The 72,089-nt window shown below is 33.7% G+C and overlaps 5 protein-coding genes across 5 annotated transcripts; 1 reads left to right on the top strand and 4 right to left on the bottom strand.

Annotated features, from left to right (window-relative positions):
• Positions 1 to 11,677: 11,677 nt before the first annotated feature.
• Positions 11,678 to 13,913, bottom strand: LOC125807218 (probable polyamine transporter At3g19553). The gene is made up of 2 exons (XM_049486941.1): positions 12,863 to 13,913; positions 11,678 to 12,327 (listed from the first exon to the last, which is right to left on the bottom strand). The coding sequence occupies exons 1-2, from the start codon at positions 13,822 to 13,824 to the stop codon at positions 11,799 to 11,801; spliced, it is 1,491 nt and encodes a 496-aa protein (XP_049342898.1). The 5' UTR covers positions 13,825 to 13,913; the 3' UTR covers positions 11,678 to 11,798.
• Positions 13,914 to 14,763: 850 nt separating this feature from the next.
• Positions 14,764 to 16,137, bottom strand: LOC125807227 (uncharacterized). The gene is made up of 3 exons (XM_049486948.1): positions 15,898 to 16,137; positions 15,041 to 15,178; positions 14,764 to 14,955 (listed from the first exon to the last, which is right to left on the bottom strand). Exons 1-3 carry the CDS (start codon positions 16,108 to 16,110, stop codon positions 14,764 to 14,766), a joined length of 543 nt encoding a protein of 180 aa, XP_049342905.1. The 5' UTR covers positions 16,111 to 16,137.
• A 12,832-nt stretch (positions 16,138 to 28,969) lies between these two features.
• On the bottom strand, positions 28,970 to 30,670 carry LOC125807228 (uncharacterized). Its single transcript, XM_049486949.1, has 3 exons — positions 30,498 to 30,670; positions 29,298 to 29,423; positions 28,970 to 29,186 (listed from the first exon to the last, which is right to left on the bottom strand). The coding sequence occupies exons 1-3, from the start codon at positions 30,668 to 30,670 to the stop codon at positions 29,003 to 29,005; spliced, it is 483 nt and encodes a 160-aa protein (XP_049342906.1). The 3' UTR covers positions 28,970 to 29,002.
• An 8,566-nt stretch (positions 30,671 to 39,236) lies between these two features.
• Positions 39,237 to 42,352, bottom strand: LOC125807216 (BTB/POZ domain-containing protein NPY2-like). The gene is made up of 4 exons (XM_049486939.1): positions 42,189 to 42,352; positions 41,357 to 41,426; positions 40,048 to 41,208; positions 39,237 to 39,797 (listed from the first exon to the last, which is right to left on the bottom strand). The coding sequence occupies exons 1-4, from the start codon at positions 42,248 to 42,250 to the stop codon at positions 39,258 to 39,260; spliced, it is 1,833 nt and encodes a 610-aa protein (XP_049342896.1). The 5' UTR covers positions 42,251 to 42,352; the 3' UTR covers positions 39,237 to 39,257.
• A 21,098-nt stretch (positions 42,353 to 63,450) lies between these two features.
• LOC125807221 (ATP-dependent Clp protease proteolytic subunit-related protein 1, chloroplastic-like) lies at positions 63,451 to 69,348 on the top strand. The gene is made up of 9 exons (XM_049486945.1): positions 63,451 to 63,753; positions 65,153 to 65,268; positions 65,414 to 65,617; positions 65,727 to 65,831; positions 67,204 to 67,266; positions 67,545 to 67,656; positions 68,533 to 68,594; positions 68,778 to 68,960; positions 69,042 to 69,348. The coding sequence occupies exons 1-9, from the start codon at positions 63,504 to 63,506 to the stop codon at positions 69,126 to 69,128; spliced, it is 1,182 nt and encodes a 393-aa protein (XP_049342902.1). The 5' UTR covers positions 63,451 to 63,503; the 3' UTR covers positions 69,129 to 69,348.
• Positions 69,349 to 72,089: the final 2,741 nt, after the last annotated feature.

The following is a 72,089-nucleotide window of genomic DNA, read 5'->3' as shown; positions in this document are numbered from 1 at the left end:
TAGAGAAAAGCATATTCAAGTAAACACTAGATCACTTCGAAAATAACACAAAGACATTTTAATTAAAACAACTATTTGAGAGACCGGAGTAGATACACAAAGGTTCAGAAGAGAAAAAGCTACAAGCGAAATAAAGGCGATATTCTCACCTTTTTCGGGGCAGCGAAACAGTGACCAAACAAGCGAAACTACAACCTTCACCATGGAAACTCAAGCACGAACAGTAGCCAAGAAGTTTGGGCAAGAATATCAAACCCAAGCACAAAAAAAAGTATCTCTTATGTTTTTCCTTCAATTATATTTAGTATGGTGTTTTAGCTATTTTCACTACCTAAGTTAAAAAAAATTCAACCCCTACAATAAAGAAGAAGGAGGATAATATACGGGGCAGTCTAGGGTTTTCCATTTTGGGGGGGAAAGGCTAGAATAGGAATTTCGAAATTTTCATCTCCATTTGAATATTTTTCCAAAAGATGGGGAAAAGCTGTTGTTAGTACGAGAATTTCAAAAAGTTGAAAAGGACGCGGACGATCTTGATCGGTTGGTCGCCCTTGACACTTGACGTGGCATCCATCCACGCGAGTCAAGGACGAGACGCGGCTGGCAGGAATGAAAAGCATATCTGCTTTTGCTTTACGAGTTGAGGGAGACGCGAATAGAGTTGTACCATTGACGCCGTTTCGAGGCGTGAAGGCGTCGTCTGCTACTGCTTGTATTTCCTTGCATTTATATCTGTTGTTGTTGTCACCTTATGAGACGCTGTGTATTGTTATTGTTAACGTGAAGAGAAGAAAAGAGTTGATGGGTTTCTCTGCTGAAGAAATTGGGCTGGGTTACGAGTGAAAGAGTGGGATGGGTCGATTGAAAATTGGAGAAGAGGAATTGGATAATTGAAATTAAAGTGGGCCGGTCTAGATTTGGGTTGCTAGAAATGCCAACCAAAGGGTCCCAAAACTTTGGCCTTAATATGGTTAAGGACAAAACTATGTTTGGCCATATAAATTTAAATTGTAGCCAATTGAGAATTAGCGATATAGTCAAAATTGGTCAAAAGGTAATCTCGACTAGTAATTAAGTAAGATAGATTGATATAATTAATTTATGAGCTTCTTGATCTTAACGAAATAAAATAGTTAACTTAATTATAAAATAATTTATTCAAGATTATAATCATACCTAAAATAAACTAACTTAATAAAATATTTAAGTAAAACAGAATCTTTTGAGACAATTCCTTGAATATACTTAGAATATGCTAAGCATATACAAAAAGTATATAAAACACATTTATCATTTGAAATATATAAAATTAATAAAATAACTTAAAAATAAACTTGAAAAATATTTGGATTTTGATAAAATTAGTTGTTCTAAATCGTTTGAAAATTAATTATTATCAGAGAGAGTAAAAATTCATAGTCAACAACGTTCTCCAGTGGAGTCGTCATTCTGATTTCACCCTTATTTTATTCAAATAAGGAGAAATGTCGTGATGTCTCAAAAAATTATTAATTAATTCGATTTTAAAAGAATTTTAAGGAAATAAGAGTTTTAAAGGAGTCACCACCTAATTTTAGGAAAAAAATAGAAAATCATTTAAGTGATCTACGAAACCAAGAGATTTTAGGTAAGGGGTTCAAGTTATTCCGAAAGGAAGTTGTTAGGCATCCTTTGAAATTATAAATGTGAGTCCCAACTGAATTCATTTTTTTCAAATTGAGGAGAAGATAAAAATAACATAGAAGTAAAACAAATATACGATATACACAAGTAATAAAACAAAATAATAATATCAAAAATGTCCTAAGGTTTGACTAACATCGATAACATACACAATAGTAAATAAAAGATATAATTCGAACTCCATTCAAATAACTTCAATGGAAACCAATTCCGGGTACCTATAAAAACACTTAGTATAAGTGTTAGCAATAAATAAATATAAATAAAATTAAATAAATCAAATAAAAACTTCAAAATAAAAATCCGTCTTATTAACAAGGGAGGCCTTGAAAATCGATGATAATTTCTTCATCGGTCAATTTTAACAAATAATGGATATATACTTAAACTAAAATTTTCGTCTTTTAAAATGAGGAGACCTCCAAAATCGATGGAGAGATTTTTTCACTGCCCAATTTTAATATAACAATAACAACAAATATTAAAATCAAAAATAACAACATAAGACCAACATTAATAATATTAACATGACCAACAAGCAACAAACAAAAATTTATCAAAAGAGAAATGCAAAAATATTAACTAACGACATTTAAATCAATATACAAATTCATTAAAACTCATTTTGAACAATTATCAATAAAACTAAACAATATACAAAATTAACAAGAGTTTAAAACGACATATAAACATGATAACCAAAACATGCAACCCATTATCAAAATATTGAAGAATGCACAAAACCTTTGCAAGAAAGCAATAAAATTGACTTAGTAACAGTAGAAAAACTAAGAAAAATAAACAATAAAGTAAATATCTAAACAAAATATGACAATACCACTGAAGTTCGAATCTCACCAAATCAACAAGCAATGGCAAATCGACCCTAAAAATAAAATAAACAGTGTAAAATAGCAGCAAAGATAGTCAAAGAAGATGAAGTTTACCAAAAATCAAGTTAATCATCGTCAAAATAAAAATCTATCCAGATCTGTAGGCTCTTGGGTTTCACTTGCTCAAAGCTTCATAGTAATCAGAGCTTTAAAGCTCACTGGTAGCGTGCTGGAGGTTGTTTGGTGGTCTTGTTCGTGACATGAGTGGCTCACAGGAGTGTGAGGGCTCACTATTTCGATATATCAGCGTGAATACCTACAAACAAAACAAAATCATAAAAAGGGAGGGGAGATGACTGGTTCGCATCATCATTTTCTTCGGTGGTGGAGCTTCGTGTTGACGCTATGGGGTCTGATGGATTCGCTAAAGGAGAAACAAGGGGTCTGGTGGTTTTGGGTTCATTTTCGGTGATTATTTCACCGAAAAAGAGGTGAAAATAAAAAGGGTTTTGGTCAGGTTGTTGTTCGCTGCTGAAGTTAAAGCGACGTTGAGTTGGTTTCCGGCGGTGGGAGTTGTTGCAGCTATTTGGGGTTGCCGGAGGTTTGGGGTTGCTTGTGTTTTCAGGGTTGTGGGTGGCTGGACAGTGGTGGCTTTCATTTTAGGCAATGACTGATTGGAGAAGAATGGAAAATGGGGGTTGGGTGGCGACTGTCTTTGTGCCAAAAAATAGGAAGAGAAACTTGTAGGGTATTTTTCTATTTTGGAAAGTTTTCACCCCTTAGTCTAAAAATATTATTCACTACCCCCTTTATTTTTTTAAGCTAATCAAAACTTATATAGGAAATAATTTTACAATGGGCTCAAATTGTGGCTTGAGATTATGACCCAAAATTGTTGGTTAAATAAAATATTTGTGTATATAATTATTATCCAAATTTAATAGTTTTTCTAGACTTTGCTAAAAAAACAAAATTGATATTAATAAAAGTAATGAATAAAATGAATATTAAAAAATGTAATGAACGTAACCTATGACGTGTAAAACAATGCAATTTAACAGAAATAATGATTTAATCAAAATGAACAAATATTTGAACGTATTCAACCGGCTGTGACAAAAAGTAATGTAGTTAACATAAACAGATAAAAAATCTAAAATTTTGATAAATAAGGATAAATATCGATAAACTTATTTAAAATTATAAAAAAAATATTTTGAATTATTGAATAAATAAAACTTAGAAGTTAAGAATCTTGAAAATGTTAAGCCAAAATTGGGTGTCAACAATAGACAGGATATTGAAATTACTCAACAATCCCCCTCCCAACACCTGTCTCATGCAAAATGTTGCTCTTGGGAATCAAATTCACGACCTTGGCTTTGATACCACTTATTAGGATCAAGCATTTATTATCATGCCAAAAGTTATAGCTTATAGCAAAGGCACAACATTATTTCTTAACTAAGTTCACCAAGCAAGCGTCGTGTTCAATCATGACTTTGGCCCGGGCCACCTAGCCCCTCGTGGGCCTTGCCATATGCAGTATGTTGACATTACTCAACAAATATCCTTATACGATTAATAAATGACGAAATAAGATGGCCAGAAGCGATGAGTAATCACGATCAAAGCTTGGGCTTTATGCGATAGGCTAGCAGTAAGCTTAACTACAACAAAATGCTTATTAAGTGTGAAGGAAATGGACTTTGTCACTTAAGTCATAAGCGGGGGGAGCTTACACATGTTGTTCGGGAGGGGGGGAGCTAGTAAGAGTCATCACAATAACATATGTTTGAAGCTCAATATGAAATTCTATTTTCTTGCAAGATTTCAGATAATTTGTAGTTAATCACCCCAATATGAATTTTAATTAGTTCTCGTAGATAGACATAAATTATTGTAGTATGACTTAGTATCTTGATACCGCTATAGTTGTTGCAATTCTAAATATCACCCTTGTGTACCGCCCCGCAAGGAGCTACATCAAATTTCAGCATTTCCGAGGGCAAGGCAAATTCACGTTGCGCTTCAGCGGGTCTCAAACGACATGTCAATTATTTTTCAGCTTTCGGAGATGACTAGGAGATGAGCATGTAGTAGCCTTGACTTTCAGCCAAAATGGGCCCCAACAGAGGGGACAAGGCTGACTTGTGATAAGGGACACTCCACCTTGTCCCACCTAATCTTTAACTTTGTAAAGACACCCTTGTAGTCCTTTCTTTTGGGAACTTGTCCCATAACGTTTTTAGCTTTGTTTTTACAGCTTTTAGACTATATTGCAAGACTTCACTTGTAAGAAGAACACTTGGAGAAAATACAAAGAAAATTGGAACTTGCCTCCCAAAACTTGTTTTCTTATTTTGCTTTCTTGTTGGCAGTTTGTGTGGACTGTTTGTAGACGATTTTGTTGTTGCGCTATAGTGCTTCTTTGTGTTAGGACTGAGCTTATGAGGAGTTGTGCAAGCCCTCCTTCGTTGTCCCACGAGACCTTAGAAACTAGGCCCGTGAGAAGTGGTATTAGAGCATTGGTTTGAGCATGACGTCGAAATCTCAACGCAACGAAGAATGTGGTCAGGAGAGGGAGCAAGAAGTTCAAAGAGATACTGCCAAGAAATGTGATAAAAGTAGGTAAGGGAATCTTCTTCTAACCCACCTGTTTGTGGCATAAGCCTTGGGGAAGAAGGAGAAGTTTCCAAAACCAGCCAACTCGACGAGAAGATCATTGGAATTGATGTTGGTTTGTCGGCCTTGAATAGGCGACTTCTGGTTTTTAAGAACAACTTTAGTTATCTTGAAACAATTGCTCTTGAGGGCATTGATGAGGTGAAGAGTAACCTTGAAGAGCTTGAAGAGGTGAACAAGGAAGGGCTGACCAACCTTGAACTCAAGCTCATCGAAGCTCTCTCCTCTCTTCATCGAGAGTTTGAGACCTTGAAAAGGCAGGTTGATGAGACTGTCGGTGCGGGAGTTGTTGGTCCCGTTACAGTTCGTGAGACGTATTGAGGCTCCTAAACCAAAGGAATTTTGTGGTAAAAGAAATGCCCAAGATGTTGAAAATTTCTTGTGGCAAATAGATGTTTATTTCGAGCATGTTAGCATGACTAGTGAAGCTGCCAAGATCCACACAGTGGCTATGTATTTGAGCGACACCGCTATGTTGTGGTGGCAGAGGAAAAAGGCAGACATGGAAATAGGGGTTTGCACCATCGATGATTGGGAGCAGTTCAAATGAGAGCTAAAGCGACAATTTTATCCTCAAAATGTAGTACATGAGGCTCATCGGAGGTTGAGGGAATTGAAGCAAACGTCCTTCATTCGTGACTATGTGAAAGAATTCATGAAACTCACTCTCCAAATTTTGAGTTTGACCAGTGAGGACTTGTTGTTTTACTTCTTGGATGGTCTCCAAAATTGGGCCAAACAAGAACTTCAAAGGTGACAAGTTCGTGACGTTGATAAAACGATCGTAGTGGCTGAATCGCTTACTAATTTTCGGGCAGATGCAGCGAAAAGGAAGTACATTGGAGCAAAAATGTTCCTCCCAAGGTGGATAACAATCGGAACAAGAGCAAACCAGTTCCCAACCAAGGCAGCGATGCGCGAGGTAACAATCATAATCAGCCTTCTAATTTCCGAAAAAACTATAAGGATCGTAAGAAAGGAGTTCCACATCGTGAGGGCTGTTATATTTATGGTAAGACTACTCACTCTACCCATTATTGTTCGTCGTTGAGTAAGTTAAGTGTAATGGTTGCTACCCAAAAGTAACAAGAGCAGGCTGCTGCGCAAACCAGAGGACCACCCAGGGAGCAAGGTGGGCAGGCTGGTGGGGTGGACAGGGGTAAGAACGTTGATGTTGGTATGTTCAATCATACGGCATTGTTTAATCACATAACGTTTGCTGTGTTGGCTGCCCAGCCGACTAGTGTAAGGCCGCGCGAATCACTGTTCGTCAATGCCAAGTTGAATGGCAAAGACGTTCGAATTATGGTGGACACCGGTGCAACACATAACTTTGTAACGAAGGAAAGGGCCAAGGACCTTTGTTTGAATTATATTGTCAGTGATATGATGTTGAAAACCGTCAATGCCTTCCCCACTATTGTCCATGGTTTCGCTCCTAAAGTCCCCATTGATTTAGGAGGATGGAATGGATTGACGGACTCCACTATTGCGCCCATGGATGCGTTTGACATTATTTTGGGGCTGGACTACGGGCAGACGTGTGTACGTGCCGAAGTGGGCTAATCTTCGGCGTACTTTGATCAAGAAGGGTCACGATACGGTGTGGGCTGGTCACCCGGGGCAGAAGAGAGCGTTAGTGTTACTGGAATCTTCTTATTATTGGCCTCGAATGTGAGATGACATTGAGGTCTATGTGCGTACTTGCCTCGTTTGTCAACAAGATAAAGTTGAAATGAAGGCGCCGGGTGGACTGCTTGAGCCGCTGCCTATTGCTGAAAAACCATGGGACAGCGTCACAATGGATTTCATCACTTGCTTGTCGAATTCGGAGGGGTTCGGGACTATTATGGTTGTTGTTGATCGCTTCTCAAAATATGCGACCTTCACTGCCACGACGGCCAACTGCAAAGCCAAAGAGGCAGCTCGTATATTTTTGTGAGATGTCGTAAAGCATTGGGGTATACCCAAGCACATTATTAGTGATCGAGATCCTCGATTCACTGGTGCATTTTGGAGAGAATTATTCAGTTTGCTTGGGTCGAAATTGCACTTTTCGACCAGCTTTCATCCTCAAATTGATGGGTAGACAGAGCGGATCAACGCACTCTTGGAGTGCTATTTGCAGCACTATGTTTGTGTCAATCAAAAGGATTGGGCGAAGTTGCTGGACACTGCCCAGTTCTCTTATAATTTGCAACAGAGTGAGGTGACGGAAAAGAGTCCATTTGAGTTGGCTACCGGGCAGCAGCCCAATACGCCACAATTCTTGCCCGTTGATGCCGATTTGAAGAGTTCAGGTGCCTATCACATGGCGAAAGCCTGGGAGGAACAAGTTGATCTTGCACAATCTTATCTTGATAAGGCAGCCAGTAAAATGAAGAAGTTTGCTGATCGAAAGTGACGGCTAGTCGCCTATCGAATTGGGGATCGGGTTATGTTAAAACTCAATCCTAGACAATGCAAGTCGCTGCGAAGTGTGAGTCAAAGTCTAATTCGTCCCTACGAGGGTCCTTTCGAGACTATTGCTAAGGAGGGCAGAATCTCGTATCGGGTTGATATGCCCCATCATTTGAAGATATATCTGGTCTTCCATGCTAGTCAATTAAAACCGTATTTTGAAGACGTGAAAGACAAGGATCGAGGGCAGACCAGTAGAGCTCAAATATTCATTACTCCACCAGCCGTGGACAAACAGATCGAGGCAATTATTGATCATCAACTAGTTCGCGGCAAGGGCTGGAACAATTCGAGCTCGCAGTTCCTTGTCCATTGGAAAGGAATGGCACCGGAGGAGGCAACGTGGGAGAAGTACGAGGACTTATGGCAGTTTCCTGACAAAGTCCACTCTTATTTTTAGGTGTGTGGCGTCGGGGTCGCCGCCAAATCAGGTGGGGGAGCGTGTACCACCCCGCAAGGAGCTACATTAAATTTCAGCAGTTCCGAGGGCGTGTCAATTATTTTCCAGCTTTCGGAGATGACTTGGAGACCCTTGATGAGCATGTAGTAGCCTTGACTTTCAGCCAAAATGGGCCCCAGCTGAGGGGACAAGGCTGACTTGTGATAAGGGACACTCCACCTTGTCCCACCTAATCTTTAACTTTGTAAAGACACCTTTGTAGTCCTTTCTTTTGGGAACTTGTCCCATAACGGTTTTAGCTTTGTTTTTACAACTTTTAGACTATATTGGAAGACTTCACTTATAAGAAGAACACTTGGAGAAAATACAAAGAAAATTAGTGCTTGCCTCCCAAAACTTGTTTTCTTATTTTGCTTTCTTGTTGGCTGTTTGTGTGGACTGTTTGTAGACAATTTTGCTATTGCACTATAGTACTTTTTTGTGTTAGGACTGAGCTTACGAGGAGCTGTGCAAGCCCTCCTTCGCTGTCCCACGAGACCTTAGAAAATAGGCATGTGACACTTGTCCTTATACAATAGAACCATTGTATTCCACCTCCATTCTTCAGGCATTTCAGTCGTCCTAAATATGATATTAAACAACTCAATCGACCCACTCAATATTTACTTCACCTATGTTCTTCAAAAAATCTACCTGAATCTTGTCTTGCTCGGTTGGTCTTTTCCTTTTCATCTTAGCTTAATTAGAGGGTTCAACAAAATTAAGAGCATATTTGACGTATGAAAATGAAATTAAAAAAATGAAATTTTAAAATTTGAAATATTTTTCAAAAACAAACTGAAATTTTTAAAATTTGAAGTTTTTTCAAAAATAAATTTTAAATATTTTGGGTTGTGGGTGATGGGGTTTGAGGGCTGGTCTAGAAAATGTTTTCCTTACTTTTTTAAGGAACTCAGTTTCCTTAAATTTAAGGAAAATAAGTTGATTTGGAAGAAAATGTTTTCCTTCAAACCAAACACACGCTTAGTAGTTAGTTACGGAAAAAGAAGATACCATATTTATTTTCTTTCCCATTTAAAAGTTGAAAATCTACTAATATTTCTCAAATTTCAAATTCAAATTTTCCATACCGGTGTTGTTTACTAAAACCCTCTAGAATTATTCCTTTTAAGTTTTAGGCTCGAAAACTACAATCATACAATCTATAGCTTGTTCATTTCTATTTTTAGTTTCCGGACTCGAAAAGTTGCAATCATGATCATATAAGGTAAAGGGTGTATTTGATAGGAAGGGAAATGATTTCCACGACAAAAGTTTTCCTGGAAAATATTTTCTAACTTATTTTCTCATGTTTGATTGGTGAGTGCAAAATAATTTTCGGAAAAATATTTTCTAGTGTATGATTAGTGAATGAAAAATACTTTACAAAAAGTATCTTTTATTTTTGGATAGAGAGTAGAAAATAGTTTATGATGTGAAAATCAACCCCGATAATCGATCTGACACTTGACCCCAACACTCGATTCAGAACCTAATCCCTATTCCCAACACGAGACCTAGCATTTGCATTGAAACCTAACCCTGTCCTTGACCATGACCTGAATCAGGACCACTATCCCAAGACCAAACCCATCTAGAAACTCGACGATCGAATTGGAATATGATCCAGACATCCGCACTTGACCCCGACTAGTGACCTCAACATCCGACTAAAGATCCAACTTTTGAAACATAATCCAACCCTGACACTCTACCTGACGCCTGACTCCGACCCAGGACCTGACCGCGACCTGACACCCGACCTGAGAATGAACCCCAAGACCTGAGACTTGACCGTGACCTCAAGACCCGACCCCGACCCCGAAACCCGTCCCAATATCTGAATCGAGACCCAACCCTGAGACTCGACCCCTACTCCGAGTCGAGACCCAACCCCGACCCCGAGACCGACCCCGATCCGAGACCAGACCCCGACACCCGACTCAAGACCCGACCTCAACCCGAAGACATGACCCCGACCCAAGACCCTACCCTGACCCTGACCCCAACTCGAGATCCAACCCCGGCCTCAACCTTGACACGTGATCTGAGACCCGACCCCGACCCTGATACTTGACTCGAGACCCTACCTAAGACCCGACTCCAACTCGAGACCCGAGCCCAAGTCCAGACCATGAGACATAACCCCGACCCCAAAACCTGACATTGACACCCAACTCGAGAATCGACCTCGATCCCGACCCCGAGACTTGACCTCGACCCAAAAATAATAGTAGTCCAATATAAAGTTCCAAAACATTATTAGTAAAATTAATTTAGTAAAATATATGTCTAATTAAATTACTTTTTTGAAGGAGTGTGTCAAGTCAACTAGCTCTAATTAAAGTTTTTTTTTAAGGGGTATGTTAAAATTTTCTTTAGCTTGGCCATGAAGACACGAGGTTATAAACAAAGCAATATTGAACACACACCTTATTCTAGAATCAGTATGGTGACAACCTTAATTATCCATGTTGATGATATGACAAAGAAGAGATTAAGAAGTTGCAAAGATATTTAGCTACATATAAAGTTCAAAATGAAGAACCTTGGAGGACTTACGTATTTTTTTAGGACAGACACTACAGTAAAAATAACTTTTTCGGGACAATAAAAATACACATTAACAAAGAGTGTTGAAGCCTTTATCGACACTAGTTAATTGTCATTGAATTCAATGTCACTATAGGCTTTAAGGACATTTACAAAGAGTGCTAGCTGCCACTAAATTAAGTTATTACCGTTAACTAAAGGTCATTTTTGCTGTAGTGAGAGGTTGTCCAATGTAGCAAAAGTATTTTTCCTTTCCCGTAGAGAAAATGTTGTTGACTTATTGACAGAAACATGAATGGTCAATTGCAGAGCAGATGACACTACTTTAGTCTAAAATGATGGACTAAAAGAGCATCTGCCAACAAACAAAGGGAGGTTTCAGTATCACAACTTGTTGACAAGATTTATTTATCTAAAGTCGTCTCCTGGAAGAGGACTTGTGTTCAAGATATTGATGGCTATACAGACGCAGACTGGGCGCTGGAAGATCAACATCAGCTAATTTGACTTGTAGAAGCAAGAAATAGAAAGTGGTGACTTTTTCTAGCACAGAGGCTGAATTCACAAAGGGAATTTGCCAACTTCTTTGGTGGTGTGATAACAAGTCATCAGCTATACAGATTGCTCAGAATCCTGTTCAACATGACAGGACAAAACATGTGGAAGTAGATTGACATTTTATTAAAGAGAAAATAATATGTGAAATTTGAAGACCAGTTAGCTGCCTGGTGTGCTCGATCCCTTAAACATTTACGTGAAATCAGATTGTTGTGATGTACCAAAAGTATGTACAGAGTTTGTATTGATAAGTTATGTAGTGTTTCACATCAGATATAAGGTATTCAAAGAGTTTACATAAATCTAATTGGGCTTTTCCTCCCATAGTGTCTGGCTAATTCTGTAGAAGCATATCTTTCCTAGCTTGAACTATGTAAATATAAATCCATTCTGGTAAAAAAAAAAAGGCAGTCTGGTGCATAAAGGTCCCTAAGTAAAGGGTTGGATCAGATTGGATCTGTTTTACGCAATCTTACCTTGCATTTCTACTATCTCCACGATTGAGAGATCCCATTACCTCTAGGTCACAATGTTGCACCAAAGCTCCCCCTTCTGGTTTAAATGTACACAAAATATGGAAGTATCTTCTAATCCACTGTTGAAATTTCTTGTGACAAAGTTTTAGAATCTTGTACTGTCTTAGAGTGTCCGAGTAGGCTAAGAGACGCATCATCAGCAACAACCTGATCAAGTTCAGTAGGTGATGATCGGTCCTCAAGATCATTAGAAAGTCCCAATTGTTCTCTTGTATTAAAATGACACCATTTTTTCTCCTTTGCATACATCACAGCAGGATACAAGAACAGCCCTAGAATAATGACTGAGCCACTTACTATAAACGTCTTTAAAGAAGCCAGATACATGACAAAAAGAAGCAACAGAGAAGGCGGCAGGCAAAGCAGTGTTGCTCCAACTGTTTGTAACGGGACCTTATAAGGTCTATGAAGATCTGGCTTCTTTATCCTTAAATTTATGAAGGCTGCAAACTCAAGAAGCATTCCTACTGAATAGAGGAAGTTAAGAAATTCCAAGATTTCTTGAAAAGTCATCCATGACAGAAAGATCACGCCGGTTGCAGAGCATAAGATGCTGATAGTTGGTGTCCCATATTTTGATCTGCAACATTTGAAGTAATAACTTGTCATGTGATAATTGACTAAGAAAGCCACCACGCTAAATTGTAAATTTGTTATTTCCCTTTGGTAATGTTCATTATACTTAAATCCAGATATCAATCTATGAAAACCTTAAATAACAAGTCTTCATTTTTATACTTTGTTTGCACCTTTCCTAAGGTACTCCTAAGACTGGATTTTTCTTCTTTAAATACTCCCTCCGTCTCAATTTGTGTAGCAGCATTTTGACTTGACTCAAAATTTAAAAAAGAAAAGGTAATAAACTTTTAAAATTTGTGGTCTAAAACAAACCTTGGACATTTGTGTGGAAGGATTTTAAAGTTAAGTTGTTTCTAGTTGTAAAATGATGACATTCTTTTTGCGACAGACTAAAAGGAAAAGGGTGCCAAGTCAATTGGGACAGCGGGAGTTCATTGTTTGATGATCATGATCTACCTCAGTTGAATATCACTAAGTCACACAAGGAAAATCTCTAGCTTGTAATATTCAAAGTATCAATTGAAAATTTGTCAAACCTTGAAGCAAATATAGAAGGAAGCATTCCGATTTCGCTCATCCCAAGAAGTTGGAATGCATCACTACTCATTTCAGCTTCAAACAACCCCATATTAGACATTGCAGCTGCAGCCTGAATCCACCATTTTAACCATAAACCCCCAATAAGCATTCCAGCTTCTGCAAAATAACCATCACTCCACTCACTAGGATTAGAATTCAACGCTCCTGTACCGGCAAGAAGTGGAATTATGTAAGACATAACCACCAAAACCACAGCCCCGAGCAACGCCTTTGGAAACGTTCTACTAGGATCTTCAACCTCCCCTGCTACAGTACTAGCCTTATCCCAATAATTCAAATTCCAAAACATGTTATTAAAGAATCCCCTCCATTCAACCTTTTTAAAATCCACAACAAACCACTTTCTTGGCCTAATCCTAGGAATCGATAGAATCCCCATTACTAAAAAGGGTAAAAGCGAAAAACTTGCAAGCAAAACAGTCGAAAAACCAACAATATGCAGTCCTCTATAATTCAAATATGTTAACGAAACTGTAATGCCTAACAAAGCCGGAATTCTTGCAATTAGATGACTAAATATGGGTAAAGAATGCTTCAAGTAATCGAGGAAGAGTACCGGATACAGAGCATTATCCATAACACCACTAAACCATTTCCAAAACCCTTCTTGAAATCCCCAAAAAGGGCCAAAAGCTGATGATATCCAAATGACATAACCACCATTTTGAGGGAAACTTGTGGCTAATTCAGCTGTGATTAGAGCTTCAGGCATGCTCCAAAGTAAAGGGAAAATCAAGAAACCAAGTAAAGGTAATAAAGGACCACCACCTGCTTTAACTGAATCTTCAATACCAAAAGGTCCACCTGAAACATCATAGAAAATGAGAGCAATAAGAGGTAATAAAGTTAATTTTGGATTTTTCTTGTCATTTGCAGTGTTCTTGATATCATTCACCATTCCCTCATCAAGGTGGGGGAGAGAAATAAAAAGTCAACCCACCAACATCAAGATAGTAAATCTGGAGATCCGAATTCTATGGAATGGATTTGGGTGCAACTAATCATTTGTAAAATAATTTTTCAATCATCTAAAATATCCCATCTTTTTTTTTTCTTGGATTGAAAACTGGACATAGTCAAACTGAGAATATGCTTACTGCACGTGCTTCGCATAAAATGAATGGAGACTTGACTTGTGCACACACGTATTAGACTATTGTACTTGCTCCCTCCGTTTCGTTAAAAAAACAAAAGGACTTAAATTTAGTATGAAGTTTAAAAAAAAAAAAAAAAATTAATTTTGTAATTTTAAATTAAAGTTATGTTAAATATATTTTTAAAAAATTAATGGCTTTAAAAACTAAAATGTTGTTAAAAAAGAAAGGAGAGTCCTTTACTTATATAAAGCCAAAATTTCGTTCTTGATTTTTTAATTTTTAGATATATTTCCTTCAACCATTAATTGTAAGTATCTCCTTGACAATTGTGCACAATGTCTGGTTGTAAACAATTCCATTAGTATAGATCCCTTAGATGATTTCTTCATCCATGTCCACAAAGACTAGTGAATGATCATGCATTTCAAAAAAACTAGAACAATATACGTAACAGTACATAAATTGGACAACGTCTAAAAATTTATCAAATACTTCTACAACTAATTAATAATAACCGGTTCGATCTAAGATTTAAAAAACTATAGTTTCAACTATCTTTCCTAGCCTCCTCTGATGTTTCGCCTCCTCCAATTTAGCTTTAGCCGATAAACCAACTGCAAAATAGTCGAGAAAAAACAAACCAAGGTAAATTAGCAACCAAGTATAGGTAAATATTGTTTGTTTTTACCCCTCACACAAACAATGAAAAGAAAAAAGTTGGGAGGAAATTGAATACCTCATCATCTCGACGTCTTTTTCCTGCAAAGACGGACAACATTCTCCTCGTGTGGTCCTTTATATGCATGGATTTGAAAAGTTTCAATCGGTGTACGCAAAGTCAGGTTACTAACTTTAACAGTCATGAAAAATTCACAACATTCAGCCAAAATAAAGTTCACTGTTTCAACATAGTTAACTTTGTACTTGTAAACCTGCAAGGCATAGAGAAAATATTGTAACGTCATTGAGGGTTTGAGGAATATTATTCACATAAAGCGAAGAGGAACAGAGTCATACATTGGTTTCGTTATTGTTGTAATCCTGAATAGCATGGTTAGCCAGTTCCATCAGCAAGTCAGTTTCTTTCTCAAAATCCAGATATGGTATGTACATAGCTGCCTTAGCATCACCAGGATAAATGTCAATGTCGAAACCCTGTCAAATAAGCCAATAAGTCATGAACTGTCAATATCCAAGCTGTAACAAAAGGAAAGGTCTAATTGAATTGTACATGATGAACTGTCCAGATTTTATATTATAGACAGTAAGTTAAAGCAAGTGAAAGCGAAAAAAGTTGATATTCAATCCGGTAAAGAAATCCAACGCGAAAATTCTCTTCTAGTCTTTGGTCCATTAGCAGAGGCTAAGAATTGTTACTCTAACATACATTATGGGTAAAAGTGCCCCTAGACAGACCTGAGTTGGCTAAAAGGCTACTCAAAGCATTTAAATTGGTGTAGTTTGTTCTGAATTAGGTCAGGTCAGACAAGCATGGGACATCTATAACGTCTGCGGAAGAGAAAAGAGTTGTAAAGAACAAACAGAGAACAAGTAACTATGGGAATTCGGAATGTGAGAATTTCATATATTGCAACAAACCCAGTGAAATCCCACAATCCCGGATAGAGTGTACGCCTCAGCAATTCCTCTCTGAGGCAGAGATACATAGGTGAAATACAGGGATTTAGATTATGAATTATGCAAGTATAAGTCTAATCACTCAATTTTATTTCTCTTGGTCCTATCATAATCACAACATCATGCTAGTCCCAAATAAACACCCTACGAAAAAGGGGGAAAACAACTACCATGAAATTCAACCCCAATTAAACAACTTATGGAGCAATAATTCGGATAAGTAAAGGGAGACAAACATCGGATTGGAGAATCTGACGGAAGTATCTTCCATAAATTTTGCGAAACAAATCACGATCATCCTTTGAAGCGGTTTTGGGGATAAAATCGTCGTCATTCCACAGATTCTCATTCGCCAAGTATTTCTGTGGTAACTCCCTCTTCCATGGATCTTCTTCTTCTTCTGCACAAATTGGCTTCTTCGATTCAGCGCCGCCCATCTCCGTGTCCATGGAGCTCTCAACTAAAACAAGGTTTATGGGTTTGAGGGCACAAATATAAATTTTCCTCCCTATATTTTCCTATTGTATCCCATGTAAGGCTGCCAATTGGACAGGACGGATCAACAGGATCGGTTTTACCGGAATTGGTATCGAAATCGGTCCTTGTTATCGGATTTAGTTATCGAAACCGGGTTTTATCGAAACCAATTTTATCGGAAATTTCCAAAAGTTTCGTCCGGTCTCTTAGTTAACGGATAGGAACCGATTCTTACCGGATCATTGTGTACTGGTAATTTTTTTATTTTTTTATTAATTTTAATTATTATATAATATTATTTTATTAATTAATAAAATTATATTATTAAAAATCTTCAATTTAAAATTTTAAACTTTAAAATTACTTTAAAGTTTCAATTGAATTTAAGTTTAAAATTGACTTTAAAGTTCAAAGTTTATATTGAATTTAAAATTTAACCTTAAAATTCAATTTTATATTAAAGTTTAAACTAATATTAAAATAGTTGAAAATTAAATTTCTACAATGACTTGGATTAAATAAGAGACTATTTTTTAAAAAGATCAAGGCGAATAGCCGTATATTTATTCAAATAAATAAATTGTACAATACAAATATTAGAAAGAGACAAAGAGTACATAATCTAGGTATTGAATATTAATTATTGTACTAACAATTGAAATTTTTTTTAAAATCTTTTCGTAATTTTTGTATCATTTCAAAAGAAACATTTTTGAGAACTTGTATTTGTCGTTCTTCTTCCATTGCTTCCATGTCATCATCACTATTATCACCAAATATTTCATCTATTTCGTCTTCTATTTGGCTATTTAATTGTGGTAGTCCGGTATTTTTTCTTTCGGCATTGACCCAATCTCGAAACAACACCGATATTTCCAAACTATCATTTGCTAATGAATATCGATGATCTTCAATCATAAATCTCGCCGCACTAAAGGCTTGCTCCGAAGCGACCGATGATGCTTGAATCGCTAGCACATCTCGAACAATCCTAGCAAGGGTCGGAAATTGATTTTCACGATTCTTCCACCATACTAATATTGGAGCTTGAAGTTGTCCTTCTTCATGCCTAATCTTTTCCCATGCCTGATTGAAATATAAATCAAAATCATTATTAGTAGATGATTCAAGCTCAAGATAATCATCCATCCAATCATCCGTATCATCACTTCTAGGTTTACAAGATGGAGGTTCAACTATTAGAATATTTTTTTCCATAGATTTATATGTATTATATAACTCTTTAGTTGTTATATATATGCTACTTTTACAATCTTCAACACTAGGAGTTTCATCATTTTTAATTTCTAAATTTGCATAAATCTTTTCAACCATTCTTTCAACACCTTTTAATTTGTAATTTGGGTTGAAAGTAGTAGCAGTCAAATAGATTTGAGGAATAGGGAAAAAATATTTTTTGAATTTTTCAATCATAAAAGCAAGAGAATCTTCAAATCGATCTTTTCCTTTATATTTTGCAAATTCAGATGAAATAGCACAAATATTTACTAAAACAGAAGAAATAGTTGGATAATATTGACCAGAAGCAACATTTGTTACTTTATAAAAAACACTTAAAAATTCAATAAGTTCTTTTGTACTTTCCCAAACTTCATAGCTAATTCTCAAATTCGGGTCTGCATTATGATCATTAAAAACTAATTGTACCGGCTCTTGATAAATATAAGCAACTTGAAGCATTTCAAATAAAAAATTTCATCTAGTGCATACTTCTTTTGGAACTTTTCTATATTCAAGTCCACATTCTTTACAACGATTTTTAAATTCTGTAATTATAGCTTTTATTTTAGCTTTAAAAATCCAATTACAAGCAAGTCTAATTTTTTCACAAGAAATTCCAAATTGAGAAATACCATCTTTTACTATCAAATTATACACATGTGCGGCACACTTAATATGAAAATAATCATTATCAATTGGACAAAGTCTACATTTTAAATAATCAATTGTTTTTAAATTATTAGAAACATTATTTAAAGTGACACTCATTGTTTTATCACATATTCCATAAAATTGAAAATAGAGCTTATTTTTGTTGCTATATAAGAACCGGTTTAAGTTTCTTCAACATATTTATATCCTAATATTCGTTTTTGCATGTTCCATTCATGGTCAATCCAATGGACAGTAATTGTAAAATAATCATTACCATTAGGACTACGTCCCATATCAGAAGTAATAGATAATCTACCATCATAATAAACAAATAAACAACGAAGAAAATGACAATATTCTTTTTGATATTTAAAAAGATCACTTTTAATTGTACTTCTTGGAATACCTTCATAATCTGGGTTATACAATTCCTGAATATACTGAATAAAATCAGGATGTGAAGGAAATGAAAAAGGCAAACCACAAACAGCAACCATTTTAGCTAATTCTCTACGATTTTTTTTTTTACTATATGTGCAGTGTGTGCTTCGGCTAGCCGAGTTAGTCATATTTAATACACTTTGAACCATATTAGAACCTCCAACTCCCATAGAATTTTCAGGTATGGGTATTCTATTTCTATTAGCCCTTTCTATATCATCTAGGCGAGCAAATTCTTTATTACACTTTCTCAAATGTGTTCTTAGTCGTCCCGTTCCCCCTTGTGTACCCGTAGTTACATGTTTCATGATCAATTTACATTTCGTGCAAGTAACAGTAGTTTTTTCCTCATTTGTACCAAAAATTTCCATACTAAAGATCTTTTAACACGTACAACGGTCTTTGAAAAATTAGGTAAAGAGGGGACTTCATCTTGTTCCGGTAATTCGGTAGCCGGACTAGTAGGGGTAGGGGTCTCATCATCTTCCTCATTTATTTCTACTTCCTTATCTAATTCTTCCTCAAAATTAGTAAAACATCTATTTAAAGTTTCATGATCTACTTCATTTTCGAAATTAAATTCAATAGGTCGTGAGTCTCGTGTAAAAGAAGTTTCATCAACATGAGTATAATCATTAGTATTAATTCTAAATCTAGGAGGTGGCAAATTTTTAAAATTAGAACTACTTCCTCCTCCCCTATTATTTTTTCTTTCCGACATTGGTCTTTTACCACTATATTTTTTCAAATTCATGTTCAAGTTTAGAATAATTAATATTATAAAAAACAAGCAAAGATAATATAACAAAAAATAAAATAACTTAATTAATAAACAAATAAAAAATTAAAGTTGGAACGAATGTACTGAACGTCTACATAAAAGTAGACGTATAACCAAAGCCAGAATTGAGAGATGCCAATTGAAGCTTCCGATTTACTTCAAATAAATCTCCGAAATTCGAACTCCAAGTCAATATCACAAAATAATAATTATGAATTTATGAGAGATTGAAAATTAAGAGATTTTATAAGATATTAATGAAATAGTTTGTGAATTTGTGATTTAAATGAAAAAATATGGGTATATTTATAGTGTTAAGGGGTAGAGAGGAGTGGGCGCTGTTTGGAGCCGTTTTGGGCCCCAGCCCAACGGCAAAAAGGGCCCAACGGCTTTATAACGTTCAACTTTTAAAAAAAAAAAAAAAATTGACTGTTGAACCGGACAGGAACCGGTTCTTACCGGATCGGAACCGGTTCTTACCGAACCAGATCAACCGAATATAAATCCGGGTTCCGTTTCGGTACCGGTTTCGGTACCTATAAGACCGGTTCCTTACCGATTCAACCGGTACCGGACTTACCGGTACGGGAACCAGACCGGATCGAAAAAAAAACCGATCCAATTGCCAGCCTTAATCCCATGTCAATTAGGACACCTTTTTAAAAAAAATAATGTACATATTTATTTTTATTTACGCTTATAATATACTAGATACAATGAGCTTGTGCAATCACGGGACAATAATTGTTGCTTTATTTGCCTATTTATATGTGTGATTTATAAATCTTAACGTAATTTTTAAATAATATATGTTACTTTTTTGTTTCAATTTATGTAGTACATGTGAAATTTTGAAAGTTAATCACATTTTTCTAAATTATCAATGTTAATTTAAATTTGAGATTGTATGAGTTTTAAATTAAAAAATATTTTTAGGGAAAGTGAAGCGAAAGACTTATTAGAGAAGCACTTTTAGATACTTGCAAAGAGAAGTGAAAAGTTTGTTAGGGAAAAGGCACTACACACACTTGTTGTTTAATGAAGAAAACCATTGTTGCTCCCCAATATACACGCAAGTGTATGTGGTCGCGCAAGTAATATAGATTCTTAAAGAAACGAGTTATCGTTCCCAAGGGACTTATGATCAACTTATATTCACTTAATTCTACAACTTAAAGTAAAAAGTAACATTTTCAAGAGTTGATGATTTATTGTTTATCTACTAATAATTATGTACTAATTAAACGTAACTAATTATGAACAACTTTGATATAATGTTTCAAGCAAGTTAAAAGCAATTCCAGGGCTGCAGCATATACTGAATATCATGTATCACATTATTGGCTTAGAATTAATTTCAGTTGTCAAGTTACTGGTTTATAGGGTTGATGGTATGATCCGGGTTATACACCTCTCGTCGCCTACCCCAGTTAGCTATCTAACTACATCGTTGAGCGGGGATAAATAGACTAACTGGCGAGCATTAAGATTTCATCTTATTTCATAACCAAGCAAGGTGTTTGTCTGGGCGTCACTCCTGAACACTAATCACCTCAATCTAATGGGTGGCCGAGCTCTCTATATTCTTTGGTCTATCTAATCTCTCCTCTCTCGATTTTAAGATTAGACACTAAATTTATCTTATGGTGCGCAAGCATAAAATACTAAAACAAGAATATAGAATTAACTCGCCTACAACTCGCCTCTGAAGAGGGACGTGTTGTGCCTCCTATCACGCCTACAACTCGCCTCTGAAGTTTCCTCCTTGGCGCGTCACGTCTCTCAGCGCGCCACAGACTCATCTCTAACGTACCACCAGTGGCGCGCCACAGACTCCTCTTTGACGTACCACCAGTGGCGCGCCGCGCCAACTAGTGCGCCAGCCACTGGTGGTTTTTGCCTTGACCATTTTCTTGCACATCTTTTCTCCGTCTTTCTTCGTTCCAACTCCACTTCCTTTAAGAGTTCCTGAAACAACTAATCATGTGTGTAAGTGTACAATCATCACAAATATAACAAAAATCAAGCTAATAGACTCAAGATTATTCCTCAATTGAAGCACTTTATGGGCAATTATAGACAACTTAGGCATATAAATATGCCTAAGATCAACCATCAAATTAGATAAAGTAGTATATGAAGGTTAAATTTCATATTAGTTCCCGTCTTTATAAATTTCTATAATTGACCCTAATTACATAAAGCAAGTTCCACTCTTTGTAAATTTTGAAATTTGATCCCAAGTTGCTCTAATTCATATGTTTTAAAATACTTTAAGTTGCAATTAGTAGTATTCTTAACGTAATTTTCAAATAATATATGTTACCCTGTCTCAATTATACAGTATGCGTGAAATTTCTAGAGTTAACCAAATTTATAGTATTTTAAATTTATTTTTAGTGCTATTTAAAAAGTAAAATATTAAAATAAAAATAAATTCTAAAAAATAAAATAATAAGGGCAAACCGGTCATTTGGCCAGCCAACAACACAAATTTATAAATGCATTTGTAAGTACAGGTGGACCAGCTTTGTGATAAAAAGAAACTTAGTTCCTGTGATTAATAGTATTCTTAACGTAATTTTTAAATAATATATGTTATATAAGATAATAAGATAATATATTTTCAAAAGATCCTATATAAATATATGGTCCTACTAATATCATAAATTAATAATTCTTAAAAATTACAAATATATCTAAGACAATTTAGTGAAATATGATTCTATTGTGTTCTGTTTTTTTCCTCAAAATCCAAATCTAGTTGAAGCTCATCTCTAACTTTTCTTATTGCATCCAAGAGTTCTGTTATTGTCTTTTTGAACTGCACCATAAAATTGTGAAGAGTTCTAGATGCGATAAGTGATTCCTTACCAATAACTGGTTCCAAAGATATAGTATCATCTTCAACTTCATCATCAACATTATTTTTTCCGATGGTATCCACAATTTCTTTTAAACTCTGGACCTCTGAACATGTATCACTTTTACCCGAATAATCCAAGAGGTTATTGACATCAATTTTATTGTGGTAACCGAGATCATTAATCATGACCTCAAGTTCATGAATGATGTTTTCACAAGTGGGTTCATTCAAATTCTCTGAGATCACATTCCCCAAACGAATTCCAGTGTCAAAAACGATTTGCTATTGTCTCTTGCTAAACATTTGTTGTCAAAGCAGGGATAGCAAAATTGATAGCATCCAAAACATTAATCTTTGTTGGATCAGTTTGTCCCAGTTTATAGCTTTCTAATATCCTACGATAAAATCTGTTACGATAATACATCTTGAAACTCTTATTATCCCAGCATCACAATGTTGAATTTTGGATGTCATGTTGGGTGGAAAGAAAAACAGTTCAACATTTTGTAGTCCTTCAATATTTCTATTATAGGCTGAACAATTATCTGCCATAAGCAAAACTCGTCTACCATGCATTTTGTGGTCAAACCAACGAATATATTCATCAAAAAGCACACTTGTCATCCATGTCTTTTGTTTGCACGATAGTGACAATTCAGTAAATATGATACATAAATTAGTATGATACAATGATTTTGATGTATTCGTTGTACTTTATGTATAAATTTTTTTATGTGAAATCAATAAATATAATACATAAATTAGTAAAATACAATCATTTTGATATAATCAAAATTAACCTTCGTTAAATCTCAAACCATTCTTTAAATTAATAAATATTAATTTATTGATTAAATAATATCTCTATAAAATAATAAAATTTCATGGTCCCACCTATATTAATTTATAGAGGCTTTACTGTAGGTGGACCAACTTTGTGATAAAAAGAAACTTAGTTCCTGTGATTAATAGTTTTCTTAACGTAATTTTCAAATAATATATGTTACCTCATTTGTTTCAATTTATGTGGTACATGTGAAACTTTGAGAGTGAATATGTTTTTCAAATATTGTAAGTTGCTAATTATTAGTATGATTTATGGTATTTTAATGTTATTTTCAAATAATATATGTTACTCATGTCATCCCAATTATACAATATGCGTGAAATTTCGAAAGTTTACCAAATTTGTACTATTTTTAGTACTATTTTAAAATTAAAATATTAAAATAAAAAAAAATAAAAAAAATAATAATAAATAAATAAATATATATATATATATATATAATAAGTAGGAATTAGAGGAGACACAATTTTATAATGCATTTGTAAGAAGGTGGGCCAGCTTTGTGATAAAGTAGGTGGGCCAACTTTGAGATAAAAAGAAACTTAGGGCCCGTTTGGCCATGCGATATGGTATCATGATATGGAATCATGATATGGTATTATGATATGGAATCATGAGATGAAACTGAAGGTTTGTTTGGACATGCGATATGAAATTTTTGTGTTGTATATTTTCTCATAAACATTAAAATCTCATAAGTTGTAAAACTATTAAAATAGCCTCAATTGTATATTCAATATTATCAAATAAACAAAAAAAATATAAAATCGAATAATAAATTATTACAAAGTTATTTGTTCTCCACTTAAGTAATTGTTTCATCTAACTTTAATTTAATAAAAAAAATTGAACATAAATTGTAGTGTACTTGTCTTTAATATAATCCTCCCACATGATATGAACAATTTCCTCATGTTGAACTTGCATTTGTTGATCATGTGTTCGAGAAGACGAACCAACATTGTTACTTTGAGCCATTTGTTGGTCAATATCCTCCACAACTATATCTTCATGTTCATAGACCATAAATATTTCATCACTACTTTGGTATTCTCGCAAATAATTATGTAACACTGCACAAGCTATGATAATTTTCACTTGTGTATCAATATCATAATGGTCCATGCCTTGTTTCAGTATTCTAAATCTATTTTTCCAAGCTCCAAAAGTCCGTTCAATCACATTGCGCAGAGATGAATGCCTATAATTAAGTAGTTCTTTGACATTTTGAGGCTCTCTTTCACTTCCTCGGTAATCTTGCAAATGATAGCATAGTCCTTTGTATGGAGCTAAAAATCCTTTTGTGTTTCGGAAACCAGCATCAACAACATAATATTTATCTACCAAAACCATTTTATAAAGAATTACTAAAAGCATATGTGACATAAATGAGACAGCTTTGTGTAAATAAATAATTTATTCTAAGGATGTAATTTAAAGTTACCATGTGGCGGAAATGGAAATTGTGACGTTGGTTCAACAAGTGCATTCTCAAGTACTTTACTATCATGTGCAGTACCTTACCAACCAGCAGTAACAAAGGTAAATCGCATATCAAAATCACAAGCACATAAGACATTTTGTGATGTTCTTCCTTTGCGATTACAATATGCTTGTTGCACCGCTTTAGGAACCTCCCCTTCTATATATGTTCCATCAATCGCACCAACACAATCCTACCAAATAAAAAATACATCAATATTAGTTTAGTGAACATAAAATAAATTGGAAGCATTATAGAATGCACTTCATAAAAATAATGTTTGTAAGAGTAATAAAAATAGTGCTTCCAAGACAATGCAAAGTCATAAAATAAATATTATCTCTTTAAACAAAGTTGATAGGAAATATGTAACTAAATACTAATAACTTACACATAAAATATAAATGTGCACTTATTAAGGCCATAAAATAAATTTATTAATGTGATTGAAATTTTACCTTAAACCAAGGCCAAAATCGAGTATTATGTCGAATTTTGGAATGTACACCAGTCATATTTTTTGGTTGTATAAATGTTGGTGCCATCTTGCCAATTGCCTCGGCAACTATTTTAACATGCCGGTTAATTGTTTCAAGTGAATGTTGGTGAGAATAATAAATTTTATGTCGGTGAGAATAATAAATTTTAAAAAGTAATGAGTGATTATAAATTTTATTTACATATGAAACAAATGGTTAGTAGATATAATGTGGGGGTTGTTTTAACAAAATATAATCTCATGGATCAATTATTGTATTAAAATATCTCAAATCATGATATGGAATTAATTTCATATCATGGTTTTTGGAGAATATAATATCACCTCTCATTATATGGAATCAACGTAAAATCGCATGTCCAAACGTTGATTCCATCTCACGATACCATATCGTGATATGGTATCGCATGGCCAAACGCCTACTTAGTTTCTCTCTTTGTAAATTGAGAAACTTGACCTCACGCTCCTCTAATTCCCACTTATTATTAGTACTATTTAAAAATAAAAATATTAAAATAAAAATAAATTTAAAAAATAAATACATATAATAAGTAGGAATTAGAGGAGACACAATTTTATAATGCATTTGTAAGAAGGTGGGCCAGCTTTGTGATAAAAAGGAACTAAAAACTATAAAAACTGGATAGTTTAAATATGTTTAACCCTTAATTCATATTCTCATTAAAGTGTATTTATACTATATATAATTGATAAAAAAAAATTATTTAGATAAAAATGAATTCTCTATTTTATTATGTTTATAGAATTCTCCAAACTCATTTTTAAGTAAGATTTGAGTTTGAAAGACTAATATTGTTTTAAAAAGTAGTTTTCAGTGTCATTTAAAGTTTCGAGTGTGGGAATGAAATTTTGTCGATTCCATCAGTTTATAAATGTGGAATCTGATCAGTGAGAGTTGTTGGTTTTAGATTTGGAGTCTTCTTGAGAATCTGAGACCCTAAATTGGAAATTGTTGAGAATTTAACCTTTGAGTTAACTTTAGTCAATATTCAGGGTTCAGATGCTCGGGCCTTGATTCCAAGAGTTCCATTGGTTTCGAGGGATGATTTTAGACCTAGGTGAGGTCTTGGTTAATTTTTGAGAGATCTGAATCTTGTTTTAGCCTTTCTAGGCGTTATATTAGTTTATTGTGGTCTTCACGTATGTCAGATTAAGGAGACCTCAGATTCGTATTTTAACGATTCCATTGAATCTGAAACATCGAGTATAATCGATTTGCATGTGTGGTTTGTGTGTACAGGGTTCCGAACAAATTATGAGGGTCCTTTCGATGATTTTGTGTTGGCCGATGTTTCTGGTACTGCATCCTTGCTCTTGCAGAGGGCCTTCGCTTTTACGAACTTCGATTTAGCGAAGATCGGCTCGCAAAAGTGAGACTAAGTTTTTGGGCGTGGTTCGCTTAAGCAAATCAGGGCTTGCTTTAGCGGTGCTCGCTTAAGCAAAGCCTGGTTCGCAAAAGCGAGACCCCCAATTTTTGCGGCATCCGCTTAAGTGACATAAGGGAGGGTTTTTTGTTTGAAAATTTCGAGGCTTAAGTCCCATTTTTCTATTTTTGAGCTTGGCAAAACCTTTGGTGGCGATTTTGAAAGGATTTCTTGTACTAAATCATTTGGGTAAGCTTTTGTAATCTTAGAACTTCATCTCCCTTTGATCATTTATGGATTTCAACAGTAAAATTTGAGATTTTGATTGACAAATGACAAGATTTTTCAAGAACTCAAGTTCTAAACTAAAATGGAGTTGTGAATTGATTTTAAGTCCTTTTTCGAAATGATTTTCACCAATAAGTTTCAACTGCATTGGGTAATGATTTCAAGTGAAGAATTTCAAATTCAAACTTCATTTTCAGAATTGGATTTTGCATATTGACTCATTTTTAAAAGTATATGAGTTGGGTATTGTTGTTTTCGGAAATTTATTGTGAATACTTGATTGATATAGATTGTGTGGCTTTAGACATTGGCCGAAAAAAGAAGACTCAAGTCTTGAAGTGACTAGTTGGTTAAATTAAGGCAAGTCATCTCCTAAACCTTGTAATTTAGTAGAATTCTTGTATTGCCTTCATTGTGTGCGTGTTAGGAGTAATGGGAATGTGGTGAGGGATTCATTGTTCCACTTGATAAATCGTAATGAATAAAAAGGGTATTAAAGAAAAGATTATGTGTTGATCATAATGTTTTGTGAATTGCCTTGTTGTGATCCTTATTTGATTGATTGATGAAGTGTTTGATAACATGAATGTGAACTTGAATTGCTTGAATCGTTGCCTCTTCCTTATAGTGTGAACTTGCTATGTTCATTGATTGTTGTACACCGTGATGAGACTTGTGATACGCAGCCGATGAGAAATGATTTCGGCTATAGAAATGATATAAAGCCGATGAGAAATGGTTCCGTCTAGTGAGATAATATAAAGTCGGTGGGAAGTGGTTCCGGCTAGTGATATGATATAAAGTCGATGGAAAATGGTTTTGCCTAGTGATATGATATAAAGCCGATGAGAAATTGTTCCGGCTAGTGATATGATATAAAGCCGGCGGAAATGGTTTCGGCTAGCGAAATGATATAAAACCGAGGGGAAATGGTTTAGACTAGTGATATAAAGTCGATTGGAAATGGTTTCGGCTAGTGATTTGATATAAAAGCCTATGGAAAATGGTTCCGACTAGTGATATTGTGTTGAAGGAAAATAGTTCTGGCAAGAGATTGATTATTGTGATTTGATGCTTATGTTTGACTTGTTAATTGTGATTGATGCACTTGTTATGTGTGATTGACTCTACTTGACATTGAGATTGACTTACTTGATACGTGTTGGTTGTGAAATTGTGACTATTGGACTGTGATTATTGAAACTTGTGAGTTGTGCACTCTAGAACTGTTAGGTTTGGCTAATTTATGTGCATGTTGTAGTTTTAGGAGGTTCGGTTTGGATGAAAGGAGTATTCATTTTCTAACTAAGTTGCTTGTTGAACACCATGTTGTTGGTACTCACCCCTTGCTTCTACACTTGTATAGGTTCCAAGCCCAATATCATGTGATCGCTCTCTCTCCCATCTTCGAGGCTTGTCAGAGAATTGTTGTGAGGTAGTTGTTTGTCATCCTGGCGGACCCTCTAGTTCTTCTTTTTATGCTTTATTCTATTTGAGAAACAAAGAGTTGAGATATGTACTTATTTATTAATTTTGCACTTATGTATTAGTGACTTGTACACGTGACAATCATGTTTTGGTGTGTTAATAGAAAGAATAAGTTTTCCGCCTTTATGTTGTTTTTGCATTATCTTTCCGTTTTTCTTTTATTTCATTGGATTGAGACTGACTTGGCTTGGTGAGAATAGACAAGTGACATCATGTTAATTTTTGGGTTCTGACAAATTATTACTAAAGTTCTCATACGAAAAAAAAATTGGCAAGTTATCTAATTTTATCCAAATTAGAAGATCCAAGGTTTTGCTAATTTATCAAAACTTGAGTAGCAACTTTTTAGCAGAGTTCAACCTAATCTTAACGTTATGGATTGATCAATATTGAGATTGGATATGTTTTTGTATACAATATTTTTATTGGCATAACACGCAGTTTAAGTATAAATTGAATGTGAATTGAGCTCACTTCAATTTCCGTTTCTTTATCCCTTTGAAATTTTGAAAAGTATAATCATATCCACTTTACACAAGTACTTAATAACCTCTTCTTAAAGTCAATTTTCCAATCCTTTTAACAAAGATGTCCAGAATTGAGGGCAACCCAATTTTTACCAGCAGCCAGATAGTTCTAAACTCTAATTATATTTCCTTGAGAGTTCAGACAGATTTTACATTGTTCTTATTCTTACGTGAAATGGTGCATATCTCAAGAAACTATTTTGCTTACGAAGCACAGAAATAAGAGGTTAATGTGCCAATATCAAGATAAAAACGCCACGATCCAAATTAGTTTTCGCTAAACCATTTTCCAATAGGGAAATCAGTTTGAAGAGAATTTTTTAACAGCCTAACATCACATGCATCAAAGAGAAGATGAAAATATTACTTCCCAGAAGTAGAAGAACCGTCTGCTCTGTTATCTGTAATATGTACACACTCCACTGCTCGTAATGGTGGAGGCTCATTAAACTTCAGTACGTAGGCAATGAAATGAACAGACTGCAACGGCATTATAACTTGAGCATCTAAATAGGCATTGCAGGAGAAACACCATACTGATAGATCACTGCTCCAGAAGGAAAAACAAATGGAAATCCATAAACATGTGTATCTTCAGCTCAAAGATGTGACGACTAAAATGATGAAAGATATTGACGTCTTGTCTCACAAAAGTTACCTAAAGCTGAGGGCTAAAGAGTGATCGGCCAGCTTGTAATGCTCGAGCAAGTGCTTATTAACAAATCGACTGCAAAGAACCTCCTTGCAACACAAACATAGCCAGTTCTCTACTGGATGTTGGCACCTTCAAAAAGTTTTTTGCACAATGTCACCAAATTGTTTTCCTTCCAACAAGAAATTCCATAACCATTTACAGCTAATTCTCACAGGCATAGTAGGTTTAATAACGAAGTCAAGCGAAGTAAATTAAAACCAGTCCTTCCTAGTCTGGAATAACTAGAAGCATCTATACAAATGGGTGGAAGTGTATCAGATCGCTAAATGCCTATGTGATATCTGAAAACCAAAGCAATGAATGGACTATTAATTCCAATATACAGACTTAAAAACTACAGAACTGAGAGTGGACTGACCAGCAAGTTCCGTAAGGACATACAGTAATGCGTTGAAATAGCACAATGCGAAACATATAATTTAGAACCAAAAGGATATTGATGTATAAAATTTACATTTCCTTCTTAAAAGATAAAGAGAAAGAAGTACTCTAAATATGTTTATTCAACCTTGAAATCAGTCCATTTTTATTCTCTTTTCATGTTTTTGAACTTCTCAAATTGGAACTTGCTAACTAAGTTGCTCGCTCTCCAAAAATGTTGTTGCACCTGTGTCGGATCCTTCAAAAATGCATTACTTTTGAAGGATCCAACACACGCCCGATGACATTTTTGATGAGTCCGGGTAACACAGCATGCTAACATTTCATACATTCTCTATTCCTTATATTTGGTGTAAATTAGTAACATCACCACAAAAAGAGAACTGATGTAAGGTCCTAGACACAAAGGAGTGTTTAGCGCCTACTATGGGGTGCTTGAAAGGGGAAAAAATACCACAACTGTTAAACATGATTGTTAATTCGTGATACTTTAATCTAGAAACAAGTTTTGAATAGCTAAACATTGAAAGTCTAAAAGAAATAAAATGCTTATTAGACTACTTATTGCATAAAACAATTAACACAAATTAATCTCATTACAAGCTCAAAAAAGAAGGAAATAAAATGAAACAAAGACAAATGTACCACTTGACAACTTAGTGTGCCAGGAAGTACAGTAATACCATACAATATAATATCATATGTACGGGTCTCTAGGAGTTTGCAAAGGAGAAGAAAATATAGGGCTGTAACAAGATGAACCTGTTGCAAGGAGTATCAGGAGTTGGAATATGGGTGAGATCAGATGACAAAGAAGCCAGGTGATCACAGTGAGTTTTGGCCTCAACCCAACCTGATTCGGACCCGTATAGCATCAATATCTCATCTTCTTCATCAATAGGAAGTAAAGACAATGAAGAAGTTCCAGTTGCCATGGATCTGGATTGATGAAATACGATTATGTTAGCCACATTTGACAAATTTAACTAAGGGACAGCATAATTTTGCATCAGCTATAGAAGACTTTGAAATGCTATTTCAATGAAATCTGAACAGAAAAGAAGACTCGGAAATTATCAATCAATTGTCTGAATCTTTTTAGGGAAAAGAAGAGCATCTCACTTAAGAGTTGAATGACATGAAAAAAAAGAAGAGGAGCATGTAACACAGCACCAGACTGCAGCAAAGTAAAGTTAAGCACTCTAAAACAAGTAAAGTGGAACAGGCAAGAAAAAAATATGACACCAAAAGATATAAGAAATATATTATATGATATCGATTTTGGTAAAACAGAAAGAGTAAATCCAACAAAAGTTGATAACAAGATAAACAAACAAAAAGGTAAAGAAGAGTTAAGATTTAGAAAGCTAAACGATAGATTTCAAGCCCACATACAAAAGCATTACTTCCAACTCAACAACAACATATCCCGTGAAATCCCATAAGTGGGTATGGGAAGGGTAGAATGTACACAGACCATACCCTACCTCAGATTTCGAGAGGACCCTCGGCTCAAGTACAACATATCAAAATAATGAAAAAGGGAAAACAGAAACAAAGCAACTAATTAGGAAAAGTAACAACCACAAACTAATGCGATAACCTAAACACAATCAACAAGTGATAGTGTAATCAAAAGCAAGACACTATAAGAAAACGGTTAAACCCTTAGAAAAGCATTACTGGCAATGATGCCAACAAGCGTAAGAAGTATTGCACATCAAAGTAAAGATACCTATTGCTAAGGTTTTGGGTTCTATCAGAAGATGGAATCAGCTACAATCCACTGTATCCCTTCAGAATTTCAGGCACACTTGTTAACAAACAAATTAGAGATCGGTTTAAACTCCCACGATGATGATTAAAAAGAATTTCTTCGAGAAACCAAAAACGATTTTGTCGATAAGTAATTGGGGATTTTGATACCTGAAAGGCAGGAACGAAGTTGAAATAGGGATCCACTGATATTGGATACAAAAATAGCGACTTCCGCTCCTATAAATGGACCACTTTTAAGGGTTTTTAAGATCAATGACTATATAACTTTTTTTTTTGGTTTTCCACCCGGTATTCGGAATCCACATTGGAGCTCCGACTAAATCCGAATTGTACACTGCAGGGCCTATTCAGAGATGGCGCTACCAACAAAGTCTCACCGCTATACCACAACTCATGTTGGACTACATAACTTGCTCGAACACTTGGGATTAGTTTTTGTACCCAAACTTTTTTATAAATGTATTCCATAAAAAGTAATTAGGGACCGATGGAGTACTCAGTTAATAGTTTGATTAAAACATGTCTTTTATCGTCAATAGTTTGAATAAAAAAAAGAAATAGATCAAAATTATCCTTTTTTTTCAAATAAATATATTATTTATTTCTTGTTTATTATTAAATGCTTATTTTACTTCAATTCGAAAAAGATAAAGAAATAAAAATATTTTCTATTTATTACGAAATTTTCTTATCATTATCTAAGTGAAAATTTATGATGGAGCTACTATGATCTTTGAAGGGTGTTTTAAAAGGCGGGGTCGCGAGACGAGTCATTTTATGTAGTACGGGACGAGGCATAGGTCACATGGATCTACAGGGCCCATTAGTGCCTATGAATGAGTTCCAAGAAAGCGGCCATTCACGTCAAGAATAGAGGCGTACATCTCATGTGAATTCAATTTTATAATTTTATTACTAAGAAAATAAGCAAAAGTAAAACTTTAAATGATTTTACAAATAAATTATAATAAATAACCAATAACATAGAAAAAAAAATATTATAATTTGTTAAAAAATAATATATTGTGGATGTCCACTACATCAAGAAGTTACTTCATTACGAAGATAACCATAACCTCCATAACCTCCACCTTTATAACCATTATTCTTGTAACCTTTCACTTCCATAACCTCCCCATTATATCCATGTTAATGTCATGTTTATGACTAACCTTTTGTATGCCTCTATGTTACACTATAAATAGAGGCATAAGGGTTCATATTGTATACACTTGAAGACTTGGAATAATAAGAAAAGCTCTCATCTCTTGTCTACCTATTTCTATTACTTTCATCTTCTATATTTCTTGTCTTATTTTTCTTTAGTTTTATAACACGTTATCAGCACGAGTTGCTCATTCTCCGTCAAGAATCAATGGTAGGTGATTTTCCTAGTAATTTTTCTGTTGCATGGTATACTTCATATCCTATATATTATTTTATTATTTGTACTAACAAAGCTTATTTTGTGGTTATTTTAAAATGGTTAGTAAATTATGATAATCTTCATAACAATGTTGAGAGGGATTATTAAAATGTTTTAATTTATTTTAACTTGGGGCTTTTATAAGATTCTAACATGTTGTTCTAATTAATTGATTTTGTTCATTTTTCTTGTACTTTAAGTCAAATTCAAATTATATTTATGGTTTTCGGTAATTATTTTCTTGGTAACGTATTTGGTTTATCAAGACATTGATTGAGGGTAAGACGGTGAATTCAAGTTTCACCGCACCAAGTGGGTAAGACACAAAGTTAAAGTCTCGGTGCACCATGATAATAAGAAGTTGGGTTTAAGTCCCATTGATTTATGACCAAAGACGTTTTCATATGGGTAAGACATTGGGTTTAAGTCCTAATGCACTATAGTGATGATACGATGGTGACTAACATAAGTTGTATACTTTTGACTGAAAGTCATAAAATTTGCCCAATTAATTTGCTTCATTCCCTTATGTGAATGTGGTAGCAGTGCATAATATGTCTGAAAAATGACAAGTGGTTGAATGTATGAATATGAGTGTGGTAAAATGTTAATGGTCGTCATTGTGGTAATTAAAAGGAAGAACATTATGGGTTCTTAAGATGTTCCTTCAAATGTAAAGATAATTTTGTCCATTAAAGTGGTATAAAAGGTTATTGGACACATTGTTTCTTAAGATGGTCCTTCAAATGTGAAGGTAATTGTTAAAGCTAATTTTTATCCATCAAAGTGGTATGAGAAGTTATTGGGCACATTGTTGTTGGTGCAACCCAATCAAAATAAAGGAATACAAAGTGGTAGTACAATTGGTACATTTGACCTCTTAAAGTGATGTTGAGGTGAACCACATAAATTTGATAATGTCAAAGCATGACAATGAGTTTCTAATAAAAACTTATGGAGAATGTACAAATGGTTATAGTCCATTTCTTGAAGAAAATGTGACTTGTGTTCGTATGGATAAGAACATGTTCATGTATTGTTGGATGAATGTCACATCTCACTTCTACGGGAGGTTTGAGAGATTGAAAGGAAATATTTTGACATAAATGGTCATTTTGGTCATATACTTTGAGTACTACACAAATATTGTGGTATGTTTTATTATGAACTATTGGAGGACAAAAGAAAGAAATAAATATTTTCTATAAAGGTTGTGGCTATGATCAAAATAAATGTTGTTGTGTGGCAACACAAATTTGTCATTGATTGTCAAGAAATAAGTCTTGCATATAATAATTTTAACCATGACAATAATAATAATTTTCTCCTTGAAGGAGATGGTCACCATAAAAATGGTGTTGTGAAATTTATGGTAGTACACAAAATTAATTGAGAGTTCTGAAAGAGCTGATTTGTTACTACCCGAAATGAAATTGTTCATAATATTAGGATTGTAGTAAGTCTCAAAAGAAACTTTTTAAGTTTCGGAGGAATTGAAAATTATTATATTGAGACTATAAATTATTGAAAGATATCTTCAGATTACTACAATCAAAGCGGGTTATGAATATTTACACAAAAGGTTACCCACCTTTCTCTTGTTTGTTGAATAAAAATATGAGCATGATGAAGGAATCACATGCAAAAGTAAACTAAAAGTTTACTAGAATAAATATCAGTTGGTATAACCGGTTGGCCATTCCGGTTCAGAGTGATGCAAAAGAAGTTGAGAATTCACGTGGCTATATGTTTGAAGAAATAAAAGATTCTTCAAGATTCTCTTTTGTTGCTTGTTCTCATGACAAAATGATAATTGTATCAACTAAGGTTGGGATTGTATCCCCTGAAATTATTTGGAACATATAGAAAGGTGAATATGGGCCCGTTCACCTGTCATGTGAACCGTTTACTATTATGATTTAATAGATGTATCTATGGTATGGTCACATGTGCATTTGTGTCAACTTACAAATTGGTTTTTGTAAGGTTGTTTGCTCGAATTGTTAAATTAAGAGCACGGTTCCAAACTATAAAATTATGTTGATAATGTTGGTTGGTTTAGCAGAAATTGTATGCCTCCAATTATAGCTAGACCAATGATTATGAGAACAAATCTCTCAAATAAAATTTGATATGAGATGAGTTTATTTAACGTGTATGCATCAAGCCAACAAGGTTCTCCCATCACAATTGGTTCAGGGTCAGGAACCAAATAATTTCCATCTAAAAATTTTATGTGTGCACGTATGATTTTATTGTTCCACCACGCACAAAGATGGATCCCCAAATGAGGTTGGGGGTGAATGTTAGATTTCCTAACATTAAGGGGGAGATATGTTTAGCAGTTGAAATTATGCGTGGGGTAATTATCTAGATCCTCGACAAAAAAAATGTGAACTTGAAATTCAAGAGACAATTCATTTGCGAAATGTTGCAAAGAACTTGCCATATGTATTTGCTAACCCAATATTTTAATTAAGTTGCAAATGCTCCAATAAATAGTCCTTGAAGGACAGAGTCTATAGTACGCCAGAAGCGTAATAGACCAATCGATTTCAAACGTAAACCTCCTTGAGGAAGGAGAGGAGCAAATTATCAAAATGGTCATGATAATGAGGTAAGTGCTTTGAAAGAGCACTATGACATAACACTTCATAAAACCTTGACAAAGGTTCAGGTACCTGAAAATGATGAAAAATGAAGAGATCTCGATAAGTTATATCGTATTGGAATCGAGTCAAATGACCGTCGATGGTATCTTTGATATGAAGTAGCACTTAATGCTATAAGTGGTACGAGGATCTTAAATTCAAATATGTCATATAATGTGGACAGATAAATGATTGGCCAAATAAAATGCACTATTCAAGTATATTTTGTTTCACTTAGAAAAGTGATGTTTTTGAACTTATAGTTCATAGATCAAAATATATGTCAGTGGGGTACAAATGAATCATTATGCGAAAGTATAACCATAAGATATAAAGTATTGTTTGTGACTCGGAGAATAAAGGGTTTTCGCAAAAGTCCTGACATTACTAAATGGAGATATGTTCTCCAGTGGTGGATGCAATGAGACTTATTTCAATATGGCAATAGATGAAATACTTGAATATGTATAATGACTGATTATCATGTCTAACTAGACGATGAAGGCTTTATGAAAATTCTTGAAGGATTTAAAAGGTCTTAAAACAATTCCATTAAGTACCCAATGGTTCTTAAATTGCTTAACACAGAGAAAGAATCTTTTCAACCTCATGAAAATGATTGAAAATGTCATGTATTAATTGAATTGGTGCACTTACAGATTGTTGGTTATGCAAATGCTAGAAGATTATTTGATATATATATAAAAAAAAGTTATGTGAGGGGATTGTCATATTATCATTCAAGTTATGCCAAGAAACTAACAAAGCAAGTGACTCAACACATAGAAGATGTGTTATTTTCTTTGAGAAGAAAAGACGAGCAACGTATAAAATTGAAATGATCAATCTCTGAGTTAGAAATGATTTGATTATGTAGATGCAGAATATCTATTTGATATGCATAAAGCTCGATCGCAAAAGAGCTATTTGTTTGCATATGGAGGCACAACAATATCTTGGCATTCAAAGAATCAAATATTGGTAACCACTTCTTCAAATCATACATAAATAATATTGATCTATGAAGTAAGTCGGGAGTGTGTATGGTTGAAATCATGATCTATCATATTCAGAAAATATGTGATTTTCCTTTGGCAAAGGATATTCTAACCACCATATACGGAAATAATATATAGCTCGATTGAAAGGAGGACACAATCAAAGGAGGTCGGACAAAGCATACTTCACCAAAAGTATTTTTCACACATGATCTTCAACAAAATGGTGAGATAGACGTTCAAAGACACATTCTAGTGATAATCTTGTAAACTTATTGACTAAGGATTGCCAACATCAATATTTGAGAAGTTGTGATATAAGATTGGAATGCATCGTCTCCGAGATATCAAGTAAAGTTTTTATCAGGGGGAGAAAAATACGCGTTGTACTCTTGTCCTTAACCATGGTTTTATCCCAATTGGGTTTTCCTGGTAAGGTTTTTAACGAGGCAACATTCAAAGCGTATTAAAAGATACGTGTACTTTTTTTCCTTCACTAGGATTTTTTCCCACGGGGTTTTTTCCTAGTAAGGTTTTAACGAGGCATATTATCTATGGACATCCAAGGGGGAGTGTTATAAAATAATATATTGTGGATGTCCACTACATCAAGAAGTTACTCCATTACGAAGATAACCATAACCTCCATAACCTCCACCTTTATAACCATTATTCTTGTAACCTTTCACTTCCATAACCTCCCCATTATATTCATGTTAATGTCATGTTTATGACTAACCTTTTGTATGCCTCTATGTTACACTATAAATAGAGGCATAAGGGTTCATATTGTATACACTTGAAGACTTGGAATAATAAGAAAAGCTCTCATCTCTTGTCTACCTATTTCTATTACTTTCATCTTCTATATTTCTTGTCTTATTTTGCTTTAGTTTTATAACATAATTATTATTTGAGAAAGGTATTAATAACCAATAATATAAAAAATATATATATTATATTTACTATTTGAGAAATGTAACAACTAATAAAACAAAAATGATAATAGTCAAAATAATCTTTAAATTGAAATCATCATCCATCTTCACATTTAATTACTGGTCCTTCCCGGTCCATCATCGTCATTAGCTATCAGTATCATTCCACTACTAATTATCAGTTGTCGCCACCAACAACCACGATTAATCACTACGGCCAATCACTATACCATAAGATACTACCCACAACCTCCATCAATTAACATCATTTCAAATCGACACACACAATCACCATAATCAATCATCACCGCCACCAATTGTCATATAGAATTTAAAAAATATTTTCTTGATATAGTATTAGATCAATTTATTGTTTATTTGAATTTTATATTATTCTTTTTAAAAAATACAAATTTTATATGTCAAATATTGAGAAAATAAATAGCCCTAACTAAGTATTCAGATCTTTATGGAACATCTTAATATTCAGATGTACATTTAGATTCAAATGTCTTAATCTTAATGAAAACAAATGAGGTCTAAGTCTGTGTATTTTTTAGGTTTGAATTTTAATCATTCATATTTTAACTATTATGTAGTTTTCTCACGTTACAACCACTTAATGAGTTTGAATAGATTTGAATTATTAAGATCTATAACAAAGTAATATTATTAAGATATCTACTTAAGAATTAAGTTCTACAAAGATGCAAGTTCCCCAATTTTATTTATTCACCGCTACTATCATTGCCCACCATAATCAATAACTACCACTCACTACCACTATCCACATACACAATCACCACCGATGTAAATCACTATAATCAGCTATCACCACCACTAGCCACTATTTCAATCATCAACCATCACTACCATAACAACCAACAATCACTACTAAAAATCCCCACCCTGGATCTTCACTATGTATTTTCAACCATTGATATAATTCATCATCACTATTAGTTATCACTATTAGTCCACCACAACTATCATCCGTCACCATCACCTGCTATAGTCAACCATCACCATCAACTAGTCACTGTAAGTCTTGGAGAAGATCTCACTTTCTCTGCTCATTCAATTGTAACATGCACGTACATATTAAATAGATACATAGGGGATAGACTCCTAATATAATAAGAAGTCTAGAAGCAGAGGAAATAAACTACTAATGATATAAGGTTGCTATCTTGGAGATATCCTAACAGTCGCAACATCACCATTCCTGACACTAACAACCACCACCACCACCATATAATTTTTTAAAAATATTTTGTTAATTTTAATTTTCAATTAATTAAGTATTTTATTGACTTTTATATTTAATCTTTTTTTAAGTAACCCCACTTGTGGGACTACACGGGGTATATTGTTGTTGTTGTTGTATTCAATTTCAAATAAAGACAATTTTTATATATTCAGATATTAAAAAGAACAATCTTAATTATTTAGTATTCAGGTCTTAATACACCATCTTTATAATTCAGATGTGTATTCAGATTCAAACACCTAAATCATAATGCACATTTTAAACTTAAATGTGTATTCAGATTCAGACATCTTAATTTTAATGAAAACAAATAAGAACTAAGATGACTATAGTTTTTGACATGCTAAAGTCATTTAAGGAAAACTCTAGTCTAGGAGGAAAAAAGAAAGAAAGAAAGAATTCCCAGAAAAGAAAAGACCCACCAATACTAGTGACTACATTTTCTGGTACTAAGTTAGGATCAAGAAACTGAATATCTTCCTTTTCTTGAAGGTGTGTACTTAGCTTCTTCCAAGCTGTCAGATGAATCTGAGCCACTATTTTCCCCTTGTTTCCTGCCTTTGCTTGACCAAATTTTTGTAAAGATCTTCTTTGATGAAAGTATACTTTTCATTCTACCATTGGCAGCCTTGTCAACGTGACGTTTGGTATCGCCATTTAGTCCTCCATTTGCCAATCTTAAGGCTGCCAGCTCTTCTTTCAAAGCCCTCAGTTCTTCTGCAGAGGCTGTAACCTCCGAGTTCTCTGTATTTGTTGTCGCTGACCTTGAGCTCGCATATGAAGCACTAGTGAGGTTTCTAATAGCTTTGGGAAGATCCGGAGTGCTGCTCCCCGATGATGCATTGGCCCTGACTTGCTCAAAGAAGAGAACTTGTACGACAACACGTGATGGAAGTCTCTCGTTTTGCACGGCATGTGTACATGCATCAACTGAGAGCTTCTTGCAATCCATCAGACAGCAAATTCTCTTTCTGTCATTCTTGCTGATCCCAGGGTGCTCCTACAACACCACAAGAAGATCAATAAGTAAATTTGCTAGCATTCATTAGTTGAGAGTAGGAACTTTCTGCACTAGTTTCCACTACCGATAATGTATGTGACACGTGCAATATTAGACTATTTTACGAAAGGTCATACCTTAAAAGTATGTATTACTTGAATGACTTTATTGTTAATTATTCAAGTAATACAGTAATGTCATTTCTTTTGTAATCGAAAAAGTTCCATAGATTAGTTCAACAGATTCTCACCTTGAGGTATATATCAATTGCCCGATAAAGGCTGTCATGACTAGGGCGAGGGAAATCTGTTACCATCTCTGCTAGACCAACAAATGTCGACAAAGGAAGATTAGGATCCTTGGCAATTTCTGTAAGGTATCCATCTACTAGCTTCGCCACCATGAGCTTTGAAGCTTCTGATAAAACCCCTGGAATTTCATTACCATCTTCAAACTGAGTTTTCAAATCCTTATTATGCACAACAAAGTTCTCTAGTATCTTGTGGAAGACATGGACATCATACATTGTTGCTTCCCCGTCTGTAGCTCGAATCAAAAGACCATTGACAGAAGCCTCCTCCAGTTGCTGCCCTATTCTTTTTACTAGCTCTGCCTTTACTTTTTCTCCAGAATCTACAGAAATGGATGCTTTTAGCAATTTCAACAAGAAACTACAAGAGACACTACCTTTTTCAGCAGGTAATAGACATACAACCGTATCCAATATTGAGCGCGATCTGGACACATCACTGAACTGGCAAACACCCTTGCTAAAGCCCGGGAACCTTCTCAAAGTATAAGCTTTAATAGCTTCTCCAATCACTTCAGAGGAAACAATCCCTTTGTTCTTTATGTTGACCATAACCCGTTTATAAAGATCTATTTCAAGTTCACATAAGTCATCAACCCACCAATCATTTGGCACGACACGGCTTCTAATTCCATTCGAGTTAGGACCATTTCCATTTTCCTCTGGTATCTTGGTCCGGTTATAGGTATAAGACCAATCAACCTTGCGAACATCAATAGACGTCTTGGATGCTATAGCATCAGTACAGTGGCTGATCAACTTTACTTCCTCACACAGATGTAACCTAGATTTAGTGGTCTGAAGAAATATTATCGAATCTTTCCAGCTTCGGAAAATGGTCGAGTGTAAGAAAACATCAATCTTGTAAATAAGATTTCCTTTCTCAACAGTCTCATCCATTCCAAGATACTCTGCAGCGCACCTTGCTGCTATGACATTATAAGCATTCAGTGTAACGGTCATACCGTAACAAAACTTGACACACATTTCAAAGGCAGTAGGTCCTCCCGGAACGTCATGAATGTGAACTTCATCACCATCTCCTTCACTTGAGTTTGCAACCAGCTTTTGCAAATGAGCACTCTTGGATAGAAGAGGAAACTGCAATTTTCATCGATTACAAGTATCAGGAAATACTAAACTAACCCACCCTTCACTACAATTGAAAAAGAAATACTAAAGTATGCTCAGTTATTTCATTCTTTTCTTAAGAAGAAGGTAGCATATATTAATTGTCAGATAGTAGTACCTTATGCAGATGAAACTTAACGTCTCCTACACTAACAACGATGTCAGAATCCAACTCTGAAGCAACATATCTGCATTAACGGAAATATTATTGATGGGTACTTGTTTAAACAGAGAAAAAACACAAACATTCACCAGGCTATTGTGAGTGATGAAAAGACATAGATAGATAGACTTCACAGATATGGCTTAACCATGTCAAGATATTGTCCATTCTGAGCCTAAACTCCCACAATTTTAAAGCGCATCATTAGTTTGTAAGGCCTACTTACTAATATACTCAACATCTCTACTATGTTTTATTGATGTGAGACTTCTTATCCTAAATTGGGGTGTTACACAAGCTCTAAGAAGGTACTTCATATGGAAAAATGAAACCATCAAAAGACAGCTAAGCAATTGGAATGCGAGATTTCTTATGACTGAATAAAAGTACATTAACCCTACCAAAGAGTTAATCTCTGGAACAAAACACATCCGTATACTCAGATACACACAACAACAATATACCCCATGTAATCCCACGAGTGGAGTTGGTATGTATGCAACCTTACGTCCTTGTACCTCTCCCTCGTGAAAGTTGTTTCAGATGGACGCTCAGCTCAAGTAAAGCATATCAAAACAGTATGAAAAGAAAATACAAAACCTTGCTTCAATTGAACAAACATAGCATGATTGACACAAGATAAATGCAAAAGGGGATAAGCAAATAAGTTAAATTTGTGTTAATATAACACCAGAAACAGTTTTTTCCACAATAAAACTACTCTGAATAATCACAACAAGAAAAAAGTGGTGAATAAAACTTTGAAGAACTAAGCACTTGATCTGACCTGACATTTTTCCCATCTGACTGAAATGTATCTGGTTTGGATCCAAGTTTCATAAACTTCATTTTTGGCAACTTAATCTTCTCCTAAACACTAGCTTGAGTTCATAACCTTATATCCCCAATGACCAAAATTACTCAGATATGGAGAATGAAGGAAAATTAACAGGATCTCAAATATGAGTAGGATATATATATAGGCATAATACATAATGCCTTTTAAACTTCTATAAAGTTGAGCAAGTAAACACTTGCATTCTACGTAGCATAATACACGTTGAACGTCATGTAGGATGTCATGTAAGACGTGAATTACTATGTAAGACGTAAAGTAACATGTGTGTCGATCTATTTGTTCAATTCTATACAAGTTTAATGTCTACTTATAAACATTCAAAATTAGAGGATATAAATAGAAACCAAATTAAAGAGCATGCTTGTGTATTATATATTCCCTTTGTCTCAGTTTATATGACTCACTTTCCTTTTTAGTTAGTTTAAAAAAACGACACGTTTCTATATTACGTAGAAATTTAACTTTTAAATGTCTATTTTATCTTTAATGAAATAACTTATAGTCATATAAATTTTAATTTTTTTTATTTTTAAAATTTTGTGTCAAGTCAAACTAACGTCATATTAAATTGGGCGGAGGAATACTTCATAACCCCCAAATCTTGTCAGAAACTATGTGAGAGAGGAAGGAGAGAAGAAATGGTTAAGTGAAGAAATTGCTTCCTTGGTTGGCTGGAAAGCCCATAGAGCCCGGGGGCAACCACTTACCATAGGAGACATAACCAACTCATTACATTATTCTCCAATATAAGGCATAATATATAAATATATTTTTTAATTTAACCTTATATCATATTTATGTTTTTTAATTTTGGTGTATACAAGTAGATATTTAAACTTATATAAAGTTAAATAAATAGATACATGCGTCATATGCGGGATCCTACATGGTAATTTACATCTTACGTAGTGTGCTATATATATTATGTCATGTAGGACTGATGTGTTTACTTATTCAATTTTATATATTAACTTAAGTCTTAAAGTATCTAATTGTCTGCATCCAAATTAGAGAGCATAAATATGAAATGAAATCAAATTAAACGACACGTTTATATATTATGCCTAAATATAATCTAGTAATGTAAAAAAAAAGTATATATATTTTTCAGGAAAGTGCTAAATGGCAAGAAAATTTAGCCAAAATTTGGCCAGAAAATTTAAAAAATTATAATATTTTTTTTATCTTAAAATAAACTGATCTTTTTTTCATTTTTAATTAAAAGCTACTAAAGTTAAAAGGATAAAAATATTTAAAAAGATAAAATAACATAAATAAAATATCACTCTGACCAAATTTTCTAGTCAAAAAGATTTTTCCTATTTTCCATCTAAAGTTGGGAGCTTGCCAATATAAAACACCATCTTGGTATGAGTTAAAGGTGGCACCAAAAAGGTAGACAAAAAGGATCTATAAAAATAAAAGAAATTTATTTAGTGGACATTATTCAAAGGAACAAGTAAAAGAGGATCTAGCAGACAAAAGAATCACCTCACAAAACAGAAATCAAGACAGTTAATTAAATATCAACAACTAAAAACCTCATCATGCCAGGGTATCCAAGGAAACTCAAAACACAACCTCTCCCTTTATACATAATTATATTTTCCATAAAAGTAAATTAACATGATATATATTCATGGGTAATAATACAGTGACAATACTCCCTCCCTTCCAAAATTGGCATAATACATAAATACGTCATTAATTTATCCTCATTTCATATTTATCCTTCCAACTTTTGATGTGCATAAATAGACATTAAAATTTGTATAAAGTTGAACAAGTAGACAAATGAGTATACATGTAGGACACAAATTGTCATGTAGAATGTCACGCAGTATGTGTGTCGATTTATTCAGCTTTATAATAATTAAAGTGTCTTATTTATGCACACCCAAAGTTGGAGGATATAAATATGATTTGAAACCAAGTTAAAAGACATATTTATTTATTATGCCTTGAAATTAAATAAATTGATCTTTGAAGAAATTTAGTTAATGACATTAATAAAAGAGTAATTTATCAATATTATCCTTTTATTCTTCCCAAACTATTTTTAAAACTAAAGATAGTTGAAAACTTTATTAAAGAGAAGAATAATTTTGGAGAAAAATAATTAATACATCTTTGAATTTTGAAAAATTCTCTCACGGCTCACATTGAGTCATATCAACAAATCATAAATTTATTTATTTTGGATTGAAGGGAGTATTAACAAATTAAAAAACTTATGATACAGTGAAAAGCAATGCGTGTAATTAAAATCTCACTGATTGGCCTAGGAGCTGCCACATTATATATTAATGGTCTATTGGACCTTAACTTATTATATCAATAGAGAAAAAACAAGTTAAAAAAGGCAGTGTCATTTGAGATATTAATTAATCATTCAACTTAATGTATAAAATGCAAAGTTTAGAGGAATAACATCAAATTAAAGACCCACGTGCATAAAATCTGTAAAAAAAAAAGACCATGCAAAGTTGCAAACCAACAAAGCTAGGGAAAAGACATAAAATTCCCTCGAATTTGGCACGAAAATTTACTTTAGTACTTAAATTACACGGGTGTTTATATACCCCTAATTTAATTTGAATTGAATTTAATTACCCCTTAAAGAGTGACGTGGCAAAATTTGTATCACCAACTTTTCATAAGCGCGTGAGAAAGGAAAAGACACCAAAAAACTGACACATGTCATCTTTTTATTGGATAACATACTTAATAACTTATTTTACTAATTTTTAAATATTTTATTTTGAATTAACTTTTCTCTCTCTATATTTCTTTTTATGCATCTTCTTCTTCATTTTTTTTTTCCATTTTTGTTCTTTTTCTGCATCTTCTTCTTCATTTTTTTTTCTCTTCTCATAACTCTTTCTCTTTTTTATTCTTTTCATTTAGTTCAAGTAAACATTTATTTCCAAATATAACTTCTTCCACATTTCTTCTTCTTTTTTTCTTTTCTATTTTTAATCGTTTTTTTTCTTTTTTTTACAAAACTTTTTATGTTTGATTCACCCGCCATTTTTGACATCAAAGAATATTATTAGATCTATCAGTTTAAAGGGTTATCAGAATGAAGTTGACTTCCATTAAAAAAAGTCAAAGATATTGTTGGCAAAAGATTAATTATGGAGATTTCGCCCAATTCATTAATAATTTTTCATTTTTATGCAAGTAATTTTTAAATTTTTGAGGAAGGTGGTATCGTATAACTAAACTGAAAATGCAATTGAAATTTGAATTATAGTTTGTATATTGAGGAGTAAATTCATTGATGGGTTTAATTTTTGGCCCAATATTTAAAAAAATAATTATTATTATGGAGATTTAAGCAATTAATTAGGAATTTTGTTAATGTACACGTGGACGAATGAAAACGTGTGTGACTCAACAACACTCAGCCTTCAACTGAGCTAGTGATGAGAGAGTTGAAAAAAATCACTTAAAAGATGTTAAGGGGGTATATAAACACACGTGTAGTTTAAGTACTAAAGTAAGTTTTCGTGCCAAGTTCAAAGTTTTTTTTTTTATGTATTTTCCCACAAAGCTACATTAATACTGTGATTAATTATGTCATCAAGAATGAGTTGTATCCCATTTTCTGCAATTTGAGGCAAGTCACAAAAGCATACAAGCCCAAAACCCAATATTATCACTTAGAAAACTTTTTGGTATCATAATATTTTTTTTTAGGGAAAAGGCTCAAATATGCCATCGAACTTTTAAAAAAGACTTATTTATGTTATCCGTTAAAAGTTTGGCTCATCTATGCTATTACTGTTTAAGAAAAAGGTTCATTCATGCCATTATTTTTTAACAGTGGTTTTGCAAAACCATTTTTTACATAGTGGTAATGTCTTTACTTGGATGAGTTATTTTAATTCAATTTTTGTTCAGAATTTTGAATTTTTTTTATAAAAAATAATAATGACATGACCGAATTATAATTTGCCACGTGTCAAAAATGGTTTTGCAAAACCACTGTTAAAAAATAGTGGCATGAATAAGCCTTTTCTTAAACGGTAATGGCATAGATGAGTCAAACTTTTAACGGATGACATAAATGAACCTTTTCTAAAAGTTCAATGGCATATTTGAGCCTTTTCCCTTTTTTTTTATAAGACACAAGTAATATGACATTTTGTATAACATTTTTATTTTTTTACTTATAAAGATAAACACAAGTAATGGGTATATAAGTAAACAGACATTACCAACTAGTGATGCATTTAAAAGCGGTGCGAGCTAGGCCCAAAGCAGATAATATCACTAGCAGGCTGGGCTGTTACCGGGGAGGGAGGGTAATAGGACATTAGTTTAGTTAATGTGTCTCTAGAATTTCAGTCATCTTATAAATTTAAATTTAAATCAAAATATTTGAGTATTAAAATGGTAGAACATGAAACGTTTGAATCTAATAATTTTTTGTCAAATACACTTTAATATTTGAATATAAAATATATAAGATGAAATTAATAATATTAATGAATATTTTGTTCTTACCAAATTTAAAAAGTAATTTTTCAAAATTAATTAACTTAATTATGATTATGATACTTGTCAATATAATATGATCTTTAATTTTAATAAAACGCATGTCTCTCACATGTACCCTTCACAAAAATGGAGGAAAGGCTTAATGAGGGGAGCCGGATCCCCGCCTAACATCAAGAAGATTCTGATGACTAGCACCACATAGCATATGCTATTTATGCATTATTCACTATAACACTATTATTAACTTTAATAACTACTTCTTTATTTCAATTGTTTGTTTTATTTTTTTAATCTATTTAAAAAATGATGCTTTTTTTATTAAAACAATTCTTTAATTAATTTTAATCTTTTACATGATATGCCTTAAGTTAAATGATATTTTTGGTACATTCTTCATATTTTAAATTTAAAATCACAAATTTAAAAGTCTTATTTATTTTCTTAATTTTTGTATTAAGTCAAAACAAACAAACAAATTAAAATAGAGGAAATATATAGTCCCTCCGTTTACTTTTACTTGTCCACTATTTCAAATATAAATTAACTTTTAACATACAATTTTTTTAAAAAAAATATATGTTTTACCCTAAGTATTAATTACTTATTCCCCAAATTACTTTTCAAGATTTAATATTAAACATCGATTAATCTGGGTATTATGGTAAAATATCCATATCGATCATTATTTCTTAAGAGATGTGCAAAGTTCAACGTAGACAAAAAAAAAGTGAAAGGAGGGAGTAAATCGTTATGGAATATAATCTCTCAATTCACTTTTAGTTGTCTACTATTTCAAAAATTAATTTTCACTTTTACTTTTTGAATTTTAATATATCAAGAAATTTTTTCCATGATTTACCTTTAGCATTAAGAACTAATTACCGGCCAACTCATTTTCAATACCTATTTAAATATGGTTTAAACTTTTTCCACAACTATATAAATAGATTAAACTAATAGGAGTACTAGTAATATAATTTATTGATATTCTGAATTTTTGAATTAGCAAATATAATACTAGTAACAAAGCAGAGATTGAACTCTGTATTAATCACGGTTGGACAATGCAATTAATTGATAAGAAGGATCACAAGTTCGGAATTATTAGCTTTCATGTTAATTTACAGATCACTAACGGTACTAAGAGCTAAATAATTATAAGAAATAGTACAATGTCATTCAATAGGCTAAAACATGAGCACATGCTCATTACAGAAGGATCTGATTATATATCTACCATAATCATAAATGTCATTTGGTGCTAAGAAAAATTAATCCACATTAGATATTTAATTATATAAAAAGTCATATTTCTTCCGTGTTACGTTTTACTTTTCAAGAGGTAAACTGCATGGATTTTGACCAACATCTTAAGACGCATCTTATTAGTATGAAAAGAATTGTAACTTATAGTATTTCTCGTATTGTTTCCGAATATCTAAATTTTAAATTTTAATAATTGAATTAATCTAACTCAATTTAATTCCTAAAATATATTAAATTAACTTTTGTAAAATAAAGTATGACGAATAAAAGTGAACGGAGAGAACAATGTTAAGAGGCGTCTAGATTAGTTGTTAGTTAACAAAATCATTTGTTATTTTGTTTGGAGCTCAAATCATGAATATTTTACACAAGTGGACTCAATCAGTAAATACGTATCAATAGTGATAGCAAATAGCGTTAGCAATGTCGAGCACAACAAACAATTTGCCAATTGCTTTTTTTTTTTTTGTTATTTTTCGTCAATAATGCAACGAAAAAAAGTGACTTTGTTTAACAAATTTGAGAAAATGTCACGTCCGAGCTTATATTCTGGATGTGACTGGCACTCGAGAACCATCGTTGGTCCCCAAGTGAACTCTTGGCCTGGCTGACTACTTAGCGGAAGACTTACTCAAATAGAAATAGGAACTTCAATTGCATAATTAAACTTAAAGTCTAAATCAAACTCAACCCAAATGAACATCTGGAAATATTTATGAAGTTATAAAATCAATTGTCTCAAGATCTCAAAATATCTCAACAAGAAGGGGAAATAACAACAGACTCCTCAACATCTAACTATCTATGAAGCCTCTAATACTAAGATAGATGTCGGGACAGAACCCACGACAAACTAACAAAAGCAGGAAATAAGTGTGAAGCCCTCCGAAAAGCGAGGAGGCTCACCAAAGCTAGCTGGAATGCAAATGGTATCAACGAAGCGCCTGTTGATGACCCTGAGCACATGTATTTGCATCATACAAAGATGCAGGTCGAATAACGTCAATACATTTAATGTACGAGCATGTAAGGGGGAAACATAAAGCATAAACAACTGAAATGATAAGACTGGAAGACAATGCAATGTTAAAACATTATAAAACAGAAGATATGAGCTCAATGGTGTATAAAATACAATAAGATACTATTTACTCTTATTTGAGAGATTCTCTAACCAACAACCATCACTACGAGCTATGTGATGATACAATGTCTCGCCCACGCTGCCAAAATTATTCTATACCTTGTCGGGATATAGAACACCTCAACTAAGTGGATCCACTAAGCTATGCTTAAAAGCAATAAAGAATCGTTTAAAAAGTACGACCCTTTACCCATGTTGGCTACATGGTTTATGAGGAATTTGAGTTGTTTGAACTCATCCCCATATCAGTGCTCAATACTACTTCCAATAATATATAACTCATGCTCAAATATACAAAACATAATTCTTTCTCAATTTGAGGTAATTACTCAATAGATCCTCTTAAAAGGGGTAATGCTCTGAAATATCTCTGAACTTGTATACTTATTTAGAAATCAAAGTTTCTCTCTTTTAAATGTAAACATATTACTTTTGGGAATACTTGGTTCCCTTATATCATTTCTCAAACATGGAAACAACTCTCATTTCTCATATTTATTTTCTCAAAACTTAGTTCAAAATCATAGTTGATTACAAAAGAATCCTCAAAATGACTCAAAAAGACCTCTTGAACTTTCCTCTTAAACTCACTTTAATTCGGAATGTAAATTAATGTAATGACCCAAAAGGTCATTTTGGTAATTTTTCGTGGAAATGACTATTTTTCCCTTTCGGTAGTTGCCCCGAGTCCCATGTTTTGTGGTTGTAAAGTTGGTTTGAGGAAAAGTTGGTAAAAAGTTGAGTTTTTGGAAAATTGAGTTTTTAAGAGTTAAAGTTTGGTTAAAAGTGTTATTTCGAGTCATTTGGAGTTTCGAGACTCAAATTGGATTTCCGTCGATTTCAGCAGTTTTAGAATGTTGAAATGGGTCTATGAGAATTTACGGAGTCAAATTTGGAGTTAAAACGAAGATTTGAGGTCTTAAGTTGCAAAAATTGTGAAATTTTGATCAAGAGTTGACTTTGGTCAACAAACGAGGTTCCGGTGCTCGAAATGGAATTCCGAGGGCACCGTTGGATTCAGGGGGTAATTCTAAGTCTAGAATGAGTCTTGGTTGAATTTTTAGATACCCCGAGTGCGTTTCGAGTTTTTGAGCCTAAAGTTAGTTTCTTGGCATCTTATTGAATTTCGGGTCAAGGAGTCCTCGAATTCAAATTCTGACGGTTTCATTGAGTCCGGAACATCGAATTTAGTGGGGGTACATATTTAGTTTGTGTGCACGAGATTCCGAACGAATCCCGAGGGTCCAACGGGGACTTAAACTTTGGGGTTGTTGCTGTGTTTCAGCTGCAACAACAGCCCTTTTTTAAGCCAAAAATCAGTAGCTATTTTCCCACAACTTGAAAATACCCATTTCTCCATTTTTATACTTTGAGAGCTCGAAAATAGGCGATTTCAAGTGGTTTTTCGCAAGGAATTCATTGGGTAAGTTATTTCCAACTTATATCTTTGATTTCCATCGATTATTTATAGATTTTAACATCAAAATTTGAGATCTCAACTGTAAAATTTGGGGGTTTTTGCCTAATCCGAATTTAATAGAAAATTTGAGTTTGTGAACTCATTTCAACTCCTTTTTTCGAAACGGTTTTCACTATTGGATTCTAAATTTCTTGGGGAACATTTTTCACTAAAAATTTCCAGATTTCGAGAATATTTTCCGGAACGAGATTTTTTTGACCATTTTACCCTTTTTCTCCAAATTTCACGATATTGGTGTTGTTAGATTCGTATTGATTGTGGGATTCCATTTATGAATAGATTGTGGTGATTTGAAGCGTGCTCGGAAGGGTAAAACTCAAATTTGAGTTACTAGTTGAAGTGTTTTGAGGCAAGTGACTTCTAAACTTTGTTAAACTCTTAGACTACACATGACTACTTTCCTAATTGTGTTGGGGAGTAATGGGGATTGAGGATGAGTTTTATTTGTTGATTGAAATTGTTGTAAATGAAAGATGGGGAATAAAACGAGCTAAGTGTGTTATATGTGACTTGAATTTGTTGAATAAGTCATGTGATAACCGATATTGAGGGGATAGAAGAGCATGAGTAAGCTATGATTGATACAGACATTGATGTTGAGACAGATGATGTGTAATACTATGATGTGGTCGTGATATGGTTGTGATTGAGACAGACGATGTGTAATACTATGATGTGGTCGTGATATGGTTGTGATTGAGACAGATAATGTGTAATACTATGATGTGATCGTGATATGATTGTGATTGATGACATGTGCATATTCATTATTCATCTCATGTGTGAACTATCTGTTGCATGAGTTCTGAGACACTGATATGAGGATGGATGGATATGAGACACAGTTGAGACTAGCTCCGGCTAGAGATATATGAGATGGACTAGCTCCGGCTAGCGATTTAGATGCCGATGGGATCTGGTTCCGGCGGTGATACATGATCCATGTGTGGCCCCCATGGGTTCTGATTTGAGTATTCAGCGCGGACTGATTACGTCAACAGATATGTATCGTAGGACAGACATGCATCATGACTACATGACATTATTATTGCATTTGCATCGCATTTGACTTCATCTTTGTCTGTGGTGTGTGGATTTTACCTATTTTCCCCTCTTCATGTGATATATGATCTATTTGCTCTTACATGAGGATATGAGGTTGATGTTGAGACACTGTTGGATATATCTGTTGATTATGAATTGTGTAGTATAGGTTGTTGGTTCGCTGTTAGAATGAAGTTTCAGTGGTTCGGTTGGGATTGAAAGGAGTTGTTTGTAGCTGCTAGTTTAGCTTAGTTTAGTGTTACTTGCGAGTACCTGTTGCTTTTGGTACTCACCCTTGCTTCTACACAGTTGTGTAGGTTGACAGCTCTATCAGATCCGACTTATTACTCATCTTCAGATTAGAGCTTCCAGACTTACTTGAGAGGTAGCGGTTCATTCCAGACGTGCCCTCAAGTTATCTATATTTATTGTTTTGTTCTATTCTAAAACTTTACTATGAGACTTGTATATTTTATTCAGATTCCGTATTAGAGGTTTGTACATGTGACAACCAATTCTGGGGTTATGTTGAGTTTATTTAAAGACTTCCGCTTATCTTTCTATCTTATTCTTGTTTTATTAATTCCGTATCGTCGGGTTTTTAGGTGTTAGGCTGACGTGTCCGGTGGGGTTTGGACACGTGCCATCACGTCCGGTTTTGGGGTGTGACAATTAAGACATGTGATTTGAAAATATATGAGTCCTCAAGGGTGAATGGAGTTTATGGAAGCTAATACAAAGAAGAGAATATAATCACGACTCAAAGGAACACGTCCGGAATGAAGCACGGAAAGAAAAAGATCAGGCGACGTCGCATTGCTAGCGTGAGGCGTCAAGCCCAAACTACTGACCAATGTTTGGGGCACACTGCTGGTGTGGGGCACCAGGCCCCAAACTACAGACCAAAATTTCTGGCGCCCTAGGTGGCGTGCCACCCCACCCCCATACCCAAAAAGTTGACAAAATTTTATACTCAATTTAGGGACCTAACTCGTTTAGAATGAGGGAAATTCTCCTAAACTCTCCTCGATTATCAAACCCAACACGAATACATGAGGAATTAAACACAATCTGTTTGATAAACACAACTTTTACTAAATATTAAAAACACAAAAGCATTCACAACCTCAATTGTTCAAGAATTGAACAAAAATCAAGAACTACTCAAGAACTCTTTGAATTCATATATATGGTGTGAGGACGAACAAGTCCAACACTGTGAGAAACCTTACATACCTGGAAAGAACAATGTTCTTGACGAAAATCGACGGGATCTTGACGAATGCTCAAAACCTAGCTCTTTCTCCTCTTGAACTCTAATCTCTTATTTTCTCTAAGTGCTTAGGAATGTGAAAAAGTAGCTTAGTGTCTGATTAGACCCTTAATTGGGTGATGAAAAACGTGTTAGGTCTAGTGGTAAAAGGAAAATACCAAAAATATCCTTTTCTAAAACGAATGAGATGCCTTAAATAGAGAGGCTTCACTCAAATGGGAATAACTTTTTATTTCGAGCTTGAAATTAAGCAAACTTGGCGGCGTTGGAAAGATGACTCATACCTTCAATTTGGTAGGTCATGAGCCACCTAAATATTTATGTGCTAAAAGATATGATCGTTTAAAGTTGACCCAAAACTACAAATTGATGGTGACTTAGGCGAACCTCTCTTTAGTTCTTTTCGAAAGCCGAGGCGTTACAGAAAATTCCACACGATATTTATCATATGCTGGTAGGTTGTTGATTATTAACTGTCTTATTTTGTTTGCATAATTTTTGGGGTGTTGTCTTTATTCTGCCCCCAAGGTGTTTTGAATGATGTCGACAGAAAGTGTAGCAGGGAGTTCCCTTGGGGTGGCACTGAGGTAAAAAGAAAGTCTCTCTTGTGGCATGAGACATGTACTATGTCTACTTAAGAAGCAAAGAGATGTAAATATTAAGGATTGTAAGATGTGGTGGCAAAGCTGATATGAAAATTAATTAATGGAGAAGAAGGACATACTGATCTGGATAAAGTGGGTGAATGAGTTGTAGATGAACAACAATGAGACTTTTTGGTCACATGCCCCAAGTCCAACAAGTAACTGGTACTGGAGACAACTATATAAGTTGAAGATTAGAACACATTGATATATATATAGGGGATCGAGAACATTACTGTCTTACAAAGAATAAAAATTATGAGAGGCAGTGTGAACTAAGACTTGGACTAGACTACATCTACATAACAAATACATGTTTGTGGAGCTATTGAAGATCAAAATGAAACATTGGAGCAGATTTAAGAAGGAGACAATAACAACTATATATATATATGGAGCTACTATTTATAACATTTGAATTCATAATAGGAACCAGAACATCTTTCGACCACAAAGTGTAAATAGAGAGTTTATGATACATTAGGGAGAGATTACATATGTTTAAATGCATGAAATACGTACGGTAGGAAGAGTGAATATTTGATTCAGTCTTTATATAATTAGGCTTTGCTCGTGAGGCTCACTAACTTAACACTCTTTTCAAAAGATGATTGAGTCTGTGTATTTCTTACTTGTATTTGAATTTATTTTAGTGGTATGATAATATTTTACCGTCTATTATAAAAAAATTTGAGAAAAACTTAAAATTTTAAGAAGAACCTAATTTTTTTATACGAAATTGGGCTGCCAGTGCCCTTTATTAAAATGAGAAAAAGGGATCATGCCTCAAAATGACCCAGCCCAGCTAATAAATCTAGTATAAATTATAGGAACCACATATTATAAGTACTAAATAACATCTTATCCCTTCTAGTTTTCTATTTATCAAAAATTCCTTAAAAATGATGTTTGCGGGATACATAGCGTTGTGCACGGGATACATTAGGTTTGATACATTTCACATAGTGGGATACATATCGTTATGCACGGGATACATAGCGTTGTGCACGGGATACATGCGGGATACATGGCGTTGTGCACGGGATACATAGTGTTTGATGCATTCCACATAGCGGGATACATAGCGTTGTGCACGGAATACATGCGGGATACATAGGTAAATAAGGAATTTTTGAAATTTTTGAAATAAATAGGGATAAATGGATATTAAGGTAAGTAAAAGAGTGTAGTTAAATAATTTGTCTATAAATCTATCTGTTAAGACAACAAACTAAATGACAAAAAGAACAAAAGAACTAAAGATTCCTAAATCCCCAATTCCAGAATGCAGGACTCAGCTCTTCTCTGCAATGGTGAGTACTGAAAACTGGTCTGCCGGTGGGTGCAATCGATTCGTCGATGGCTGCAACAAGTTGAGGTCGGGTTGTTTCCACATGAGACACTCCAAATTCTCACGAATGCCATGGAAACCTAGCCCATTGAATACACTTCACCCCAACATGAACAACTCATGTAAGATTCGATTTACACCATGTCTTCTTGTTATCAAGCTTTACATCCGATCTTTGAGCTTCATTTCTAAGATTAGCCCTTTCCTGCAAATTGAGACATAAATCTAGCTAATACCACTGCATAGTCCAAGTATTTCTTGTTAATGTTGCTCACAATCGTTCCTTTATTACTCCAGTTATCTGCTGTGCTGCTTTGTATTCGTTGCATTTGATCCTATGTTTTTCAACGCTTGCGATTTTGATGATCTATTGCTATTTTGTTCCTTTCTTTCACTGTGCATTGTGATTGATTTCACTGTATCCGTAGTTTGTATTTTGCATTTTTCTGATTCTTAGGTTTGCAATTCCTGCTTTATCCATATTAAGCAATACCTTTGCATCATTTGGTAACTCCTGAAAAGATGAAAAAATAATGCTATCTATTCCTGCAAAAGAGAAAACATAGTTAGCTAAAAAATCAGCAACCTTGTTGCCTTCTCTGAACACATGCTCAATCACCACCTCTCTCTCCTTCATCAAGTGCTTAATTTTCCTAATTTCCATTGTAACACTCCATGGGACATCCCATTCCTCACAAATCATTTTTTTAACTGCCAGGGCGACTGTTTCCAGAATAACAGGGAATATCTCTTTGGTCCTACAATATTCCAGTCACATAGTGATAGCCTTGATCTCTGCCTTGAGGTTATTATTATCCTCCATCCTCTTGACTTCAGCATACACAAAATTACCTTCCACATCTCTTATACAATATGCTCTTGAGCTAGGGCTCGGATTGCCTTTCGAGGCACCATCTAAATTACATTTATAACCAACCATAGGCTTAATCCATTTCACCACTTTACATCCTATAACTGGAATGTAGTCTTCCATAAATTTAACCAACCTATGCAAGAAGCCTGGAATATCCCTCATCCATAGATATAGATTCTTTGCCATAAGATGTATTAATCTTTCCACCACCACATCATAGAATTTGGAGACATCTTCCCACCATGCTTGATCTTGTTCCTTCTTTTCCAAATTTGCCATAAGATGAACAAAGGGACTGCCTTATAAATGAGCTTAATGTCATGTCCCGCCACTTTGCCAGTCAAATTTTGCATCCGGATAGGGGCAGAAGAATCTAGAGTTGTGGAGAGGCTTATGGATAACTCTAGAAGCCCTTAGATATTTCAAGAAGGCTTTGGAATATCCTAGAATGTGTAGAGAATTATAGAGAGGGACCAAAGTGTAAATACTTTAGGGACTTGTAAAGTAATTATTAATTACATATGAGTAATTTTCCCTAGCACAAGTCTAAACAAAATATATGACTGCTAGAAAATCTACAACTTACAAGTATTTTTCACTGCATAATTGAAGTCCTACTCCTATTATCTCTGCGTTAATTGGTAAGTTCTTCTTTATAAGCGTATTTTTTTTGCAATAATTTGTTGTTAGTTCTTGTGATTTGAGATGGATAGATTTTTGAAGAAAAATAATTCTTCTCATTCAAGTGCTAGTTTTAGAGAAAAGTCTTCGCGCTTTATAGATGAGTTTGATTTGCAGTCACTTAAATCAGATACTAGAGAAAGAATATCTATTGATAAATATAGCCCTAGAATATGAGATGAAGTGAGAAGACACTATATTCAACAAGGGCCTTGTCAACCCGATATTAATGATAATGAATATCCTCAAACTACATTCGGAACGAAAATGCGTCGATTTTGTAAGACATGGTTTAAGGGTTCATATTTTAGATGGTTGGAGTATAGTATGAAGAAAGATGTTGTATTTTGCTTATGTTGCTATTTATTTAAAAATGACTATGTACAGGGAACTGCAGGTGATTTTTTTATGAAAACTGGTTTTAAGACTTGGAATCATAGTTTGGAACGATTCAATTTACATGTTGGTGAAGTAAATAGCATCCACAATAGGTGTTTCAACAAGATGCTAGATTTTGAGAATCAATCTCAATCCATTCTAGTTGCTTTTAACAAGCAATCTGAGAAAACAAGAAGTGAGCACCAAATTCGTTGAGAGGCTTCTACTAATATGGCAAGGTTCCTCTTGGAATTTGGATTGTCTTTTCGAGGGCATGATGAAAGTGAGTCTTCAAAAAATAAAGGTATTTTTTTAGGTCTTTTGGAATGGCTTAGAAAAATGCTTCCAGATATGAATAATGTTATTTTAAAACATGCTCCAAAAAATGCTATGATGACTTCTTCAAAAATTCAAAAGGATATTGTGAGTTCTAGTGCACAAGAAATAGTGAAAGCTATAATTGATGAGATTTTTTTGAAATATTAGTTGATGAATCTAAGAGAAGGTTGTTAGTCTCCTCAAGGGTGAAGTCCTCGAGGGTCTTGAACTTGCCAACAACCACATTCAAACTCCGGCCTAATAGCTCCACGACCTGCCTTGCCATTTCAACCCTTGCGACCCATTCCTCTCCGACGGTGAAGCTGATGACCTCCTCGCCAAGTTCATCGTCACTTGCTTCGGTGGTCGAAGGTGGGTGAAATGTTAACGCCTTGCTTGGTGTGGGGTCGAGCAATATTTCTTCACTACCCTTTTGGTGCTTCTTTCCCTTGCGGTTCTTCTTTCCTCTCTCCGAACAGACGTTGGTGGTGCTAGCGGCGTTTACGTCTCCTTCGTTAATCATTCCCTTAGTACAAACCTTTGCTCTGATACCACGTTATCACGGACTTAGAGTTTTCGCTAAAGCCTCGTGCGACGCTTAAAAACTTACTCACTACTCTTGCAAGATCTTGTAAGCTAAAGCAAGCCTTCAAGACTAAGATCGCTAAGAGAATGCAAAGAAAGACTTAGAAAGATTTGAGAAGTTTGGAAGAAGGCCTTGTATTACTTGGAAGAAAGCTTTACAACTTGGTTGATGCCTAGCAAATGAATGCCCTCTCTATTTATACTACAACCTAAGGGCTAAGTTTAGAATTGTGTTAGGGCTTTATTTATTTTTAAATTCAATTAAGAAAGGAATGAGATCAGATGACAAAAAAAAAGGTGGTTAAGAAAGGGGGTGGAGGCCAGATGAGGTGGCAAAAATGAGTTTTAATAAAAGCAATTTTTTTAAAAGTTTTTTTTAAGGGAAAATGCTGAATTTAAAGTTGAAAAAATGTTGCCTTCGCCAGGAATCGATCTCACGCGGTCGTGCAATGAGTTGGCACGTTTGACCAGTGCACCCACAACAACTTTTGGTCATTAGGATGCACAATTAAATATATTTACTTTTATCAATTGTCTATACATATATATACGGTTTTTTTTTAAAGTTACCGGATGCACGTGCACCCTCACGGGTGCATGTGGGTCCACCCCTGCCTAATACCTGTTCAAGTCCTACTATTACCAATAATACTGCAACACTCCAAATATTTTTCTTTTCTTTTTTTGATTGGCAAAAGAAGGACAACATCTACACGAATTAGCAAACAAACTAAAGATACAAGTCTTTTTTATGGAGATCAAAAAAATTCAAGAGAACAATTAAAAACAAATTACGAATTGCTTACCTGAAATTGAAACAAATCAAAGAATAGACAAAGTTAGAACCAACAATTTGACAAGCCACAAGATGAACTGAAGTTTTTGAGAGCTGGTGGAACCTAATGTTTATTTAAAGCATGAGTAGAAATTTCCAGAGAAAGATATTTTTGTACTTGTATTTGATCTTTTTCCACATAATTTTTTTTTTGATTTTTCTGAATGATCACTTCGAAATTTACTATTTTTCCCTTAATAAAAGTCATATTTTCAGAAGTGCCCTTGGTCGTCTCATTCATGGCTTTTCTATATAGTAAATAGAAGTAGAAATTGAAGGGAAAAAATAAGGGAAAATTATCAAACTAGTCAAATTTCCTAACATAATTAATATAAACATCCACACTTTAAAATAATTATTAAAAATGTCATTATGTCATTATTTTAGCAAATATAATGTATCCTAATATAATTATGATTATTTTACTATCCTAATATAATTATTTCCCCAATAAAAAGACACCAAAATCAGTCCCACATTTTTGACTCCACTACCCGATTAAAAGTAAAAAAAGAAGACCCCACAACCCTATTTCCTCTCTCTATGTTTTTACCCCCAAATCTCTCTTTTCTCTCTCTCCCGTTTCCACCATTGTTTTCTCCTACAAAATTTCTTACAAATTAATCCACTTTTAAAGCAATTTCATGAATCATTCGGTATATTCTTGAAAGATTTTAGCCCGATTATATAGGTAAATACAGTCTCATCGAGTATCTTTTGAGATTTTTTTCTTTTTTCTTTTCTGAATACAATCTTTTGAAAGATTTTATCCCGATTATACAGGTAAATACATAAAGTATTTATGTTTTTAGCTACATTATATATCCCGGGTTAGTGTTGAAGAAAATTGTATTCTACTAGATCCATTATGTATCCCAAATTAGTAGTATCCAAAAGAAGAATTATATTAGCTCCATTATGTAGATGTTTAATAAATGTGTCATGTTTATATATCTTTTTCCAGATTGTATTATTGTTTTGTGTATTAGTATATTTTTAGATTGTATTCATTTTGTCCTTTTTCAGATTGTATTATTGTTTTATGTATTAGTATGTTCTTAGCTTGTATTCTTTTTGTCTTTTTTTTTTCTTTTTCAGATTGTATTCTTGTTTTGTGTATTAGTATGTTATTAAATTGTATATTTTTTTTGTCTTTTTCCAGATTGTATTCATGTTTTGTGTATTAGTATGTTATTAAATTGTATTCTTTTTGTCCTTTTTCATATTGTAATTTTGTGTTTGTGCATTAGTATGTTCTTAGATTGTATTCTTTTTGTCTTTTTTCATATCGTATTCTTGTTTTATGTATTAGTATATTCTTAAATTGTATTCTTTTTGTGTCTATTAGTATGTCTCATAGTATATTGTTTTTTAAAATGCATTTATGTATCAATGAATAATAAATTTATATTTTCATTATTTCAACATATGCAGGCAAATAATTTTTATGTTACAAAAATAATCCACCTAAAAAAGCTTCGCACGTTCAGTGTAGATTTAACAAACCAGTTTAAAAATCTAAAAATAAACAGTCAAACACAAGTTCATTTCGTCCACAAAAGTGTATTTATATTAAAATTTCGTATTCATACTAATTTTGTATTAAAATCAAACTAAGATACAAAATGTCAAATATACACTGATCCAATTACTTTCATAAAAAAAAAATCGAAACTTAAACAATACCTGACAACTTTTTTTATTTTCACTAGTAATCTTGAACTTTGAAGGAAATTGATGGAATTAAGTTTGAAATATCAATCGATTAATTCAATAATTTCTTATCCAAATAAAACTGACGCAAATCAACGAAAACTCCACTTCAATTTCAATGAAATAATTCGAAAATAAATATTTAATATTTTTAGAACAATGGTGAAAGGGTTAGAATGAAGAAGAGAGAGATGGCATGTTGTAGGACTCCAATAGTAATTGATTAGATATTTTATCATTTTTACCTTTTTAAAAATATATTCTTCCATTATTTTCTCCATTCTGTTGTTAAAAAAATGTATTCTTTCAAATTAAATAAATACAAAAGTCAGCCTTATAAAAAAATAAAAATATTGACATTTTAAATAAATATTAAAAGTGTTGCAAGGAATCCTATTAGATGCTAAACTATTACTGTTTTGAAAAAAATTCCAAAATATAATTAGGAAATTTTCAAAACAACAATATTTTAGCCTTTAGTGGGACTCGTTAGCAATAGTTTCACTATTTATTAAAAATGACAATATTTTAGTTTGTTAAAAGATGAGTTATGTATTTATTTTATTTTGATTAATTTGAAAGAATACAAATAATTAATAACAGAATAGAGAAAATCATGGAACAAAAAATTTCAAAAAAGGAAAGAAATAATCAGTTATGTTTTGAAAGAGGATGTTGCCATTTTTTCTTTCGAGCATATTTTTTGCCCTCTGCTCTTAAGACTTCCAAAAAAAAAAAATTGAAAAAAATAGTTTTGTCTTCCAAATCATTCAATTGATAATCTTCATAGCTTCTTCAAGTTGAATTCAACATATTCTTGAAACAAATGTTTTCAAAATTCACGACTATAATTTCGTCAGTTTCACTGAATTCAAGAAATTTCGACATCAGGTATTTTTGTTTTTGTTGATTATTTTATTTGTTTGGATAATATATTCGTATATCAGGTATTTTTGTTTTTGTTGATTATTTTGAATTGGTGAAATCTTTGTATGATTTGATATTTTTAGTTTTTTTTGGATGTTTTGTATCCAATCTATGATGCAGAACAATTGAAAAGTGCTTGATTCTTTTTAATTTCGTAGCTATTTTCTTTTTATTTGAATGCATACAATTTTTTGGTATCCTATTATGTTTAATGTAAATAGTAACAATATGAGATTTTGGTATACTTCTAGTAATTCTGATTGATCAGACATTATAGAATGACATATGCTTTCCCCAAATTTAAAACCCTAAAATCAAATTTCGAAATTATCAAATATAAATGTATTAAAAATCAAACAAAATAAACATATGAATGAATTTGTAGATTCTAATAAATCTAAAATATTAAAACGAAATCACAAAAAAATTGAAAAAAATATTGTTTATATGACTAAAAATCTAAACTACATAAATATTAGATGAATATCTAAACAAACTATTCGCATAAAATCGATAAAATTGACGAAAAATCCATAATATATACAATCCGAAATATACACGATAATAGGTGATTTTAAAAACAAATCAAAAGAATTATGCATAAATAAACGAAATTACCTTTACCAATCGAGAAGTTTCTTGAATTAATATAGAAATTTTATTTACCAACCGAGAAATTCCTTGAATTAATACAAAGATTTTGTTGAATAATCTATCAGAACTTTGAATAATTTGTGTTTCTAAGTGAGCAGAAAAATGTGAAGAAAGAGAAACTCGGAACGTGAAAGGTGGGAAAAATAAATTCTTTAACTGAGAAACGTGAAAGGTGGAAAACGTGTAAGATGTGGAAAGAATATTAATGGGTAGTTTTGTATTTGTTTTTTTATTTTTAGTAGGTTATTGGTTAGAGTTTGGTCCAATGATGGACTCTTTTGATAAATAAAATGAAATATAAATAATAAAACGTGGATACAAATTATTTTTGAAAATATTGACATTCTGACATTTTAAATAAATATTTTAAAGTGTTGTTGTTTTGATTAATTATGTTAAGTATTATGACTAGATAGCTAATTTGTTCAAAATTTTCAAAACAACAATATTTTAGCCTTTAGTGGGACTCCTTAGCATTAGTTTTACTATTTATTAAAAATAACAATATTTTAGTTTGTTAAAAAAAAAGTTATGTATTTATTTTATTTTGATTAATTTGAAAGAATACAAATAATTAATAACAGAAAATTTCAAAAAAGGAAAAAACGATTTTAAATATAAATCAGTTACGTTTTGAAAGAGGATGTTGCCATTTTTTCTTTCGAGCGTTTTTTTTGCCCTCTGTTCTTAAAAATTCCAAATTTTTTTTTGCAAAAAATAGTTTTGTCTTTCAAATCATTCAATTGATAATCTTCATAGCTTCTTCGAGTTGAATTCAACATATTCTTGAAACAGATGTTTTCAAAATTCACGACTATAATTTCGTCAGTTTCACTGAATTCAAGAAATTTCGACATCAGGTATTTTTATTTTTGTTGATTATTTTATTTGTTTGGATAATATATTCGTATATCAGGTATTTTTGTTTTTGTTGATTATTTTGAATCGGTGAAATCTTTGTATGATTTGATATTTTTAGTTTTTTTTGGATGTTTTGTATCCAATCTATGATGCAGAACGATTGAAAAGTGCTTGATTCTTTTTAGTTTCGTAGCTGTTTTCTTTTTATTTGAATGCATACAATTTTTTTGTATCCCATTATATTTAATGTAAATACTAACAATATGGGATTTTGGTATACCTCTAGTAATTCTGATTGATTCAGACATTGTAGAATGACATATGCTTTCCCCTAATCTAAAACCCTAAAATTAAAATTTGAAATTATCAAATATAAATGTTAAAAATCAAACAAAATAAACATATGAATGAATTTGTAGATTCAAATAAATCTGAAATATTAAAATGAAATCACAAAAAAATCGAAAAAGAATTATTTAGACGACTAAAAATTTGAACTACATAAATTAGATGAATATCTAAACAAACTATTCACATAAATATACTTGATAAAATTGGACACCACAACAGCAGATGAATTGGGCGTCACGTCCTCCAATCCGGCCCATTAACGTGAAGTGATGCAGTTCAATTCCCAACCACACTTTACACTTGTTCCTCCTCCTCATCAGGAAGTAAACACCACAAGTGTGTATTGAAGTGTCCATCCATGGCTTCTTCCTTGCTTCTCTCTTCACTTTCTTGCCCGACTCTTGCTAATAATCGCGAAATTGGCTCTCGTATTGTACTCCATAAATCAACTTTCCTTCCCAGCCCCAATTTCTTCTTTTCAGCTTCTCTTCTTCATAGTCGCAGCAGACCGAACGCCGGCGTTCGAGGCTATTCTTACAGGTCTCCAGTAGCCCAGTCTTACGACCATATACCCAAACAGTTCAGACAAGAAAATCTCAAAGATGGACGTAAGTGCCCTTATCCAATTCTCATAATTCCATTACGCAACCCTAATTTCGCACATTAGTTTGTATTGAAATGAAATGTTTCTGATTATTTACCTGACCCCAACTAGTTTGGGGATTGAGATTTTGTTAATTGAGATTATTTACATCTTTTTGTAGACATGAGTTATTGCTTGTAAATATATCTCAATTTTTAGCTTACATACTTAGCTGTTTGTCTTGCTTAGGCTTTAAACACTCACAAATAGTTATGTTGTTTGGTTTCTCCAAAATTGTGGAAGGAAGATCTGAGTGAGGGTATTGGTGTCTCTATATAGGTTGAATAAATTCAACCGCATATTAGTTTGATGTAAAAACTATGTTGCTCAAGCTTTTCAAAAATGTCTACGAGTGCATGTCGGATCCTCCCAAAGTAGTGTGCTTTTCGAGGCGTAGACTCGGGTGCCCCCATCTCGCATGATAAAGCAAAGAGAAAGAAAGATGAAGAATAGAAAGGCAACATTTTGGAAAAGTTTGAGCAGCATAGTGTAAAATCACAAAGAAAAAGGGGGAGAGAACGAGAGAATTACTCTATGGGTGTCTTTGGTAGGAAGGAAAATGTGCTCCTAGAAAATAAGTGAGTTTCTTACTTATTTCTTGTTGTTCGGTTAGTAAGAAGAAAATATTGTTTGAAGAGCATTTGAATATAATTTGGTCAAACACTATGACACCGAACCTGGACCCTCACTATTTAACACAAACTTGGACCCCGACCCCAACTGAACCCAACACCGACCTTAAACATGACCCAAGCTCGAGACCCGATCCTAACATCGACCCCGACTCAGAACTTGATCTTTGACCCCACCCTGGCCTAACCTTGCCCTGACAACCAACCCCAACCATGACCTTGACCCCAAATCAAGATCTAAGATTCAACCCCATGCCAGGACCCGACCTTGACACCAAGTCGGGGTTGGGTAAAGTTTCGAGTTAGGGCTGGGAGTTAAGTCCTAGGTCAAGGTTGGAAGTCGGGTCAGGTGGTAAGGTTGAAAGAGAGTTTTGGAAATCTTTTCCTTTATGTAGGGAATTCATTTTCCTTAAATTGGAGGAAAATAAGTCCATTTGGAAAACATTTCCGAAACATTTTAAGCGATCCAAGCATTTCTGTAAAGTGTTCTCCTTCATACTGAACACACCCTATGTGTTTTCAAGTGGGAAAAGAATGTAGGTTTCAGAACTCTATGGTCGTCATTCAAGTGAATCTGGTATTTGTGGAATGGTCCTTTGCACTCTTACTGCAGTTTCCTTGTTCTTCTCTACTCTAATTTTTCAATTTACTGTGTTCGTTATGTTTATATCTTCTTTTTTACTATTGTTTGTGAAGATTCTGCTCTTAATCATGTATAGTATCTTTTTGTAGTACTGAACAACTATAAGAATGCCCCTCAGTATCTTTACGGCCTTTCTCCGTCACAGATGGATATGTTCATGACAGAAGATAACCCAGCCCGGCGACAGTCAGGAAGTGTCACTGAAGTAAGTTCTTTTTTATACTCATTTCTTAATTGGTTTCCATGTATTTTAATGGCTTTAAGATGTCAGGTGTGTTAAATTTGTTTAAATATCCCATTGCCAAGTCTACCTTCTTACAAAAAAGACATTTAATATATTTTGATTACAGGAGAGTATAGCTTCATCCCATAACTATCTGAAAAATGGTGGAATGTGGAGTATGTCAGGCATGAATAAACGGGGCCCTTCAACATGCAGCATGAGCGTCAGCATGTACGGAGGAGGAGGAGCAAGATCTGATAGACCCCCAACTGCGCCTCCTGATTTGCCATCTTTGCTTTTAGATGCTAGAATTGTCTATCTGGGCATGCCTGTATTAACCTTTTCCTAGATCTTGCCTCCCTTTAAGTGGTTGTATGCATTTTACATTTGCAATGTTCTTATTCTGATTCTCATACTGGTTTAGCGTTGGATTGCCACAGATTGTAGAAGCTGTTACAGAGCTTATTGTTGCACAGTTTATGTGGTTGGATTTCGACAATCCAACAAAGCCCGTATACCTATATATAAATTCATCTGGTACCCAGGTAAGACAGTTTGCCTCCAATTTAATTTCTCCAAATAAATTTAGTTTCTGGAACAAGGTAAGATGAGAAGTGTAGAATGATTCGCCCCCAAGGCCTAGCTTGAGTGGCAAAAGGTGGAGGATTTGTGGCTTAGGTCACAGGTTCAAGCCCCACACCATGCAAAGCAAAGCCCCGTATTTAAGTGGAGAAGGGTAGAGGGGCGGGCCCATTATCCACCGAGTTTAGAAGGCTGTGTTGGTCCAAAGGGTGAATCACAGACCGATTTCTCGGTTAAAAAAAAAAAAAAAAAAAAAAAGAAGTGTAGAATGATTCATCAAGCTATTCTTTCATTTTGGTGGTCAGTCTGGAAAGAAAGAAATGGAAGATGTTTTGAAGATAGATCCAATTCCATCCACAAAGTTAAATGGAATTGTATAGTATCTCTACTTTTTTGGTGTAAACAGCTTTGTATAGATGATATAGACCAGATTATAGATTTGATAGGAAATCTGTAATTATCCCTTTTTGGAGGTTGCCAGCATACCCTTAATGCTGAAGAATTCAACCTTACCAGTTTCAAAAAAAAAAGAAAAAAGAAGAAGCTATTCTTTCATTTTGGTAGCTTATATAATTGGAGGATAAAGTGAGTTACAAAGACACTCATAGGGAGGGTTGGATGATTGATCTTAGGATGATACATGGTGGCAATTGCACGTAGGGATCTGGGAGTCTTATTTGTCTACCAAATGACAATAACCTCACATGCAAATGAATTATGAATAATAACCTTGAAAATGTTTGTATCCATCTGCATTCTTGCATACATTTTATACTCAAAGATGTCCATGCATCATAATATTAATCTCAGAGGTAGATATATGTTGTACGAGTCGTATCAGTGAAAACTTCAGATATTGATACCATGCATATGTATATGCTTTAATACAGTATTCATATACACAAATAATTTATTACTATGTATAAATGTTATATGCATCTACACATTTTTGAGACGTGGTCTGCATGCAATACATAATATTTTTTCTTTCTCAAGAAGTTATGTATTGCATAGTCCACATTTCTGTACTAGATATGTACTTGCTGCATTGTATGTCTGCACAAGACGGTACATTCTTCCTGAAGTAAGGATAACATATTTGGTTTTGCTCATTATGATTTATCTGGCTTTCAAATTCCAAACATAAAATGGGATCACTGATTTGCTAATCCAGAGAATTATCTCACACTAGCCAAATGCAATAGAGGATGTGTTTCCTGGGCCAAAGTCATCCAAGAATGATAGAAAATCCATGTCATCCCATTTGTTGACCGAACATACACTTTATACTTAGTTAATATTTCCCTGCTGCTGATGTACTCTTGCTTTTCCCAGAATGAGGAAATGGAGACTGTCGGTTCTGAAACAGAGGCATATGCCATTGCTGACATGATAGGAGTAAGTATCTCTAGACTTTTATGTTTACTTATGTTTGTCGTGATATTGAGTTTAATGTTTGAACTTATGTTTACTTATGTTTGTCGTGATATTGAGTAAGTATCTCAATTGAGTTTTAGAACAAATAATGAGAAATTGAACAAAGCCACCCTTAGTCTCCATAGCAGTAAAACATCAATGGGTGAACAATTTGATGCACCTTATCTATCTATATGTTTCCCAAGACTGCGATCTTTATTCATCTGACTTATTACTTGTGTGTTTTTAATTGTCACTAGTACTGCAAATCAGATGTATATACGGTAAACTGTGGCCTGGCTTTTGGTCAAGCAGCAATGCTTCTGTCACAAGGAAAGAAAGGGTTCCGTGCTATGCAGCCAAATTCATCTAGTAAGGCTCAACTTTTCACCCTCAATATCTTGATTCTCACTGGCAACTGTATGATCATATGATCTTCTCTGTTTCCAATTCATAGTTGGTACCAATGATAGATGGGAGCCACAGATATTTGCGTAAGGGTGTGTATCTTTAACAGCACGACGAACTGAATCACTATTTAACTTGACACGTCCATGGTGTGAGGATGTTTTCTAAAAAATGCTTCTCAACTGTACTATCACACAAGTGCTGTTTATCAAGGGTTTTTGAGTGTAGACATAAGTTGCTATACTTCATTTTAGGGATAAGGCACAAGTACCCCTAGACTATGACTGAAATCTCAGAGACAACTTAACTAAACTAAGGTCCTATTACCCGATGAACTCACTTTTTTTTGTAATTTTGTAACCTTTTGGCTTATGTGGCACACTTAGTGTCTTCACTTTGTTGAGGCACGTGGGAGATATTTGGAGGCCACTAGGCCAAAAAGATGTCCAAAATTAAAAAAAAAAAAAATGGGTTCGGGGGTGGGGGTGGGGGTGGTGGTTAATAGGGCCTTTAGTTTAGTTAATGTGTGTCTCTGGAATTTCGGTCATAGTTTAGGGCGTACTTGTGCCTTATCCCTTCATTTCATAATAACTTTCTGTAATTCATCAATCCTCTGCTACATTCTTCATTTCCTCCATCCTCCTTATATTTGCTTTCCTTTTTTATTTTTTGGTTGGTGGGAGGGATTTAGGTTAGAAGCAGAACAATTGTTTTTGGTGACTCATGATAACTATCTTCTATGTACATCATTCAAAGGCCTCCACACTCTCATGCCTGCCAAATTTATTCTAGTTTTCAGTTTTTACTGCTTTTGATATTCACATTATTGATGGATTGCAGCCAAATTGTATTTACCTAAGGTCAGCAAATCCAGTGGAGCACCGATAGAGATGTGGATAAAGGTTGTTCTTTCTCTCTAGCTATGTCCATGTGTATATGTGCATCATAAACACTTCTGAAATTGCTCGTTGGAGTTATATTTTGCGCATATGGATCACATAAGGTTTGCAATGTGTATGGTGACACCTGCCTATCCAGGTCTGTCATTTGTCACTAAAGTATTCTGCTACTTTGCCCCTCCACAGGCCAAAGAACTAGAATCAAACTCAGAGTATTACCTTGAACTATTATCACAAGGAACTGGAAAACCAAAGGAAGAAATTAAGAAAGATATCCTACGCCCTAAATATTTCAGGGCACTAGAGGCCATTGACTATGGCCTTGCAGATAAGATTATTAGTTCAAGTGACGATGCATTTGACAAACGGGTAAATTTACTTTGAGATATTTACCAATTACCATGCTGGCTTTCTTGTTTCATGCTGTTCACATTGATTTTTTGTAATCAGAACTATGAAGAGATGCTCCTCCAATCTAGAGCTATGTCGAGACCGGGTGGACCGGGTGCTCAAGCTGCTCCCTCCGGGTTCAGGTGAATGAAAGAGTGATAATGGTCCTGAACTTTCAGAAACAACTGATGTTCCTGTCTAGTTCTGAGGAACAAAGTGGCTGGTTACTTGTTTGTGCACCCATGGAATAAAACTGGGTATACGATTTTACGACTATTGTGCACAGGTTTGTGAAAAGTATTTACAATGTCAATTGTGTGTACCAGTATAGAATCAGATAGTGATAGTGCATGGTATAAATGAATTTAAAGTTGTCATGCCATTTTTCTTTATCTTGTATCGGATCATTTGTCAGTTCACAGTTTTAGATGTATCGTCGATTATTGTATTCGTAGCTTGAAAGTTGCCAATGGTAAATGGTATCTGGTAAGTTTTACCTACTATTGAATTGTAACTTACAAGCTGAGTGTCTTATAGTTTATCTATTGTGGACACTGGACAAATCATACCAAATTTTGGTCATTGCATAACCTGACTTTCGAGTTTTTCAAGCATGTACAGTATAGCATTCTTTAATTAAAAAAAAAGAACGAGGGTAAATACAATCTTTCTCATTCAACCTCAACTATAAGAAGGAAAAATTGCTCACCAATCATTGTCTGCCATGTGTTAAATTCATTTAATTTCATATTTTTATTTATTTTTCATTATTTATTTCTTTTTAATTTTTTTTTATAGTTTATTCTTCTTCCACTAAATTCATCCCTTTTGCTATTTCATTTTGTTTCATATCCTTTAAGCTACAATTGCATATCAAGGACTAGGTAGCGGAGGAAAAAGAGAAGCAAGAAGATAACAGGAAAAAAAAAAGTGAGGGAAAATGGGTGAGCATTCTTCATCGAAAAAATGATTGAAAAGTGTTATAAAACAAAGATAATGTAGTAAAATTAAGAAGAAAGATAGATGAGAAAATATTTTCTTTTCTCTTAATCTTGTCTTATGTTAAATATATATATATATATATATATATATATATATATATATATATATATACACCCTTTGGGGTGACCCAGTGACTTGGGCTTGGGACTTTCATGTAGGAAGTCGAAAGCAAGAGTTTGCCTTTTGAATGGAGATCGTCGCACCGGGCTTGCCTGGTGCGGGCTACCTTTTCTATGTGGTTTGCAAACTATTGCATAAGAGTAGGGGTTTTATCCTGTGCGGACCCAAATGATAGAGGTAGCGGGTTTCCCTTGTAATAAAAAAAAATAATATATATATATAAAAAAAAAATATATATATATATATAGGGATAAGGGTTTGAAAAATACCCCAACTTTGATCGAAATTGCTGTTACGATACCAAACTTTCTGGAGGATCTATTACCCGCTTAACTATTTAATAGTGTATTTTTTACCCCCTGAACTATTTAATAGTGTATTTTTAAGGGATATATGTGCCCACGTGGGCACATTACTATTTATAATTTTACATTATTTTTTATGTCCACCTGGGCAAATATATATATATATATATATATATTTAAAATACAGTATTAAATAGTCTAGGGGTGTATTTTAAAGGTATATATGTGCTCACGTGAACACATTACTATTTATAATTTTACATTATTTTTTATGTTCACGTGGGCAAATATATATGTTTAAAATACGGTATTAAATAGCCTGGGGGGTAATAGGTTCTCATTAAAGTTTGGTATCGTAACAACAATTTCGATCAAAGTTGGGGTATTTTTCAGACTCTTATCACATATATATATATATAAATACACACCACCACTCGTTTGGTGTGAGGGATAAACATAAATAGTCTTGGGAAAAAAATTAGATGTCTTGTTTGATTGACATGTTTGGGATAACCTATTCCACCATTTATAGCATAGTGATGAGATAAGTTATCTCATATACATGGTGGGATAACTTATCCCAGGATAACTAACCCCAAGATAGTTAATCTTGAGATAACTAGTCCCCAACCAAACAACTATATTATATGAATATTTATTTTTCATGTATATACTTGGGTACCAAGGGGCCGTTTGGTAGCTGGTTAAAGCTCAACCTAATACATGAATAACTTGTTTATTCATGTATTGATTTTATGTATTGTTTGGTTTGTGAATGGATAAAAATTATTCATGTATTAATTTTATACAATGTTTGGTTGGTAGGTTTCAAATGTTGTATAAAATTTATTCATGTATTAATTTTATACGATGTTTGATTGTGTTTTAGTAATTTTACATAATTAATACTCACATAACTTGTGAGAAAATCTATGTATAATTATATGCATGGTAGAATATCAAATAAGTTGTGTGAATTAAAATAATAAAATTATATATTTATCCTTTTCAATTAACTTTCAATTTTTTTTATTATGTGTGCTTTTAAAAGAGTTATACTATTTATTTATTACAACATCATATAAAAGAGATGGTCTACTCTTGAGTCTGGAGATAACTTGCACTATTGCACATGGTTAGTGCGGGCAAAATGAGCCCATATTTTGGTAATTCGTCCAATTCGTCCATATTTAATAGATTGGGTGAGTGACTTTTTACATGGGTAAAATATAAGTTGATAGCCATATTCAACCCATAAAAATATGGGTAAAATATGGATTAGCTAAATGAGTTAAGCTTCTAATTTTTATTCACTCAAAATTCATGATATTATCAAATATATTATAACTTTTCTTCCTTTTTATGTTCTTCTATAAAACTAATTATTTTTCTCTATAATTGAAAATGTGAAGTCTTGGCCCTCCAAAAATATCTATTTTAAATGTACATTTCTTTTGTTAATTATAATTATATATATTTTTTTATTTAATTTTATATTGGATAATAAATAATAGTGTAAAATAAGCAAATCATGTACTAGTATTGACATTGCTTAAACTGCATTAAGCATGTTTTAGGGTGTGTTTGGTATGAAGGAAAACATTTTCACCCCTACCCTCGATCCCCCCCCCCTCCACCCACCCCCAAAAAAAATAATTTAAGTTTATTTTTAAAAAATATT

The sequence above is a fragment of the Solanum verrucosum genome, unplaced genomic scaffold (assembly GCF_900185275.1).
Source record: "Solanum verrucosum unplaced genomic scaffold, falcon-dt-bn FXZP01000153.1, whole genome shotgun sequence".
NCBI classification, from domain to species: domain Eukaryota; kingdom Viridiplantae; phylum Streptophyta; class Magnoliopsida; order Solanales; family Solanaceae; genus Solanum; species Solanum verrucosum.
This window is presented reverse-complemented; position numbering and strand designations above follow the sequence as displayed.

Coding starts and splice junctions, on each gene's coding strand:
- LOC125807218 (XM_049486941.1), bottom strand. CDS start 13,824: ATGGTGAATGATATCAAGAACACTGCAAATGACAAGAAAAATCCAAAA. Junction 12,328..12,862: donor CCTTCTATATTTGCTTCAAG/GTTTGACAAATT, acceptor CAAATGTTGCAG/ATCAAAATATGGGACACCAA.
- LOC125807227 (XM_049486948.1), bottom strand. CDS start 16,110: ATGGACACGGAGATGGGCGGCGCTGAATCGAAGAAGCCAATTTGTGCA. Junction 15,179..15,897: donor GTCAGATTCTCCAATCCGAT/GTTTGTCTCCCT, acceptor CTTATTTGACAG/GGTTTCGACATTGACATTTA. Junction 14,956..15,040: donor ACAACAATAACGAAACCAAT/GTATGACTCTGT, acceptor TATGCCTTGCAG/GTTTACAAGTACAAAGTTAA.
- LOC125807216 (XM_049486939.1), bottom strand. CDS start 42,250: ATGAAGTTTATGAAACTTGGATCCAAACCAGATACATTTCAGTCAGAT. Junction 41,209..41,356: donor TTAAGTTTCATCTGCATAAG/GTACTACTATCT, acceptor TGAAAATTGCAG/TTTCCTCTTCTATCCAAGAG. Junction 39,798..40,047: donor CAATTGATATATACCTCAAG/GTGAGAATCTGT, acceptor GTGGTGTTGTAG/GAGCACCCTGGGATCAGCAA.
- LOC125807228 (XM_049486949.1), bottom strand. CDS start 30,670: ATGGCAACTGGAACTTCTTCATTGTCTTTACTTCCTATTGATGAAGAA. Junction 29,424..30,497: donor CCTGATACTCCTTGCAACAG/GTTCATCTTGTT, acceptor AACTTTTTGAAG/GTGCCAACATCCAGTAGAGA. Junction 29,187..29,297: donor TCTTTAGCCCTCAGCTTTAG/GTAACTTTTGTG, acceptor CTTCTGGAGCAG/TGATCTATCAGTATGGTGTT.
- LOC125807221 (XM_049486945.1), top strand. CDS start 63,504: ATGGCTTCTTCCTTGCTTCTCTCTTCACTTTCTTGCCCGACTCTTGCT. Junction 63,754..65,152: donor AGAAAATCTCAAAGATGGAC/GTAAGTGCCCTT, acceptor ATCTTTTTGTAG/TACTGAACAACTATAAGAAT. Junction 67,657..68,532: donor TATGCAGCCAAATTCATCTA/GTAAGGCTCAAC, acceptor GATGGATTGCAG/CCAAATTGTATTTACCTAAG.